This window comes from Aphelocoma coerulescens, chromosome 2, assembly GCF_041296385.1.
Source record: "Aphelocoma coerulescens isolate FSJ_1873_10779 chromosome 2, UR_Acoe_1.0, whole genome shotgun sequence".
NCBI lineage: Eukaryota > Metazoa > Chordata > Aves > Passeriformes > Corvidae > Aphelocoma > Aphelocoma coerulescens.
In genome coordinates this window covers 94,246,287-94,307,234 of record NC_091015.1, presented here as the reverse complement: position 1 = coordinate 94,307,234, position 60,948 = coordinate 94,246,287, and the positions used below count along the sequence as shown (strand labels likewise).

The 60,948-nt window shown below is 48.7% G+C and overlaps 3 protein-coding genes across 5 annotated transcripts; all 3 read right to left on the bottom strand.

The window, feature by feature from the left end:
• Positions 1 to 254: 254 nt before the first annotated feature.
• On the bottom strand, positions 255 to 11,679 carry C2H7orf57 (chromosome 2 C7orf57 homolog). Its single transcript, XM_069004094.1, has 6 exons — positions 11,517 to 11,679; positions 10,646 to 10,754; positions 10,357 to 10,519; positions 3,720 to 3,820; positions 2,469 to 2,605; positions 255 to 339 (listed from the first exon to the last, which is right to left on the bottom strand). The coding sequence occupies exons 1-6, from the start codon at positions 11,677 to 11,679 to the stop codon at positions 269 to 271; spliced, it is 744 nt and encodes a 247-aa protein (XP_068860195.1). The 3' UTR covers positions 255 to 268.
• A 1,740-nt stretch (positions 11,680 to 13,419) lies between these two features.
• Positions 13,420 to 26,556, bottom strand: LOC138104853 (myosin-6). 3 transcript variants are annotated; one of them, XM_069004088.1, is made up of 38 exons: positions 26,356 to 26,556; positions 25,722 to 25,865; positions 24,995 to 25,151; positions 24,799 to 24,826; positions 24,594 to 24,702; positions 24,421 to 24,513; positions 24,235 to 24,298; positions 23,604 to 23,702; positions 23,358 to 23,461; positions 22,570 to 22,708; positions 22,219 to 22,487; positions 21,759 to 21,929; positions 21,313 to 21,622; positions 21,150 to 21,223; positions 20,927 to 21,014; positions 20,725 to 20,842; positions 20,514 to 20,637; positions 20,177 to 20,313; positions 19,961 to 20,087; positions 19,724 to 19,852; positions 19,394 to 19,636; positions 18,984 to 19,160; positions 18,737 to 18,882; positions 18,564 to 18,654; positions 17,923 to 18,312; positions 17,707 to 17,833; positions 17,486 to 17,604; positions 16,880 to 17,076; positions 16,494 to 16,677; positions 16,253 to 16,418; positions 16,048 to 16,172; positions 15,657 to 15,965; positions 15,374 to 15,577; positions 15,044 to 15,169; positions 14,665 to 14,940; positions 14,125 to 14,220; positions 13,542 to 13,676; positions 13,420 to 13,455 (listed from the first exon to the last, which is right to left on the bottom strand). In XM_069004088.1, exons 1-38 carry the CDS (start codon positions 26,554 to 26,556, stop codon positions 13,435 to 13,437), a joined length of 5,817 nt encoding a protein of 1,938 aa, XP_068860189.1. In that variant the 3' UTR covers positions 13,420 to 13,434. The 3 variants fall into 3 exon arrangements, with proteins under 3 accessions (XP_068860189.1, XP_068860190.1, XP_068860191.1); XM_069004089.1 differs by having other exon boundaries at positions 13,435 to 13,452; XM_069004090.1 differs by having other exon boundaries at positions 13,435 to 13,452; positions 21,150 to 21,211.
• Positions 26,557 to 29,697: 3,141 nt separating this feature from the next.
• LOC138104852 (myosin-7) lies at positions 29,698 to 43,542 on the bottom strand. The gene is made up of 40 exons (XM_069004087.1): positions 43,494 to 43,542; positions 42,653 to 42,870; positions 42,081 to 42,224; positions 41,507 to 41,663; positions 41,363 to 41,390; positions 41,022 to 41,133; positions 40,481 to 40,573; positions 40,293 to 40,356; positions 39,992 to 40,090; positions 39,800 to 39,903; positions 39,582 to 39,720; positions 39,379 to 39,497; positions 39,121 to 39,270; positions 38,775 to 38,945; positions 38,334 to 38,643; positions 38,183 to 38,250; positions 37,958 to 38,045; positions 37,710 to 37,827; positions 37,499 to 37,622; positions 37,170 to 37,306; positions 36,961 to 37,087; positions 36,715 to 36,843; positions 36,402 to 36,644; positions 35,873 to 36,049; positions 35,616 to 35,761; positions 35,429 to 35,519; positions 34,374 to 34,763; positions 34,158 to 34,284; positions 33,937 to 34,055; positions 33,449 to 33,645; positions 33,063 to 33,246; positions 32,653 to 32,818; positions 32,448 to 32,572; positions 32,057 to 32,365; positions 31,695 to 31,898; positions 31,363 to 31,488; positions 30,984 to 31,259; positions 30,430 to 30,525; positions 29,894 to 30,028; positions 29,698 to 29,807 (listed from the first exon to the last, which is right to left on the bottom strand). Exons 2-40 carry the CDS (start codon positions 42,851 to 42,853, stop codon positions 29,787 to 29,789), a joined length of 5,814 nt encoding a protein of 1,937 aa, XP_068860188.1. The 5' UTR covers positions 42,854 to 42,870; positions 43,494 to 43,542; the 3' UTR covers positions 29,698 to 29,786.
• Positions 43,543 to 60,948: the final 17,406 nt, after the last annotated feature.

Genomic DNA, 60,948 nt, shown 5'->3' with positions numbered 1-60,948 from the left:
AGAACAGCAAAGCAGCACGAGTCTTGTGCAGGAGAAAACCTCAGTTTTGCTTTATTTTGTTTACTATATTAAGGAAAAGTCTAGGATTAAGCACCGACAGCTGTTGCCTGTTCTTTAAATTTTGCTGTAATCAAGCCCAGTGAAGTTCATTCATCTCACAAACTTCTCAATCAGGGCTGAGTTAAATTACAAAAATAATCTAGCCAACATGTAAATAGTGGACTATATAAGCAATACAATGCTTTAGTTTCCCCAACCATCTTTCAAGTTACTTATTAGATCCCTGAAATGGTGGCTTTAACTCATTGCTTGCAGGTGGTGTTTCAGATCCTTCTGAATCTGCAATAGAAAAAAAAAAGATTAAAGTTTACAGAATAACTTCAACCATAAGAATAAAAAGGTCAGCTAAAATTTTTGGTTTCTCCCTCATGTCAAAATGCATATAAATTCCAGTACTTTTAATTTTGAATTAAAAAGATAAAAAGCTACCTAAGAAATTTGCAGTATGATGCAAATCGATATCCCAAAACAAAGGGATTATAGATTTACATATGGAATGGGTTGTATCTCCTGCCTGATGTGTATAGGACTTATTCTGTGCAAGTGAGAACAGAGAAAGCTGCATCTCAAAAGAGAGCTGCAAGGTGTTCATGCTGCCAATTGCTTTGGATGAACAGAAAAAATTATACAAGTGGGAAAAAAGTAAAAACACTACCTTCCACAATCACCTGGAAGAATGAAAAGAACAAGGTCAAAACTGAATGAAGGTACATGTTTGAATGAAACCACATTGTTAAGAGCATTAAAAGCAATCTCCTTTTACACTGAGATACAGAACCAATCTCAATCAGAATAGCTATGATTGCAAACAAAGGCAATAGAACCAAAGCAGCTGTCATGTTATGGGAAAATTTGAAAAAGAAAAGCAAGTCAAAAATTAGATGTATCTATAAATCAATCTGTGCAGCACACTGACTTTTCAGCAGCCTTTATGCTGTACCTTTACTTGTTTTCTCTATTGCCTAAGTGGTATAACCAAACCAATTTCATGATTACTCTGAAAAATCTTCAGGTTTTCTGTATATCTCAAATGTCGCATTAGAGGCACACACATTAAAGAAATCAACTATCACCAAATTAATGAAATTGGGATTTTGAAATCCCAAATCCTTTAATTTTACTCACAGTAATGGGAAATAAAAATGTCAGCACACAAGAAAGTTAAATAGAATCTGAAAAGAAGAATATTCAAGGTTTCCTTTCATGCTGAGGAGGAGCACTTTTAGACTACACAGTTGAATTGTTGGGTCACTGAGCGTCGCAAAGCAGCATCCTCTGCATGGTCAGAGTTTGGATACTTAAGTTAGCTTCAAGAGTGGCTTCTAAGGTTATGCATTCTTCTTCAGATCCAGACCAAGATCTGGCTTCATCCCCCAGTTTTATGGCATTTTTTCTTCTGAATAAAACCCCACAACCTCTAGTTCTCTGTTTTCTTCTGATACTCACCTGGAAGAAGAGGTTTTGCACACGGAAAAAAAAAAATTACTGTAGATACATTAATGGAAGACACAAAGATGAATTCAGACAGAGGTGAAGCGTCAGATAAATTAAAATATCTGGCCTCTAAGATTTTCATACATTAATATATCAAGGTCAAGGGAATCATGACAATTCCCAGTGTATACAAAAGGATTCCCTGATACAAAAAAAAAAATCTGGTGCATGCAATGGGAGGTCCAATAGCATTTCCAAACATTGCTATAGAAAACTGATATAGCCACCACAGTTATCAAAGCAAAAGGTCTTTGACAGAAGTAAGGGGAATTTTCCCACCCTTTAACCATTATATTAAAGTGTTTTCAAGTGATGTCTTTCCTAGCTATTGCTACTGCGCATGACAAAGTAAGGTTTGAAAACATAGGTGAACATTGGATAACTTTTTTCTCTTAAACTGTTGCAGTTCCACTGCCTTCAACAATGTACATATATTTATTTTGACAAATTTCTATGAATAGTGGTCTATTTCTTAAAGACAAGTATCAATGACACTTGTGACGGAAGTTTTCAGAAAAATATTAAGGGCAAAGTGTGACAGCAAAGGAATATTCATAACAAAAAGGCAACAAATATTTTACAGGCTGCTTAAACTTAGGCAGGATGGCTGTGTCTCTGCAGCATTTTACAGAAACACATCACAGAGAAGCCCCTGGATCAGAACACAGAAGCCCCTGGATTGGAACAGAGCCTACTGCAATTGTAGAGATGAAAAAAATCCATGAAAGTGCCTGCCTTCGCTGACTACAAACAGGAGCACTCCTTTCTTTAGCTGGTCATAGGGTATTGTAAACTAAGCACAATAATTCAGTGTGTCTCACCATATTCCGAGAGCCACACAAATATTGAGGCTGCCCTCTGCTGTTACCTTGAGAACCCAGCTCATTTAAAAAAAAACCTTTCAGTAACATCACCTTCGGAGTGCTCACTAACTTCTGAGGTTTCTTCAGTCTTTCTTTCCCATCCAGTACACTGCCAAAACCAGTCAGTCCCATAGCCATTGCTTATTAATTTGCTAAAATTTACTGCTTCACTTTTTCTCTGAGCAGGCCTGTAAATACAAATATATTAAAGGAAAACAAAAGCAAAAATAAACAAAACTGGGGACTGAGGGTAAAATTTTATTTTTAATAAAATTTTACTATTTTATAATATAATTTATTTCTATTTATAACATTAATTTTAAAATATAACCATTTATAGCCTTATAATTTATTTATAAATAACAAAACAGATATTCTACATGTAATCATCTAAGAGGAAAAACCAAAACCAACCAAACAAACAAAAGCAGACAACTATGCCTTATTTAGTACTGTGTACATTTACATGAGAAGAGCCATCTCTTTCATTGGAATTTTACATGTATAATACTTACACAGTTCTGGTCTTAAAGACAAAAAAGTGCAAAAGGGAAATCCCAGAAAGAATATGCAAGTAAAAAAGGCTGAGAGTTCTCATTCTGTGGTGCACAAAAGTGAAATTTTGTCACAAATTTTCACTTTAATTCATTTGACAGTGTACTTGCTTATTTGGCAGCATTAACATAGTTCTAAAACATACTGGGATTACTGATGACTGAGCAATAAATTTCTAAGATAAAGTATTCAGAAACAATTCAGCTGTGCACACAGCTGATGATGTGATTACATCACATCACACGTGACACAAAAATTTTCTTAAAACACCTCTTCCAGGTGTTCATTACAGTACTTTTACTGTGTCTGACCTTACACAGGCTACAGTTTACGTCTTTCCTTAATTTGTCAGTCCTACTTGTGTCTCTGTAACCTACACCTACAGAACTAACAATGTAGATTATCATTTTCACCTGTTCACTGGTATTAAGAAAAAACCCAGACAATTCAGAATACCATAAAAGTCTGCTACATGAAGACATGCAACTCTATGCTTAGTTTTTCTAATGCAAAGTTATATTAAATAACTTTCTTATATGAATTAAAGTACTGTTATTTTAGTTGCTTTAGATGCTTTTAAAACTATTTTAGCATCACACACGATAGCAAGTTTAGCAGCAATAAAGATCTACAAGGTCCATGCACATATCCACTAATTCCTGCAATTTCACAAGGAGCAATTTTACATGTCCACACGAATAGTTGCAGGCTTAGGTGTTCAATGGTTTTCCTAAGTGTACTACTTACACGAGTGGGAAGGAAATCTTATTTGCTCCACTAAATTCCTTGTTTGTAGGAACAGTTGGCATTCTGCTTGGATATTTAGGGCTTATAGGTGGCAGCTTTACCTGTGTAAGAGAAAGCTTAAAAAAAAAAGGAGTTATGAAAAAAATAACCAAGAAGATTATGTGATAGCATAGCCTTCAAAAGTGAGGGTGATATTAAAGGCCTAAATGTGTTCAAATTTCAATGTCTTATCTACATTATTTCCATGAGTAATAGTAATGGATTATAGAGGAATAACAAAAGATAAAGCAGCCCCTTGGTTATTCTACATGAGATTAGCTGTTTGCTCTCTCCACAATGTGCTCCACACAAGTCTTTCCCTCACAGTACACTTCTACCCAAAATTAAGCTTCAAATTGAAACTTACCCATTACAACCTCTCATCTCGGTCCGTTTCTCTGTATGCAGAATATGAAAATAGACCAGTCTTACTAAAGTCAGGAGGACTTGAAATCTTAACTTATGGTTTAATTGACACTTCTTTTTTAGTTTGTTTGGGTTTTGTTTTTTAATAAAAAGAAAAAAACATCCTCTATTATAAGAAAACCATTGTGTGTAAATTAATTAGAGGTTTAAAATTCAAACAAATACATATATATTGGGGGAAGCTTATAGCAGAAAAATATATTTTACTTTTACCATCTTTCCTGTCCTATGACAGGTAAAGAAACTCAGTGTTGACTAAAGGACTGAAAGAAGACACCTAGAAAACCAGGGAAATGACATCACACACTCCAGAACTGAAAGTAGGAAAGCCAAAAAGTAGTGGAAAAACATGAGAAACACATACAAAAGCTCTTTATTTTAACTTTGATCAAAATCAACAGCTACTAAAGGGTCAACTTACTTCCATCCCAAATAAAAGCCTGAAATTAAATATCCTCAACAACTCCCAGATATTTTTCACTAAGAGTTGTTAAGAAATTATGAGTCAAAAAAACAAAACATCTTTAAGGACTACTTACAGCTTCTTTCATTGCACGAAGAAAAGGGGACAAGGGGAAAGTCCTGAAGATAGCACAAAATTTTCAAAGCTTATTGACAAATTTTTAGTGTTGTACTAATATATCCTTTTACTTAGAACCTACATGTTACTTGACCATTTTCTTTTTTAAACATGCAACATAAGAGAGTGCCCCATGGAGATTAGAGTTTATAAGAGATATTAGTTGCAGATTATTTAGAAAAAAAATCAGGACAGGGTAACTAAAAGTAAAATGTATTGCTCTGTAAAAGTACATTAAGGGCAAAAATACTTTCCACCTATGTGGACACAGCTACTGCAGTACAATTAACAGAGCAAAAAACTGTGAAATACAAAAATTAGATGCATCAACAGCAATCACACTTGGATTTCAGACACTACAAAACTCCCTTGACAACCTCTATAAGGAGAAGATTCCAAAATGTAAATACACCAAGGAGCCTGTGCACACTGAGTAAGGAAAGAGCAAACAAAGTATGATGGCCTTTGAATACATCTAATCAATGAACTAATTAAGAAGCCACTAAAAAAAAGCACATCTGAATGTTCGGAGAATGTAAATTTTCTCATTATCTGGAAGAAAGCAAAGCTTAGGGCAGGCAGTTGTACTGATTCTGAGGCAGGATGTTAATACAAACACGTGTAAAGTCAGTGCCAAAACCCCTACAGACTTCAGTGGAGTCAGACTGGGACACGTGTCAAAGAAGAAGAGATGATACTAGCAAGGGCATGCAGAGGCAGGTGTGTGAGATGAAAAGGAAGGTCTTTGTCCACCCTGGAGGTTAAAAACCACATTAGCTGCTTAGAACTGCTTTTCAAATTTGTTCAAACTATTTGCTGAAGCAGTGTATTTGTGCTTTACATTTCAAAAATGCCATCCTATTGTGCAAAAATGATAGCGCTGTCTTCCATTCTAGACTGGACCACTTCAGACCTGACATGCAATGGAAGTTTCAGACCCAGGACACAATTACCTGCAGTTTCAACTGACAAAAGGTGACGTTTGTCACATGCTGAAGGCAGGATGGCATGCAGGGCAACACAGAAACACAACTCAATTTGATAGTCAGTATACATGGATTTCAGATTGAAAGAGATGAGACTTTCCTCTAGGCACTGAAAAAAAGCACCAGGAAAGGAAGTCTAGTAATTAAAGAGTTAATTAAAGGGCAAGGAGAGAGCAGAAGCTAGAGAGATTTTGACTAGAAACAGAAAAAGGGTTAAACTGTCCAAAATAAAGTCAATAAAAAGAAAGGGAAAAGGAAAGCCAAAGAGAAAAGTCTTGAAGGCTGTGAGCAAGAGCAAATGTCTTTCTTGGCATTAAATGAGAGGCTAGCATAAACTGCAGGGATCAAAACGTTCCCTACTATTCAAGTAAACTAATTGATGACAAGAGTAGCAAGGGAACAGATCAGAATTTGGTTTTGGAGGGCACCTCCAATCCGTTCAAGTGCTATTTTTTACTTTCCTGGGAAAATTCAGAATTAAAAGCAGACTCTTGTGCCACTACACTCCAATGATTACAGCTGAGGGGGCTTTTTCCCTTTGATAAGCCTCTATTTAGCAGCCATCAGTTTTCCCAGATAAAACAAACTACACATGGCATGTTCTTGGTTTAAAGTGTTTTCTCCCTTTGTGAAGAGATGGCAACAACATACTCTAGAAATTATTACATTTATTATAAATACACATTTATTAATCTTGTATTCAAGAAATGGGAAATAGAATATGTATTGTGCCTGGCTAGTATATAAAGAAAAATGGGTATCTGCAGCCAGCATGGAAAGATAAAAGCCTCCAGATGAAATCCTGGCTCCTGTGTGATCAAGGACAAAATTCTAGATTACATTTCAAATCTCTCTCTGAGGTATAATCCTGACCTCAGATGAGAAATCCTTTTGCAACAGCACATACATACCTAAGTACATATACACAGACACTTCAGGAAAGTGTCTGAAAGAGAGGACTTTGGAGATGAAAGAGTAATCTTACTGGCGCTGCAGGGATATTGCCAAATGCTGATGCAAACCCTGATGACACCTCCAACTGACCTTTTATCCATACAGGCCTCCCTTCTTCTTAGGGTTACAGCTTTTTCAACCCAACCCAGTTGGGCCACAAGATGCACAGGCAAAAGGATCACAGAATCACAGAGTGGTTTGGGTTGAAGGGTCCTAAAAGATCATCTAGCTCCAACTACTCTGCCATGGGCAGGGATACCTTTCACTAGACCAGGTTGCTCAAAGCCCCATCCAGCCTGACCTTGAACACTTCCAGGGATGGGGCATCCACAATTTCCGTGGGCAACCTGTTCCAATGCCTCACCACTCTCACAGTAAAGAATTTTTTTCCTAATATCTAATCTAAACCTACTCTCTTTCAGTTTGAATACATTCCCCTTGTCCTGTCACTACATGTCCTTTTAAACAGTCTCTCTTCATCTTTCTTGCAGGGTCCCTTGGGTACTGGAATGTCACAGTTAGGTCACCCCAAAGCCTTCTCTTCTCCAGGCTGTACAATCCCAATTCTCTCAGCCTTTACTCATAGAAGAGGTGCTTCATCCCTCTGATCTTCCTGGTGTCCCTCCTCTGGACTTCTCCAACAGGTCCATGTCCTCCCTGTGCTGGGCCCCTAGAGCTGGATGCAGCACTGCAGGTGGGGTCTCACCAGAGCAGAGCAGAGGGGCAGAATCCCCTCCCTCACCCTGCTGCCCACGCTGCTTTGGATGCAGCCCAGGACATGTTTGGCTTTCTGGGCTGTGAGTGCACAGTGCTGGGTCATGTCCAGCCTCTCATCCCCCAGCACCCCCAAGTCCCTCTCTGGAGGGCTGCTCTCCATCTGTTCATCCCCAGTCTGTGCTGATAACAGGGCTTGTCCCAACACAGGTGCAGGACCTCAGACTTCATCTTAATAAGCCTTGTGAGATTCCCATGGGCTACTTCTCCCTGGGCCAGAAGTCCATCACTTTGCCATGAGCACAAAGGCTAAATCCTTCATGCACTAACACTCTTTGCTGATTTGCTAAATTCCCAAAAGAATAAGACTTATTGCTGTGATTAAGGCATTAGGGAGGAACTACAGGATCCATCCTGAGGCATGGAGAACCATGCAATGGTCCCCCGGATCTCCAGTCCTCCTCTATGCAGCAATAACCACAAGAAACAGTGGCAATTTTAATACTTCAGAGCAAAGCAGCATAAAAGCTTAAACCTCCAGAGCAAGGGCCCACTTGGGAACAATGTTTTCCAAACTGAGCAGAAGAGGTACCCTTAGAGGTTAAATGGTTTTGCATTTGTTCCTAAGGACGCACTTTGGGATTTAGCTCCACAATTGCATCATGCATCTCTCTTCTGAATAACTACCTAGTCACACTGGACTGAAAATTATTTTCAATACATTCAGTCTCATAGTACCAGATATACTTGAGGTAGTTTGCTGCTGCAGCATCATCATGTAGTCAAATAAATAAATTGAATATTCCTTAGAAATTTGCCTGTGGTGTTTTGGAATACATTATTCTTAACTTTCAACATACAAGATGTATGGTGAAAAACTAAAATTGAGACTTTTTGGTAGGACTAGTTCTATTGTTTCACTTGCAAGACTCTTTGGGAAGGTACTCTCAGAGCATGGGACAGAAATTTCCCAAAAGAGGATATACAAGAAGTAGCTGGGAAACAAGCGCCAAGTGACATTTTAAGATATGTGATACACTTTTCAGCTGTGAAGCACAGCCAAATGAGAGATGGTGGCATGGAGGTAGAGCTAAACCTAGCAGACTCTGCCTTCTCAGGCACCTAATCTTACAGAAAAAGACTTGGTAGATTTAGAACCTTAGACACAACTTAACTTCAACATCCAGGAGAATAGTGTAAATTATATATGAGGGCCTCGGCATATTTGCAATCTGAGCTAAATATGTAGCATATATTCACTTTGTATTTAGTGATAGATAAAGCACATGGAAACTTTCAGATATGTGACTGAATGAAGCGACTCGAAAGTGAAATGGACCTCAATCTCACTTTACAAGTCAGCACATGGACTTGAATTACTGTTACCAAAGTGAAGTTTGACTCTTAGAGCACTGAACATAATTGATTCTTAAGTAAGGGAGTGAGGAACAGTACTTCCTCTATGTCCTAGTTCAATTCCTTTAAGTGGCACTGCAGCAAGTCAAGTTTTTCTTTTCAGTGCCTTAAATCTATGATTGAAAAAAAAAGCTTCACCTACAAGCATCAGACAAATTAGTTTAAACACCTGTTGCTTGTTTGCCTGTTGCCCCACATTAAATAAACATTCCAGAGCCTATTCAGTAATGAGGTGTTCCCATTTAGACAAGACATCATTCTGAATTTGCTCTAGTTGCTCACCTCAGCAAAGGCTGAGGACTTTTTTCCTAAAATGTCCAACATTTGCCCTTCTGTTCAAGCAGGGAGGTACTAGTGTTCAAGTACATCAAATGCCTTTCCAGGTATACCCCAAAGGCTTATGGTATATGTGGCAACTGAGATTACAGAGAATACGTTAAAAATGTAAGGCTTCAGCATCTAAATTGGGCAGGGGTAGGGAGGATAAAAGAGGGTGGATAGCAGAGTTTTCCAAGATGAAACATCAATGTCAGTACAGAAAAGTTCATTTTGGGCATAGCTTGTGCTATACTTACTTTGTCTTGGATATATCTTTCATTCAAAGACGGCTAGCACAGTGTTTTTGGGAGCTCCCTTGCATTTTAAATTAAATTAAATGTCTTTTTCAGAATAGTCTTCTGTTCTTATCTTCTTTCTTCCTCACCCAAGATTACTAAACAAGATGTCTCTTCACCAAGAATGAATTGCAGGGGAAATAAAGCATAAGAAGATGGAAACTAACTACTGCTTTTTATTTATACTTAAGTATATCTACCATATAATGTGACGGGAAACAGCATTTCCGGTTCTTATGCTACACCTGCAGCACTTAAGAAAACATGGCTTTCTTCTTGTTCTCTAACTGCAATATAAAAATTGATTCTGGAATTCAGAAACTCACATGGATTACAGCTTCCCTCCTGTAAGAAGCAACAGGCCCAGACAGAGATGTGTTCACAAGTTCTACAAACAGGGCATAGTAACAGTGATACCATGAAGATTTTTGCCTTTTCTTTTATACCCCTGTTATACCTTTTTACAACTTCTGTATTCCTAGTGCTTTTTGCCTACATTCTTGGACTTGTTTGTCAAGCTAAGAGACTAAACATTTTAGAAGCTTCGTAGCTAGGGATCAGTGTGCCCCAGACCCCAAGGTCCTCTCCAGAACACATTCTGTAAACTAAGATAGAACCATCCAGGGGAAGGTTCCTTGGGGAGGGGGGCTCACTTGAGCCTCTCATTGGGGAATTTTTGATAGATATGCTAATTAGTAAAACCTGTAATGTTATACCCGATGTTGGGGAGGGGGAGACACATAGATAGACTCGGCAGGGTGCATCTCGATGCACATGACCTGGACGTGTACACCTAAGGATCCTTAAAATAAATACCAAGGTAAAATCCCTTTTCCCCTTCTAAACCGTGTGTGACTCTTGATTTTAAGACCAGGAAAAGGCATCAACAGGGTGCCTCTCCATCCTACCTTCTTTTTCTCTGTGTTTTCTTTGTCCTCAGCATCCTGCTGCCAAACACTTTTTGTATCAATTTCAAAAGGCTCTCTTCTTGCCTCGTAACTGTTACCATGATGGTCATCATCCTTAAACTCTCCGTGAGCCATATAATCTGGTAGAGAGGAAACACAGCTCCTGTAGGCAAAGATTTAACGTGTGTTTGTACAAGGTATACAAATCCTGCACTTTAGTACAGAAGAATTCTGAAATGTTAATAGGTGAGGAGAGAGGCCAAGATGTGCTGGGCCTCAGCAGTCTTACCGTGGCTCCTCAGTCGCTGCGGGATTGGCACAGTGTGAGTACCAGTCAGGTGCAGCATATGCTGCTGGAGGGCACTTCGTCACCACATGAGTGTAGTGCTTCAGTAGGTCTGGAGAGAAAAGACAAAAGCCAGTATTTTCTGACTTCTTACCTAGTTGTGAAAGCACTACCTTTGTTTTCAGATTGCTGTTTTGTCAGGAAGAAATGCTTTCAGTAAAGAGCATTACTGAAGTACAAAGAGAGTATGAAGAGAGTATGAAGCTTGCATCATTCTGTTCCACTTGGACCTTGCTTGTCTTGCTCTAAATGCTTTGACATGTTTCCACTGCTTGTTTAATTCATATTTCTAGATTTGTTGCTCTGCTCTAAGTATGCACACAAGCCGTCTGCTCAAGTTCGTCAGGCTGCCCTCTTTGATAAAGGAAATAAGAAAACCGCACATCCCCCTGGTACAAGAACAGAATACATACAGCGCTGTGAGTGTCATCACAAAGTAATACTTTATAAACATTTACCAAGTTTTTGTGATGAGTTTTTTTGTGAAATTATTTTCACCAGACTGCTACTTAAATAGCCCAAGCATAAACTATAGAGACCTAACTCAAATGCATCCAGATGGTCATCAGCTACTTTGATGAAACACAGGGCAAGACCACACATTTTGCTAAAGGGTACCTACACACAATAGTCTGCAAGGATGTCTTGAAAAGGTGACCTCTTACATCACATTCTCATCTCCTCTTTTTTCCCACGGGTTAATTTCAAAAGTCCAGAGGATTCCTCTGTAGCATCTACGAGCACTTCACACCACAGTCAAGCAAAGCCAAAGAAAACAAAGGAAAACCAAAGAAGCAAGACAGATACTCGTCACCAGGTTGGTCTCCTTGCTTTGCCAGCCTCACATAGGCTGAATCAGTCTCTTTGAGCCACCTTCTGCGGCACCCAGACAGTGGGGGAGCTTTTAAAATGTCACTGAGACCCAGAATCTGGGATGTTGGGGCAACTGGGCTCTTCTCTGGTTGTTTCAGTGGCATGGTATTGCTGTCCTGAAATAACAGAAAAAGAAATATTTATGGTAAAAGTTAGCTACTAGCATCCCTTTTTCAGGCAACTTATCAAATGGAGCCCACCTGGAACATGAATGAGGTGCTACATTTCATTTTGGAGACAAAAGACCAGGCTTGCTCACTCTGGGATGTAGCACAAGCAATTCCTACAGAATCAGATGCAAAACACTTTTGCTTCGGCTTTGAGACAGCATTCAAGTTTTCCCGTAAAGTGTTCTCATACACAGGATCATGCCTCTTCATTCATAAAACTATTTCCAAGGACACATCAAAAGCAGTGAGAGGCACATGAGACAGCAGAAAACACTTCAGCCTTTGGTTTCCTTTCCTTAGCATGCACTAACTAAAAGCAAAGACGGTAGCTGTCCATGGGCAAGTCTTTATTTGTAAAACAACCAAAACCGATCCCCAAATAAAAAAAATAATAAAAAACAACACCAAACACCCTACCTCTCCATATATCACTTTCTCAACTTCTAGTGAGCAAAAGAAAATATAAACAAATCCTTCAAAATGGGAAAATGGACGGCAGATAAGTAAGAAAAAGCCAGTCCAGGGTACTGTGCCATAGAAGATACTCAGGCACTTACCGGAGCGACTCCAGCTGCAGCTGATGCCTTTCCGTCGGTGTAAGGGCACCACTTCCAGGCAGCTCGCTGGGGAGCTCCTGGCACACACACGCGCTGGCTGTGCCCAAACTCAACCCCAAGAAACAACCCAAAGCGCTGCCTGTCCCTGGGGTCAGGGGCGCAGAGGCACCAGCTGGCGCCAGCTGCCGCTTCCCGGGCGGGTCCCTCCCCCGGCTCTCTCCCGCTGACGATGCCCGGGGTCCCCGCTGCCGCCGCGGCTGCAGCTCAGAGACCGAAGGGCGATTGCCCGAGCGCTGACCCCCAATCCCCGGGAAGGAGGCGGGACGGGGCCCGAAGGCGAGCCGCGGGCCGAGCCGGACCCCGCCGGGGGCGAAGCCGGACAGCCCAGCCCACGGTACTTCCCTCCCTCCCTCTATCTTTCCTTTCTTCTGCAGGGCTTGGAGCTCGGCCCGCTGGTTGCCACCGGCGGCAGCAGAAGGGGCGCAGAGCGGGGTGGGGGCGGCTCCCGCTGCTCCCGGCGGGCGCCCGGCTCGGGAAGCGGCGGGAGCCGTGCCAGGACGCCTCCCGCCCGAAGAGGGGAGGATGCCCTCCCACTGTGACCGGCCTCCCGGACCTTGCCGCTACTGGGAAGCTCCATCCCAGCTGAAACCAGGACAAAATCCACCCTTTATTCCATGACATTTACCATCTCTCATCTGATTCAACAGTGGCCCCATATGTTCCCTAATCTTCCTTTTGCTGCTGATGTACCTGTAGAAGCCCTTCTTGCTGTCCTAGGTATCCCTTGCCGTACTCAATTCCAAGTGGACTTTGGCCTTCCTCACTGCATCCCTGCATACGATGACAATGCTTCTATAATCCTCCCACGTGGCCTGTCCCTTTTTCCACATCCTATAAATTTCTTCTTCATAAATTTCAGATTTACTAGAAGCTTGTATGGGCTCCATCCGTATAACATACCATACAATGGGGTAACCCCACCCTCCCCACACAAACCCAGCCCCACACAAACTGCTGCTGCTCAATGCTTTTTATTGGCTGATGAAGCTTGGGGAGCTAGGGGGAGTTGGGCACTTGGAGGTCTACGTGGGACAGCTGCAAGTTCAGGTAGGATACTTGGGGATCCAGAGCTTCACTCTTCGTTGAGTCCCTTCTGATGGAGAAGGAGAAAAAGGAAGTGTGAGCATGGGGCTGTTGTGGGGCAGCCATGAAGCACCTGTGGGGAGGAGAAAGTCCCACCTTGGCTCCAATGTCGCGGCTCTTGGCCCGCAGCTTGTTGACCTGGGACTCGGCAATGTCAGCACGCTCCTCTGCCTCGTCCAGCTCGTGCTGCACCTTGCGGAACTTGGCCAGGTTGGTGTTGGCCTGTTCCTCCTGAGGGGGCAGGGACATCAGTCAGGCTCCCACACAAACTCCAAGCCACCTGTCCCTCTTTCTATCCACTCAGTCATCCATCCTTCCTTCCTTCCTTCCTCCCTTCCTTCCTTCCTTCCTTCCTCCCTTCCTTCCTTCCTTCCGATCTTCCTTCCTTCCTTCCTTCCTTCCTTCCTTCCTTCCTTCCTTCCTTCCTTCCTTCCTTCCTTCCTTCCTTCCTTCCTTCCTTCCTTCCTTCCTTCCTTCCTTCCTTCCTTCCTTCCTTCCTTCCTTCCTTCCACATCCTACCATCATCTCTCCCTCACACCACCCACCCACTCTCTTCACCCCCTGACACTCCACCCATTGACCACCTCATCTCAAGGTCACCTGCTGCTCCCCACATCCTCTCCCACATCCTAAACCCACTCCTGGGAGATGGTCCCACAGCTGCCCCCCTAATGCTCACCGCCTCCTCTGCCTGTCGCTTGTAGGCTTTGACCTTCATTTGGAGCTTGTCCACGAGGTCCTGGAGCCGGACCATATTTTTACGGTCCTCCTCCGTCTGTAGGGTGAGACACGTGGATCAGGACCTGACCCTACCTGTGCTTTGAATCACCCAAGCTATGGGGGTCAGGAGACAGTTAATGATATTCTTCAAGACTGGAGCCTCTCTAGATCTGTGGGTGGCCTCAGCTCTGGGAGCAGGAGGTGGGATGTCTTCTTGCCCCTGATGAGGTCCCACCTGAGGTTCTGGATCATGCAGAGATCCCATGGATGCTAGGACACTGAGAGGTGGCCGTGGTGGCTCATGACCACCGGGCCAACCATATTCTGGGTCCCACTACAGTATCAGACATAGAGGCAGTGGGTGGTCTAGTGTCTAGTCTAGACAGCCTGTGTCTCTCTGTCCAGCAGGTCAGCCATTTTCTAAGTCATGTACAGCATGAGATATGAGGCCCTGTGGCCAAGGGACAGTAGTTAACCTGGGCCAGCCCAGGAGCCCCACCTGGTAGCTGAGCTCCTTGACACGACGCTCAGACTTGCGGAGACCCTTAATGCTCTCAGCGTTGCGCTTCTGCTCAGCCTCCAGCTCATTCTCCAGCTCCCGCACACGAGCCTCCAGCTTCTGCAGCTGCTTCTTGCCCCCTTTGAGGGCCAGCTGCTCGGCCTCATCCAACCTCATCTGCAGGTCCTTGATAGTCTGCTCCATGTTCTTCTTCATTCGCTCCAGGTGGGCGCTGGTGTCCTGCTCCTTCTTCAGCTCCTCTGCCATCATGGCCGCCTGCCCAAGGAGAGAAGCAAGCAGAGAAGGAGGACCAAAGTGTGCTCTCCAACACCCTCCAGTGGAAGGTGTCCTAGACGTTGGTTCCCAGCATGGCACTCACATCAGTGATGGCTTTCTTGGCCTTCTCTTCTGCATTCCTGCACTCCTGGATGGCCTCTTCCACCTCTGTCTGCAGCTGGGAGATGTCGGCCTCCATCTTCTTCTTCTGGTTGATGAGGCTGGTGTTCTGGAGTTAGAGGAGAGGATCTCAGGAGGTGTCTGTTGAAGTGCTGACCAATCCTTCTTCAACACCCCCAGTACTTAATGCCCCTCTACTCCCTGCCAACTCTGCAGGCTTAAAGGATCTGGAGATGTTGGTAACTCAACCTATTAGAAGCCCACACCCATGGATGGAGGTGACGTCTCTCCTTGAAGGCATGTGGTGTCTCACCTGTGAATGGAGAAGCTGGACCCTCTCACTGGCCTCAATCAACTCCTGCTCAGCCAACTTGCGGGCCCTCTCAGTCTGTTCCACCACTGCCTGCATTTCCTCCAGCTCTGACTGGAGGAGGTTGTTTCTTCTCTCCACGATGGCGATGTTCTCCTTCAGGTCCTCATTGGCTCTCACCACATCATCCAACTGCAGTTGGGTGTCCTGTTGGGATAAATACAATAGACATCAGCCAGCAGCTCCAAGGGGCTAGGAAGACCTCTTTAGAGGTGGGTGATCCCACCTTGAGGTGAGCCTGGGCTCCTTTCAGGTGGGACTGAGCTTCGGCAGCCACACGGTTGGCATGACTGAGCTGAATCTCCATCTCATTGAGGTCACCCTCCATCTTCTTCTTCAGCCTCAGGGCCTCGTTGCGGCTCCGAGTCTCAGCATCCAGCGAGGTCTGCAGTGAGTCCACCACCCGCAGGTGGTTGCGCTTGGCCTGCTCCATCTCCTCATCCTTCTCAGCCAGCTTGCGCTCATAGTCTGCCTTGACCTGGTTGAACTCCAGTTGAGCCCTCAGGATCTTTCCCTCCTCATGCTCCAGAGAGGCCTGGTGTGGACAGAGATAAATTAGAGGGCCACAGAGAAGACTAGGACAACCTGGGGTCTCATGGGGATGTGATTTGGCTCACCTCAGCCTCCTCCAGTGCAGCTTGGAGCTCCAGTTTCTCAGCATCCAGCTGCTTCCGGACCTTCTCCAGTTCATGGATGGTCTTGTGACTGCCACCCAGCTGCTCCGTCAGGTCCGAGATCTCCTCTGCCCGGATGAAAAGCCATCAGATTATGTTGAAGGTGGCAGAAAACAACAAGGTGGGCAGGGAAGGACCACAGTCTCACCTTGGAGATTCTTGTTCTCCCTTTTGAAGGTCTCCAGGTGCTCAAGCGACTCCTCATAGGCGTTCTTCAGCTTGAAGAGCTCAGTGCTGAGGGACCTGGCCTCTTTCTGTGATGCTTCCAGCTCCATCTGTGACTCTTCAAATTTCTGCTTCCACTCAGACAAGATCTGGAGCAAAGCAAGTGGTCACCCTCTGTTCCCATGTCTCCCATCTGCTCCTGTCTCATCACTGTGTCCTCCCACCTTGTCAAAGTTTCTCTGTTTCTTGTCCAATGCAGCAGCTGCTGCATTTGACCGCTCCACATCTGCCATCAGGTCCTCAATCTCATTCTGCAGTCGGTGCTTGGTCTTCTCCAAGGAGGAACATTTGGCATTGACTGCCTCCACCGCTTCCTCAGCCTCCTGCAGCCGCTGGGCCAGTTTCTTCCTGCCCCAAGAGAAAACCTGGCTGTGGTGACCCATGGACCAAGTGGGTCAACTCAAACCTTTTTCTACTTATTGGTTGGCTGAGACTCTGGATCTCTTCTACCATCTCCAGGTTCCTATACATTCTCCAGATCCTTGTACAGTGGAAGAGTCTCCACTCTTCCCTGCCTCACAGAATCTCCCTCCATGGGGAGATGACTCACTTGGCCTCCTCCAGCTCCTCAGTGCGCTGGATGGCATCTGTCTCATACTTGGTCCTCCACTGTGCCACCTCAGAGTTGGCCTTGGAGAGTGAGCGCTGGAGCTCAGCCTTGGCCTCTGTCTCCTCCTCATATTGCTCCCTCAGAAGGTCGCAGTCATGCCGGGCCGACTGAAGCGCATGGGCCAGTGCATTCTTGGCCTGAGAGGGAGAGGCAAGAAGGTGAGCTTGAGCTATATGTAGGTCCTCAAACTCAGTAAGCACTGGTATTTCTCAGCCAAACCTTCTCTAGATCATCCCAACCAAATTCAGCATGTCTAGACCCAGAGACATCTAAATATGGGTATCTCTAGTCTTGCCCAGTTTGACTTCCCCTGGTCCAGTGCCACCTGACCACCCATAGACCAACCCAGCTGCTTCAGAACTGACCTACTCAGCCCAACCTTTCGTCTGGTAGACCAATGCAACCCAACTCAACCACTCTTAGATGCAACCACCCAACTGAACCAGCCTGAATTTGACTTCCATTTGGTGGTACCACCATGAGGGTGAAGGACACTTTGTCTTGTGGCCCTCCTGGAGACCCTCTCAGCCATGCCACAAACCTCACCTTCATCTCCTCCTCCAGCTGCCTCTTCAGGTCCTCCATCTGCTGTGTGTAGGACTGCTTGCCTCTAGTTAATTGAGAAACAAGGGCCTCTTTTTCCTCCAGCTGGCGGGACAGCTCTCCTGCAGAGATAGAGTAGGTTTTCAAGGGTGTGGCAGGGATTGAAGATGTGGGGCGGGGGCTGGGGATGTGGGGTGAGGGATACAGTGGGTCAAGGTTCCCACCATTTTCAGTCTGGAGCTTGGCCCGTTGGGTGCTGGTATCATTGAGGACTCGTTGTGTCTCCTCCAACTTGGCTCGGTGTTCAGCTGCCTGATCCTCCATGGTGCGAGAGATCTTCTCCATACCCACCTTGAAGAAGGACAGGATAGAGAAGAGGAATGAAGCAGGAGAATTATGCCCATGGTGGAGATAAGATGTCCACCTCGGCCTCCTTCTACCTTGGCCTTTATCAATTGCTCCATGTTGGAGCTGAGGTCATCCAGCTCCAGCTTGAGGTCGCTCTTCTCCTTCTCCAGCTTCTGCTTGACACGCTGTAAGTTGTCGATCTGCTCGCTGAGCTCAGCCACACTGTCGGCATGCTTCTTGCGCAGCGCAGCGGCCGTGGCCTCATGCTGCAGTGTGGCCTCCTCCAGATCCCGCCGCATCTTCTGGAACTCTGCCTCCCGCTTCTTGTTGAGCTCGATCTGCACCGATGTGGCCCCACCCGCCTCCTCCAGCCGCTCGCTGATCTCCTCCAGCTCCCGTGACAGGTCTGAGCGTAGCTTTTCCACCTTGGCTCTGCCTGTCCGCTCTGCTTCCAACTCCTCCTCCAGCTCCTCAATCCGCGCCTGTGCTCCAGGGATGGAGATGCTGTCAGCAGACTTGGCTCCACTCAACTCAACCAGCTGAGCTGGAGACTTTTCAACCCAACTCACCCCAACAAGCTGAAAACTCTTCAAATCATCTCAGACAGCTGTACACTTGCCAACCAGCCAGGAATTCCTAAACTCAGCCTAACCAGATAGAGACTCTTCCTCTCAACCCAACCAGCCAGAGGCTCTCCAGTCCAGCCCAAATAAGCTGTGAATAGATCCCTCACCTGCAGCTCTTTCAGCTTCTTCTGGAGCTGCAGAGCCAGAGCCTGCTCATCCTCAACCTTGCTGTTCTGCTGGTTGATCTCAAACTCTTTCCTGCAGATGAAAGCAGTTAGCAGTGAGGTCCCTGCCCTTGCTCCCTGACCAGTTTAGACTGGAGAAAGAGGTCCAGCCTTACTTCTTGAGCTTCTCCTCCAGCTGCTGCTTGTCATTCTCCAGGTCCATGATGTTCTCCTGCGTCAGCTTCAAGTCACCTTCCAGCTTCCTTTTGGCCCGTTCCAGGTCCATCCGGACCTTCTTCTCTTGTTCCAGGGAGCCTTCAAGCTGTGTGGAAACATAGAAATGGGGGGAAACCTCAGTTTTTCATCATCTCTACCCCAGTAAGCTCCTCAGCTCTACCCATTGTGGGACCAGAGTACACTCACGTCATCCACTTGCTGTTCCATCTTGAGTTTGGCCTTTGTCAGGGTGTTGACCTTGTCTTCCTCTGCCTGCAGGTCATCCAGTGTCTGCTGGTGAGATTCTTGCAGGGCCTTCTTCTCCTTTGTTAGCTTGGCAATCATTTCATCCAGCCCGGCCATCTCCTCTGTGAGGTTCTTGACCTGCAGGAGGAGAAATACCAGGCCTCCACCTTAGTTCCAGAGGTGGGGAAAAGCTGGGCGATACAGCTGTTGTCCTTGGCCAGTGAGGCCAGTTCAGTGGTAGAGAACACAAAGAATGTTGAAGTTTCATGTAGCCCAGGTCGACTAGCCTTGGATCTCCTCAACCCAAAACAACCAGCTTGTGTTGACCCAAATCCCCACAACTTAAGGTCAAGATCTCTCTCCACCCTCACCTTGTTCTCAGTGGCATGTTTCTCCTTCTCCACCTTGGCTAGAGTCAGCTCTAGATCATCTATATCCTTTTTCAGCTCTGAACACTCATCTTCCAGCTTCCTCTTCTTAGCCGTCAGCTCTGCATTCATTTCTTCCTCATCCTCCAGTCGCTCTGTCATCTCCTTCACCTTGGCCTCCAGCTGGATCTTGTTCTTGATCAGCTGGTCGCAGCGCTCTTCAGCATCATTGAGGTTGTCCTGCTCCTGTATTGGGGTGGTAGGTGAAGTAGGGTGGCCCTGAAGGGGTGCTGGTAACCCCCCGACATGGTTTTGGGGGGCAGTCTCACTCACAGCCTGCACTTGGAGCTGAAGGTCATTCTTCTCCTGCAGCATGGAGACCATCTTCTCCTCCAGGTCTTTGCGCCGGGTCTCTGACTTCTCCAGGGCCTCCTTCAGCCGCCCAAACTCTTCCTTCATGTTCTGCAACAGAGCCCAGGAGACCAGTAGCCACATCCAACCCCCTCCATCCATCAACCCCACCCAACCCATTTTAGATTCCAAGCTGCCTGCCTCATCACCTCCTCCTACCTGCATCTCCTTCTCTGTCTCAGCACTCTTTAACAATGGCTTGATCTTGAAGTAGAGCTTCATCCAAGGCCAGTTCTTCACCCCCATGAAGGCCCTGATGTTCCACTGGATCACCAGCAGTGAGTCCCTAGAATGGCAACACAGATGCCACCACACCACAAATGTGGTGAGCCACCAGAGGTCCCTTCTCAAGGAGAAAGACCCTTCCCCTCTCACCGGCGCTCCAGGATCTTCTTAAATTCAATGCGCATGAGCTGCCCTCGGGCCTGAGCCTGGATGCGGGTGATGATGCGGGAGAGGCGCTCATCCCGCATCTCCTCCAGAAGTCCCAGCAGCCCAGCCTTGAAAAAGACCTGATGGAGGAAGGAGGCAAGTGAGAGAGTGGATTGGTTGGGAAAGGTTGGTGGACAGATGGATGGGTTGATGGGTTGTTGGGGGGATGAAGCAATGGATGGTGGGATAGATAGGCAGGTGGACACATCAATGGGGTGAGACCATGGGGTCCACATAACCCCATGCATGGTAGGAGCATGGAGAAACCTTGTGCCCTCACCTTGGTGTGTCCAAACTTGTACTGGTTGTGGTCAATGTCAATGGATCCCAGGAGCTTCTCGGCACCCTTGCGACTGTCAATGAACTGCCCCTCAGGAATGGCAGCAGGGTTCAGGATGCGGTACCTGGTGACCAGAGAGGACAGGAAAACCCTGAAATCATCCCCAGTGGGGTTGTCCACCACCTCCCCATATTTTCTCCTCTGTGCCTACCGCTGGCGGAAGTCCCCATAGAGGATGCGGTTGGGGAAGCCCTTGCGGCAGATGCGGATGCCCTCCAGCACCCCATTGCAGCGGAGCTGGTGCATTACCAGAGGATTGTCCATCACACCTGGCAGTGGGTTAGAGGGGTGGTGTCAGACACAAGCCAGACCTACCACCCTTTTCCCTGCCCTCAGCCCTGCCCTTTGCTCACCCGGCTCCTTCCGCTCATTGGGGATGATGCAGCGGACAAAGTGAGGGTGGGTGGTCTTGAGGTTGGCCATCAGCTTGTTGAGGTTCTCCTGGTGAGGAGGGAGGAGGGAAGAAGCTGACCAATGAGAAAGCAAGAGAGGGTCTGGGGGGCTGAAGGAGTGATGCACCATTCAGAAGGTTGTCCTCCCACTGCCTTCACTGGGTGCACTATGTAGGTCCCTCACCCGATGCAAAGCTGAGACAGTCTGAAAGGAGGAACCTTTCTTCTTAGCTCCTTTCGCCTTCCCTCCATCACCACCTGGAGAGAAGAGGGGTGGGGTAACAAAGGAAAAAGGGTGACGGGTGGACAATGGTCTTTGCTATCAACTCAACCATCCATTCACCCACCAGCATCTGTCCCAGAGTAGTTGGAGAAGAGGTTGGCCAAGAGCTTCAGGGCTGACTTCTGGTAGAGCCCCACCACTGTTTCATTGAGGGGGTCCTTGTTCTTCTGCAGCCACCCAATGATGTTGTAGTCCACTGTGCCAGCATAGTGGATAAGGGAGAAATGGGCCTCTGGCTTCCCCTTGACATTGCGCGGCTTCCCAAAGTTGGTTGACTTGCCCAGGTGATTATCAAAGAGCTTAGCCTTGAAGGTCATGTCTGAGGCCTTAGGAAACATGCACTCCTCCTCCAGGATGGACATGATTCCCATGGGCTGGGAAGAAAAGACCTCAATGGTGGTGGAGGACACCAAGCACAATCCAGGTGGCAAACTCTGGAGTCCCTGGGCAAGAAAGGGCCCTTCCCCAGCAGTCCCTTCAGCTCCCATGAGGCCCTGGGGGAGGTGGTACCTTCTCAATGAGGTCGATGCAGGCTTGGAGGTCCATGCCAAAGTCAATGAACTCCCACTCGATCCCCTCCTTCTTGTATTCCTCCTGCTCCAGCACGAACATGTGGTGGTTGAAAAACTGCTGCAGCTTCTCATTGGTGAAGTTGATACAGAGCTGCTCGAAGCTGTTGAACTGGAGAAGGAGAGAGATGGCCAATGGGGTTAACTGGATCAACTTAACACCCAACAGCGTCAACAGAATGCCCAATGAGATCAATAGGTGAACCTGAGCCCCAACTGGGTCAACACAATACCCAGTACTGTCAGTGAGGTCAACTCAACACCTGAGAGGGTCAACACAAGGCCCAAAGAGGTCAAGTTTCCACCAGAGGTCAACATGAAGCTTCAGAAAACCATCTCAATACCCAACTGGATCAACCCAACCCCTAAGAGGACAAACACCCTGCTCCCTCAGTCCTCACATCAAAGATCTCAAATCCGGCAATGTCCAGCACACCGATGAAATACTGCCTTGGCTGCTTGGTGTCCAGAGAGTTGTTGATCCTCACCACCATCCAGTTGAACATCTTCTCATATACAGCCTTGGCCAAGGCCCCAATGGAGTAGTACACCTGCTGGACATTCTGCCCCTTGGTGACATATTCATTGCCCACCTTCACCCGGGGGTGACACAACCCCTTGAGAAGGTCAGCTGAGTTCAGCCCCATCAAGTAGGCTGACTTGTCAGCATCTGCAGAGCATCAAGAAGACATGCTGTCAGATTCCACCTAACCTGGTGACTCCAAGACCGATGTCATCCCGCACCCACTTACCTTCAGTACCATCTGGTTCTGCCTGCTCTTCCCGTTGCTTCTGCTTGAACTTCATGTTGCCAAAGTGCATGATGGCTCCTGTCAGCTTGTAGACACCAGCCTTCTCCTCAGCCGTGAAGCCCAGGACATCAAAAGCGCTCTGGATGATCAGTGGAGGGGGGTGGGAGAGGGCCTTGCCACCAGCTGTGGTCATGGCTCTCTGCTGGCCACCATTTGTGTGTCCCTCTGCCCTTCCAGCTCATCAAATTCTCCATCCATCTGAGGACTCATCCATCTGAGGGCTCATCTATCCAAGGACTCATCCATTCATGGCCTCACCCATTATGGATTCACCCATCCATCTATGGACACTTCTTACCATGGATTCATCCATCCATCCATCCATCCATCCATCCATCCATCCATCCATCATCCATCTATGGATTCATCCATCTATGGACTCATCCATCCATGGACTCATCCATTCACCATTAACTCCATCCATGCATCCATGGACCCATCCATCTGTTTGAGGACTTGTTCACCCGTGGACTCATCTGTCCACCTAAGGACTCCCCGACATGTTTTTATCTTCACCCACAACCTCCTCCACCCTCTGCCTCCTGTCCTACCTTCTGTCCCTCTCCCCACATCATCCCACTCCACCAACCCACCATCTTCCACCCTTCATATCATCCACCTTTCATCCCTATGTTCCTCCTCCACCCATCCATCTTCTACCATCTCAACCATCCACGTGGCACTTCGATTCATCCAGGTGATGTCCACCTGCCCACCCCACCACTTACGTCAGTTGCCAACAGCTCTTCAGAGTCGTCAATGGAGGCCACAGTCACCTCTCCTTGGGAGACATAACTGTAGTCATAGGGGTTGTTTGTGATGAGAAGCATCTCTGCTCCGTGGGCCCAGGATAGAGACAAAAACTGAGCATTTGCACTGGCTAAACAGCCCCAAATCATCCTCAATTGCCCCAGGAAGGAGCAGAGAATTGGAGGAGAGGAAGTAGAAGACTCAAGGCCAAGCATCCTACTTACCCAGCAGCTCTGGCTTCTTGTTGGAGAGGATCTGGTAAAAGATGTGGTAGTTCCTCTCAGCCTTCAGCTGGAAAATGACACGGGACTTCTCCAGGAGGTCTGAGGTGGGTATGGAGAGAAGGAGGATGGAGGCTGGGGTGAGGAGATGGATTGATATATGGAGAGATGGATGGTAGGATAAGGAGGTGGAAAAGGAGGTGTGTCTGGATGGTGGGATGAGCAGATGGAGGGAAGAAGAGAGGAAAATGGAAGGTCAGATGGATAGTGGGATGAGACAATGGATCCACCAACCATGAAGATAGATGAAGGGATGGACTTGGGCAGGGGGGAGGCAGTCAAGGAGGGAGGGAGGTAGACAGGAGATGGAGGGACAGAGAATTGGAGATGGAGGGTCAGGTGGATGGTGGGATGAGGAGATAGAGATGAAGAGGTGACTGGATGGAGGGAGGAAGGGGGGATATGTATGGATGAATGGAGTTCCTGAGGGATGGATGAAGTTCATGAGTGAATAGAAGAGTCCACAGATGGATGAGTCCTAGGATGGATGAATAAATCCATGGATAGATAAGTCCATGGATGGATGGGTGACAGATTACAAGACATCCTCTTGCTGGGCTCTCAACCCACTCACAGGTCTCAATGTCAGCTGACGCCAACTTCCCTGTGGCCCCGAAATGGATCCGGATGAATTTCCCCTGGGAAAGCAGTAGCAGGAGGTGGAGGTGGCTGCCATCTTGCAGCAGATCCCACACCATAGACCCTGTCCCACAAACTGCCCCATAGACCCTTCCTCATACAACCCACCCTGATCACTCACAAATCGGGATGAGTTGTCATTGCGGAGAGTCTTGGCATTGCCGAAGGCCTCCAAGGCAGGGTTGGCCTGGATGATCTGGTCCTCCAGGGTGCCCTGGTGGGGTGGGACAATGCTGGGTGTGGACACCACTGGGGGACACTCTTTGCCAAGGGTACATGGACTGAGGCACTCACCTTGCTGCTATTGGTCACTTCCTTCTTGCGGTCGCCAATGGCAGCAATGCTGGCGAAGTATTGGATGACCCTCTTTGTGTTGACTGTCTTCCCCGCCCCGGATTCTCCACTGGGGGGGCAACAGTGAGATATTGTATAACATCCTGGTGGGTCCTTCATCCCACCCCACTGCTGTGGGGCAGGGTTGGACAAAGTGGGGCCTTACGTGATGAGGATGGACTGGTTCTCTCGGTCTGCCAAGAAAAGAGAGGAGTCAAGTGGGATGAAGTTGGGAAACATGCTTGGCATCTTGGTGTGGAGGCTGAGATTCTCCATCCTCCCAGGTGAGGACCAGGTCTAAGGCAGGAGCCATTTTTTGGAGTGGGGTTGTCTAGTTTGAGGTTCTCACAGGATGTCCTTACCTGTCAGCATGTTCTGGTAGGCATTGTCAGAGATGGAGAAGATGTGGGGTGGAGCTTCACTCCGCTTCTTTCCCCGGTAGGCAGCCACCACCTCGGCATTGTAGACGGGCAACCACTTGTAGGGGTTGACAGTCACGCAGAAGAGCCCTGAGTAGGTCTGGAGAAAAGGGCAGGTGGGTCAGAGTCAGGAGGTGCCACCCCACCAGGTGGGGACATCCTATGTCTAGGTGGCCCACAGAATGTGGTGACAGGATGTCCTGATTTTGGTTGTCCAAAGAGGGGCTGGAGAAGGGGCATCTTGGGTCTGGGTGGCCCACAACATCCAGAGATGGGACATCTCATGTGTCATTGGCCCAAGTGGTCTGGAATGGGACATCTTATGTCCCATCAAGGGGGCTATTGAAGTGATATCTTCAATCTAGGTGACCAGAGGGGTCAGGGGATGCAACATCTCAGGTCTTGGTGGCTGAGGTGGTCTAGAAATGGGATATCTTGGGTCTGGGTGGCTCAAGGGAGCTGGAGAAGGGCCACCAGGTTCTAGGTGTCCCAAAGTCCATGAAAAAGCCACATCAGGTTTTAGGTGTCCCATAGACTCTCCAGAAGACCTATCTGTTCTAGGTATCCCAAGAGCTTTAGGAAAGGGTCACTAGTTTCCATCCACCCCATAGGCTCTGGGGAAGGCCCCATCTAATTCCCAGGTGCCCCAGGGGTTTGTGGGAAGGCTCACATAGATCAACCAAGAGGCGTAGCGCTCCTTGAGGTTGTAGAGGACGGCAGGCTCATGGAGGAAGGTCAACATCGCCATGTCCTCGATCTTGTCAAATTTGGGGGGGTTCTGCTGGTGAATGTCAGCTTCCTTCACCGTCACCGTCTGGGGGGAATGGGGAGACATGGGGGTGGGAGTTGGGAGGTGCCCCATGGCTTGGAGGGTGCCTTGTGGGGTAGGGGGTGCTCCATTGGTAGGATTTCTTTCATGGGTTGGGCGAAGTCTCCTATGGGTTAGGGGGCACCCCCCACTGGTTGGAAGTCTTCAATGGGTCAGGGCCCCCACCACTATCAGCCTGGTTTCCCCCTCCCCCATTTGCTCCTCCCAAACCTTCAACCCCCCTCCCTCCTTTGACCCCTCCCCCATTAATTTCATCCCATTAACCCCTCCCTCCTTAACTCTTCACCCCCCTACTTCCCACCAACCCCTCACCCATTATGCCCAACCCCCCTTCTTTCCCCCACCAGACACCTCCTGTGCCCCCACCCACCATCAGCCCTTCCCATCCTTAACCCCTCCGTCCATTACTCCCATGAATCCTTTGCCCCATATGGCCCCTTGACCCCTCCCCTCACCCAATCTCCCAGATTCCCACCTCTCCCAGCTCAGTCTGGACGGTGACCTCCCCGCCTTGGCGCCCCATCACCCGCCCCCGAACGAACTCCTCCCGGGGGTGGGGGACGAAGCACTCGCTGCGGGGGTCGAAGGGTCTGGTCTGAGCTGCCAGCCGCTCCCGCTCCCCTGGCCTCAGGAAGGGGGCTGCCGCCCCCAGCGCTGCCAGCACTGCGTCCGCCATCCTGCCCCACACAGACAGGGACCCTGCATCACCTGAGGGGCTGTGAGGCTGTGGCTGCAGGGTCTCGCCCCTTGTTCTATGGCCCCACACAACCCCATTGGCCAGAGCCCATTGCTGTGCATGGGCCCCCTATAGCCATGCCCAGACCCCTATGGCTGTGGGAGACACTATAGCCAGACACAGAGCTTTGTAGCTGTGCACAGCCCCATGCTTGGGCCCCTATAGATGTACAGGGAGCCCTATAGCCCACTGCAGACCCACACAGTCATGCACTGCCCCATGCACAGACTCCTGTAGTGATTCAGGGACCCCTATAGCCATTCAAGGCTAATAGCAATGTACAGGTCCTCATAGTTGTGTATGGCCCCATGCACAGAATCCTATAGCCATTCATGACCCCATGTATTGAGCCCTATAGGAGTGCACAGACCCCCTATAGCTGTGGGCAGACCCCTATAGTCATGGAGGGACCCCAATACCCATGCACAGCCCCATGTACAGACCCCTGTACTGATGCAGGGACCTCCAGAACCAGGGACCACCAACCCCTGGAGTGATGCATGGACCCCTGCAGCACAAAGACCCCTATAGCCATGCACAGACCCCCGTAGTGATTCAGGTATCCCTATAGTGATGCACAGAGACCTACAGCATTGCAGGGACCCCTATAACAATGCAGGATACCTTAGAGTCCTGCACAGCCCCACATGCAGACCCCCATAGCAAAGTATGGACCCCCTGTAGTGATGTGCAGACCCTATAGCAACACATACACCCTATAGCAGCATAGCAGCACACCCCCCGAAGCACCCATCCCCATGCTGCCCCACAGCATCGCCCTCACCTGGAGTCTGTGGATCTAGCAGGTAAGATGAAGGGAGCTGGAGGAACATGAGGAGGGTGAGTAGGGCTGCACCCCGTGCCCCGTACAGACACTCTTTGCCCCATAGACCTCTTTATGGCCCATAGATCCCTTTGCCACATAGACCCCATGTGCCCCATAGACAATCAGTATCCCCTAGATCGCTGTGCCTCCATAGATCTCTGTCCCCCACAGTTCCCCTCAGTGCTTCTTAGGTCTTCTGTGCCTTGTAACCCTATGTGTGCCCCACAGGTCCCCACAACCCGGAGAACCCGTATGTGTCCCATAGCCCCCCTGTGCCCCATATCCCCCACACATTCCTCTGCACCATAGATCCCCATGTGCCCCATAACCCTCCTGTGCACCCCAAAACCCCCCATATACTCCCTCAGCTCTTCATATCCACATCCCACATTCCCACCCTGTCTCTCTCTGCCCCACGCCGACACCTATGCCAGTCCCGTAGCCCCACGGCCTTTATAGACCATCCTGGGATGGGGAGGGGAGGAGCATTCCTGGGGAGGGGGTGGCTGATAAGGGAGAAGGAGGGGGGCAACTCCCCCCGCTTCCCCAGCCACAAGATGTCATCTTTCCAGTGACCCAGGCATCCAGGACCTGCATATTCACCCCACAGGATGATCTATGGGGCAGAGCTATCCAGAGCCCTGGAGCAAGGGCTGTCCAGAACCCTTGTAGGGGTTGGATGTGGGGTGGTCCAGGGGGCCTGGGTGCCTAGGTCTCTTGTGTAGGAGGTGTCAATGGAGCCCAGACGCCTGGATCCCTTGTGTGGGGGGGGAAACTAGGGAACCCAGGCAGCAGGCTCCAGTGTGTGGGTGATCTATGGGGACCAGGGTGCTTTGGTGGGGTTTGTGATGATTATATGGGGCTCAGATGCCTGAATTCCTTGTGCATGGAGGGGATCTATGGGGCTAGGACTCCTGGGACCCTTGTGAAGGGGGTGCCTATGGGGCCTGGATGCCTGGGTCCCTGGCCAATGTTCTGTCACCCGTGGGGTGGTGACAGCTCAGCCCTGCCAGGTCTATATTGGGACACAGCGGGGGGGGAGGGTGGGGGGGAGATTGTTATCTCGTCCCCCCAGTGAGGCGCCGTGGGGCCGGTAGGGGTCTGAGGGACGGGGGGGTCTGGCAGCAGTCCCCGAACAGCATGTCCACTTTGTCATCAAGGAGGTGACAAGTGTTCCCGCGAGGTGACACATTCCTATGGGCGGGGAGGTCCCCACCTCCCCATTGTGCCCCACAGATCCCCCTCCCCTGCCCCACAGACCCTCTCCTCTGCCTCAAGGAGCCCTTATAGAGCCCCATAATTGCTCCATAGAGCCGCAGAGAGTCTCCACGGATCCCCATAGAGTCTTTTTAGCGCCCCATAGACTCCACATAGAGCCCCATAGAGACACTACCCCACCCCTGCTCTGCCCGGGTTTGGCGGGGGAGGGAGCCGCCTGGACGCCGGGGTCCCCTGGGGTCCATCATGCGGCGCCGCCAGGACCGGAGAGGGATGGGGCGACAGATGGCCAGGGGAGGGTGAGGGGGGAAGGGGAGAGGGACAGAGGAGTTGGGAGGGGGGAGGGACAGGCCAGAGACAGAGGAACAGTGAGACATAGAGAACATGGAGGGACCGGGGGTATATGGAGAAGGTAGAACGACTGTGAGAGATGGAGAAGACTGGGCTGGTGGGCCAAGAGGTGGTGGGGTGATAGATGGAAAGTTCAGAGCAATGGAGGGACATGGGACAGAGTGTCAGTAGGGCATGGGGGGTTATGGGACATGGTGTGCAGTGGGACGGAGCAGCTGGTGGCCAGGGAAACACTGAGGCCAGGATAGAGGGACATCAGCCCCTGCAGCAGGAGAAGGTGCAACTCAGGAGCCAGGACATGCCCGAGGAGTCCACTCAGGCTCTGCCCCATATGAGGGGGTCCCGGATGCTGTCCCCCACCTCCTAGGGTCCCTCCCTTCCCACCCCCACATCTGCCCCCAGATTGGTCTCTCCCCCCGTGGATCTAGGTTGGTGTGGAGCAGGTTGAGGTTGCAGAACACCATGGGTCAGATAGAGATACATTGTGGGGCAGCTCAAGGTTGAGGTGCAACCCATGGTTCACATCACATTGCATTATGGATCTGATTGCATCATGCTGTGGGGCACAATGGGTTGCACACTGGTTGGTGATCTTGTGTGGGCTAGACATCTTGTGGGTGCTGTGCCATGGGGTAACCCCACCCTCCCCACACAAACCCAGCCCCACATAAACTGCTGCTGCTCAATGCTTTTTATTGGCTGACCAAGGTTAGGGAACTGGGAATGGGGGTGGGCCACTTGGAGGTCCAGGGCATATTGTTGGGGATCCAGAGCTTCACTCTTCGTTGAGTCCCTTCTGATGGAGAAGGAGAAAAAGGAAGTGTGAGCATGGGGCTGTTGTGGGGCAGCCATGAAGCACCTGTGGGGAGGAGAAAGTCTCACCTTGGCTCCAATGTCGCGGCTCTTGGCCCGCAGCTTGTTGACCTGGGACTCGGCAATGTCAGCACGCTCCTCTGCCTCGTCCAGCTCGTGCTGCACCTTGCGGAACTTGGCCAGGTTGGTGTTGGCCTGTTCCTCCTGAGGGGACAGGGACATCAGTCAGGCTCCCACACAGCTCTGTCTGACCTCCTGCCACCCTGCCAGCTATCCCTCCATCCAACTGTCTTATTGCTCCATTTGGCCCACGATAGACCCACCTGTCCTTCCAGACATGCCATATTTCAGCCACCCAACCATCTACTCAACTAACCATCCATCTAGCATTCCATCCATCCATCCATCTATCCATCCATCCCTCATCACCATCTCTCCATCCCACCACCTACCAACTTTCTCTTCACCTACTCTCCTCACCCCCTGACACCCCACCCCTTGACCACCCCAAGTCCCCTGCTACTCCTCACATCCTCTGCCACACCCCAATCCCACCCTGTCTCCTCCTGGGGGGGTGGTCCCACAGATGTCCCTCCAGTGCTCACCGCCTCCTCTGCCTGTCTCTTGTAGGCTTTGACCTTCATTTGGAGCTTGTCCACGAGGTCCTGGAGCCGGACCATATTTTTACGGTCCTCCTCCGTCTGTAGGGTGAGACACATGTGGATCAGGACCTGACTCTACCTGTGCTTTGGGTCACCACCAGAGCAGTGAGGGTAAGGAGACAGCTAATGATGTTCTTGGAGACTGGAGCCTCTCTAGATCTGTGGGTGGCCTCAACTGTGGGGCAGAAAGTGGGTTGTCTCTCTGTGTGAAGGTATCTTCTTGCCCCTGATGAGTTCCCACCTGAGGTTCTGGATCATGCAGAGATCCCATGGATGCTGGGACACTGAGAGGTGGCCGTGGTGGCTCATGACCACTGGGCCAACCATGTTCTGGATCCCACTGCAGTATCAGACATAGAGGCAGTGGGTGGTCTAGTTTACCCATGTCTATATGTCCAGCAGGTGAGCCATGTTCTAAGTCATGTACAGCATGAGATATGAGGCCCTGTGGCTACAGGGAGAGTGGATGACCTCCAGCACCACCTCAGGCAACCCACCTGGTAGCTGAGCTCCTTGACACGACGCTCAGACTTGCGGAGACCCTTGACACTCTCCGCATGGCGCTTCTGCTCAGCCTCCAGCTCATTCTCCAGCTCCCGCACACGAGCCTCCAGCTTCTGCAGCTGCTTCTTGCCCCCTTTGAGGGCCAGCTGCTCGGCCTCATCCAACCTCATCTGCAGGTCCTTGATGGTCTGCTCCATGTTCTTCTTCATTCGCTCCAGGTGGGCGCTGGTGTCCTGCTCCTTCTTCAGCTCCTCTGCCATCATGGCCGCCTGCCCAAGGAGAGAAGCAAGCAGAGAAGGAGGACCAAAGTGTGCTCTCCAACACCCTCCAGTGGAAGGTGTCCTAGACGTTGGTTCCCAGCATGGCACTCACATCAGTGATGGCTTTCTTGGCCTTCTCTTCTGCATTCCTGCACTCCTGGATGGCCTCTTCCACCTCTGTCTGCAGCTGGGAGATGTCGGCCTCCATCTTCTTCTTCTGGTTGATGAGGCTGGTGTTCTGGAGTTAGAGGAGAGGATCTCAGGAGGTGTCTGTTGAAGTGCTGACCAATCCTTCTTCAACACCCCCAGTACTTAATGCCCCTCTACTCCCTGCCAACTCTGCAGGCTTAAAGGATCTGAAGATGTTGGTAACTCAACCTATTAAAAGCCCACACGCATGGAGATGGAGGTGACATCTCTCCTTGAAGGCATGTGATGTCTCACCTGTGAATGGAGAAGCTGGACCCTCTCACTGGCCTCAATCAACTCCTGCTCAGCCAACTTGCGGGCCCTCTCAGTCTGTTCCACCACCGCCCGCAACTCCTCCAGCTCTGACTGGAGGAGGTTGTTTCTTCTCTCCACGATGGCGATGTTCTCCTTCAGGTCCTCATTGACCCGTGCCATGTCATCCAGCTGCAGCTGAGTGTCCTACAAGGCAGCGCAGGGGAAGAGGGTGAATGGGGATGGTGGGGAAGCAGATCAAGGTCTACCTTTCTCCCTGTGTGGGGAGGTGGGACCTAATGCACCTCAACATTCTAATGGGATAGAAGTCTGATGGATAGAATGGATTGAAGTCAGTACAGTACCTTGAGGTAGCCCTGCAGTGTTTTGACTTGCTTCTGGGCCTCAGCAGCCACGCGGTTGGCATGACTGAGCTGAATCTCCATCTCATTGAGGTCACCCTCCATCTTCTTCTTCAGCCTCAGGGCCTCGTTGCGGCTCCGAGTCTCAGCATCCAGCGAGGTCTGCAGTGAGTCCACCACCCGCAGGTGGTTGCGCTTGGCCTGCTCCATCTCCTCATCCTTCTCAGCCAGCTTGCGCTCATAGTCTGCCTTGACCTGGTTGAACTCCAGTTGAGCCCTCAGGATCTTTCCCTCCTCATGCTCCAGAGAGGCCTGGTGTGGACAGAGATAAATTAGAGGGCTACAGAGAAGACTAGGACAACCTGGGGTCTCATGGGGATGTGATTTGGCTCACCTCAGCCTCCTCCAGTGCAGCTTGGAGCTCCAGTTTCTCAGCATCCAGCTGCTTCCGGACCTTCTCCAGTTCATGGATGGTCTTGTGACTGCCACCCAGCTGCTCCGTCAGGTCCGAGATCTCCTCTGCCCGGATGAAAAGCCATCAGATTATGTTGAAGGTGGCGGAAAACAACAAGGTGGGCAGGGAAGAACCACAGTCTCACCTTGGAGATTCTTGTTCTCCCTTTTGAAGGTCTCTAAGTGATCAAGCGACTCCTCATAGGCGTTCTTCAGCTTGAAGAGCTCAGTGCTGAGGGACCTGGCCTCTTTCTGTGATGCTTCCAGCTCCACCTGTGACTCTTCAAACTTCTGCTTCCACTCAGACAAGATCTATGGGAACATCACCTGCTCAGCTGCTGCTTTGCCCATGAAGAACTCTCTTTCCATCCTCCTCCTCCTTTCCCCAATACTCTCCTGGTTTGGACTTGAAGTTCTGCTAAAATCTGGCCCTTGAAAGTTGTTCACCTTTCTTCTGGACTTCTCCCGCCTTTCTTTGATTTCTTTGATTCATGGGACCCACATCTCTCTACCCCCTTCCCACCCTTCTCCTTCCACCATTTCTTAGTCTTCCCACCTTGTCAAAGTTTCTCTGTTTCTTGTCCAATGCAGCAGCTGCTGCATTTGACCGCTCCAGGTCTGCCATGAGATCTTCAATCTCATTCTGCAGTCGGTGCTTGGTCTTCTCCAAGGAGGAACATTTGGCATTGACTGCCTCCACCGCTTCCTCAGCCTCCTGCAGCCGCTGGGCCAGTTTCTTCCTGCCCCAAGAGAAAACCTGGCTGTGGTGACCCATGGACCAAGTGGGTCAACTCAAACCTTTTTCTACTTATTGGTTGGCTGAGACTCTGGATCTCTTCTACCATCTCCAGGTTCCTATACATTCTCCAGATCCTTGTACAGTGGAAGAGTCTCCACTCTTCCCTGCCTCACAGAATCTCCCTCCATGGGGAGATGACTCACTTGGCCTCCTCCAGCTCCTCAGTGCGCTGGATGGCATCTGTCTCATACTTGGTCCTCCACTGTGCCACCTCAGAGTTGGCCTTGGAGAGTGAGCGCTGGAGCTCAGCCTTGGCCTCTGTCTCCTCCTCATATTGCTCCCTCAGAAGGTCGCAGTCATGCCGGGCCGACTGAAGCGCATGGGCCAGTGCATTCTTGGCCTGGGAGGGGAGAGCCACATGAGGTGAGGAGAAGTTGGGTCCACATCAACTTGAGCTATCTTGGCATTCTCCAATTCCAACAACCTCATTACCAACCAACCCAACCCAACTCAACCCAACTGAGCTCAACCTCCTTGTAACATACCAACCCTACTGAATTTCTGAGGACCCTCAATTCATTTTCTCCTACTGTGAGGGCAGAGTCATGATGCACCTTTTGGTCCCAAACCAACTGCATCCTTAACACTGGAGGTGTCTTTCAGCCCCACTGACCCCCCAACAAAGCCCTACCTTGACTTCTTCCTCTAGCTGCCTCTTGAGGTCCTCCAGCTGCTGCGTGTATGTGAGTTTCCCTCGCGTCATCTGGTTGATGAAGGCTTCTTTCTCCTCCAGCTGCCTGGAGAGCTCGCCTGTTGGGTGGAATGGTGGATAATCACTTGCTGGACACACCCCAAAGCCACCCCACTGGGCAAGACATAGGCAATTGGGTTTGGAAAGAGCAAGCCCCTCACCATTTTCTGTCTGGAGCTTGGCTCGTTGAGTGGTGAGGTCATTGACCATGCGTTGAGCCTCTTCAGACTTGGTCCGGTGCTCATTCATCTGATCTTCCATGGTGCGGCACATCTTCTCCAGGTTGGCCTACAAACAGGAAAGGCAGGAAGATGAAAGGGAACCTTGAGAGGACAGTGGAAGTGTTATCCCTTCATGGCTGGAGACCTATTTCCTACCTTGGCCTTTATCAGCTGCTCCATGTTGGAGCCAACATCATCCAGCTCCAGCTTGAGCTCACTCTTCTCCTTCTCCAGCTTCTGCTTGACACGCTGTAAGTTGTCGATCTGCTCGCTGAGCTCAGCCACACTGTCGGCATGCTTCTTGCGCAGCGCAGCGGCCGTGGCCTCATGCTGCAGTGTGGCCTCCTCCAGATCCCGCCGCATCTTCTGGAACTCTGCCTCCCGCTTCTTGTTGAGCTCGATCTGCACCGATGTGGCCCCACCCGCCTCCTCCAGCCGCTCACTGATCTCCTCCAGCTCCCGCGACAGGTCTGAGCGTAGCTTTTCCACCTTGGCTCTGCCTGTCCGCTCTGCTTCCAACTCCTCCTCCAGCTCCTCAATCCGCGCCTGTGCTCAGGGGATGAACATGTTTTCAGCAGACTTGGTTTCACCCAACTCCTCCACTCAACTCAACCAATCAAGCTGGAGAGTCTTTAAGTCAATTCAACTCAACCCAACCAACTGCAGCCTCTTCAGCTCAACCCAGACAGTTGTAGACCCTTCACTTCAACCAGTCTTGATCCCATCCAGTTCTCATCAACCAAGTCAAGATCTGAGATCTCCAGATCAACCTGGCCTTATTTGAATACACTCTACCTTCTCAAATTAACTTGAGATTCTTCAACTCAGCTGGTCTTGAGGACATTCAACTCAACCAATCCTAGAGCTAACTGGATCAGACAGCTCAGCACAAACTTCTCTAAAGACATTGGAATGAACATGATCCAACCAGATGGTCTGCTCAGCTCAGATGATTCTACCCAAGATGCTCCCCCTACCTCCAGACCCTTTGGTTCGGCTCAACTCCCACGAAAGCCAACCTGCCAAGGAGCCCATGAGTCATTTCAAGGCAAAAAATGATAGAGAGGTTCTGGGACAAGCAACATGCCATGGTCTTCTGACCTCAGGTGAGTGGCACATTGGTTTAGGTCCTTCTCAAAAAGATGTGAAGATAAAAATGGGGAAGACCAGTTCCTCCTTCTGGCTGATCCCCAAGCTGAAGCCCACCTCACCTGAAGCTCTTTGAGCTTCTTCTGGAGCTGGGCTGCAACTGCTTGCTCGTCCTCTATTCTGGCGTTGAGGGCATTGAGCTCAAAGTCTTTCCTGGGTGTGGGGAGAAACACCAGGCAGTCATTCTCCTGAGTGCTCAGTAGAGAGAGGTGTTACAGGTAGAGGATAAGCAAGTGTGCAGGCCCCTACTTTTTCAGCCTTTCATCCAGTTGTTGCTTGTCATTCTCCAGGTCCATGATATTCTCCTGAGCCAGCTTCAAATCACCTTCTAGCTTCCTTTTGGCCCGTTCCAGGTCCATCCGGATCTTCTTCTCCTGCTCCAGTGAACTCTCCAGCTGCAAGTGAGGAAGAGACACATCCATCAGCCCCCCACAAACACACACCCCAGAAGGACCTCCACACCCCAGGGGATCAGCTATGTGCCTGTGGGAGTGGCCTATACTCACATCATCCACTTGCTGTTCCAGCTTGACTTTGGCCTTTGTCAGGGTGTTGACCTTGTCTTCCTCTGCCTGCAGGTCATCCAGTGCTTGCTGGTGAGATTCTTGCAGGGCCTTCTTCTCCTTTGTTAGCTTGACAATGATCTCATCCAGCCCAGCCATCTCCTCTGTGAGGTTCTTGACCTGCAGGAGGAGAAATATCAGGCCTCCAGCTTTGTTCCACAGCTAGGACAAAAGACAGAAAGTTGTTCTTGCTCTTGGTGAAGCTGAGTCTAAGTCAGGGGATGCAGGAAAACACAGCCAGCCTTGGGTCTTGGTCATGCAATCCAACCAGCCTTGGATCATCACAACCCAACCCAAGCAGTTTTGAGTCTTCATGACTCAACTCATCCAGTTCTGAATTTTAAAGCCCAAACAGCCATGAATCTTGGCAAGCCAATCCAACCAGCCTCGGGTCTTCACCAGAGCTATTCACTTTGGCTTGAGTCAGCTCAATTCCCCACAATTTGATGTGAAGACCTCTGCCCTTGCTCACCTTGTTCTCAGTGGCATGTTTCTCCTTCTCCACCTTGGCCAATGACAACTCCAGGTCATCAATGTCCTTCTTCAGCTCTGAGCATTCATCCTCCAGCTTCCTCTTCTTTGCTGTCAACTCAGCATTCATCTCCTCCTCATCCTCCATCCGCTCTGTCATCTCCTTCACCTTGGCCTCCAGCTGGATCTTGTTCTTGATCAGCTGGTCACAGCGTTCCTCAGCGTCAGCCAGGTTGTCTTGCTCCTGGAAGGGGGACAGTTGGTTTGAGGGGAATGAAAAAGGAGTGCAAGGCCAGGGCATCTAGGTCACTTACAGCCTGCACTTGGAGCTGAAGGTCATTCTTCTCCTGCAGCATGGAGACCATCTTCTCCTCCAGCTCCTTCCGCCGAGCTTCTGACTTCTCCAGGGCCTCCTTCAGCCGCCCAAACTCTTCTTTCATGTTCTGTGGGAGGCACAAAGGTGACATGTAAGTCTCATTTCTTCCTTTTTGTCCCTACATACCACTTCCTCTCTCCATCTTCACCTCCACCCACCTTCCCTTCCTATGACCCTGTCCTACCTGCATCTCTTTCTCCGTCTCAGCGCTCTTCAACAAGGGCTTGATCTTGAAGTAGAGCTTCATCCAAGGCCAGTTCTTCACCCCCATGAAGGCCCTGATATTCCACTGGATCACCAGCAGTGAGTCCCTGGAGAAGGCACAGCAAGATGTGGGTAACCAGGGGCTTCCACTCAACAGGGACACAACACCATCTCCATCTCACCACCCACCTGCGTTCTAGGATCTTCTTGAACTCCTGACGAGAGAGGAAACCACGGACTTGGGCCTGCAAGCGAGTCATGATCCGGGCCAGGCGCTCATCCCGCATCTCCTCCAGCAGCCCCAGCAGCCCAGCCTTGAAGAAGACCTTTGAGAAGAGATGAAGATAAGTGCTGCTGGGATTGGGAGGCGTGGTGGAGGGATGGGTGGTGGCGTGGATGGAGAGAGCTCAGATGGGCAGGTGGACAAGTATGTGGGTGTACCATAAGAGTCCATCTCATCCCACCATGAAAGCCTTGTGGATGGTAGGACCACAGGAACAGAGACCAAGTGACCTCACCTTGGTGTGTCCAAACTTGTACTGGTTGTGGTCAATATCAAGGGATCCCAGGAGCTTCTCGGCACCCTTGCGACTGTCAATGAACTGCCCCTCAGGGATGGCAGCAGGGTTCAGGATGCGGTACCTGGTGACCAGAGAGGACAGGAAAACCCTGAAATCATCCCCAGTGGGGTTGTCCACCACCTCCCCATATTTTCTCCTCTGTGCCTACCGCTGGCGGAAGTCCCCATAGAGGATGCGGTTGGGGAAGCCCTTGCGGCAGATGCGGATGCCCTCCAGCACCCCATTGCAGCGGAGCTGGTGCATTACCAGGGGGTTGTTCATCACACCTGGTGGGTCATCAAGACTGGTGAGTCAAAGGCCTGCCTCATAGCACTGCCCCACAGCACTGCTCCCCACCACCACCTTTGGCAAGGGCCCAACACTGTCCTCTGGATCAACCCTCAGGGACTGACTCACCAGGAGACTTGGTCTCATTGGGGATGATGCAGCGGACGAAATGAGGGTGGGTAGACCGCAGGTTGGTCATCAATTTATTGAGATTCTCCTGAAAGATAGAGGAGGAGATGATGAAGGGAATGAAGACACCCCCCAGCCTGTCCCACCAAAGGTCATCCCTTGCCCTAGGACATGTTTTCCATGCCCACACATCCTGGGGTCCACCAATAACCCTTGGACTCTCACCCGATGCAGCGCAGAGACAGTCTGGAAGGAGGAACCTTTCTTCTTAGCTCCTTTCCCCTTCTCCACGGCTGTTGGAGAAGAAGAAAGGATGAGATAGGTCAGGGACAGGGTGGGGAGAACTCCAGATGCTAAGGAAGAGGATGCCCCTTACGTGCATCAGCCCCAGCGTAGTTGGCAAAGAGGTTGGCCAAGAGCTTCAGGGCTGACTTCTGGTAGAGCCCCACCACTGTTTCATTGAGGGGGTCCTTGTTCTTCTGCAGCCACCCGATGATGTTGTAGTCCACTGTGCCAGCATAGTGGATAAGGGCAAAGTGGGCCTCTGGCTTCCCTTTGATGTTTCGTGGCTTCCCAAAGTTGGCCGACTTGCCCAGGTGATTATCAAAGAGCTTAGCCTTGAAGGTCATGTCCGTGGCCTTAGGAAACATGCACTCCTCCTCCAGGATGGACATGATTCCCATGGGCTGGGAAGAAAAGACCTTGTTGGCTACAGTGAACACCAAGAACAACCCAACTGGAAAACTTTGGGGTTCCTGCGAAGCTCCAACAGAAAGGGCCCTTCCCCAACCTCATGAGGCCCTGGGGGGGGTGGTACCTTCTCAATGAGGTCGATGCAGGCTTGGAGGTCCATGCCAAAGTCAATGAACTCCCACTCAATCCCCTCCTTCTTGTATTCCTCCTGCTCCAGCACGAACATGTGGTGGTTGAAAAACTGCTGCAGCTTCTCATTGGTGAAGTTGATACAGAGCTGCTCGAAGCTGTTGAACTGGGGAAGGAGAGAGGAGATGGCCAATGGGGTCAACAGAACACCTAATATGTTCAGTGGGGTCAACTTGAGCCCTAACTGGGTCAACACAAATGAAAACAAGGTCATCTGACCATCCACTAGGGTTTACTCAACACCCAATGGGGTCAACACAACACAGTCAACCAGGGCTTACATCAAAGATCTCAAAGCCAGCAATGTCCAGCACACCAATGAAGTACTGCCTTGGCTGCTTGGTCTCCAGCGAGTTGTTGATCCTGGTCACCATCCAGTTGAACATCTTTTCATACACAGCCTTGGCCAAGGCTCCAACGGCATAAATCACCTGGAAGAGTGACGTCCCAACAGTGAGAGGGGTCTCTTGGTGTCCTCATTGCTGGAGATCACACCATGTCACCCCAAAAAGAGGAGGTTTGGGGGATGTCCTACTCACCTGCTGGACATTCTGCCCCTTGGTGACATACTCATTGCCCACCTTGACCCGAGGGTGGCACAACCCCTTGAGAAGATCAGCTGAGTTCAGCCCCATTAGGTAAGCTGACTTGTCCGCCTCTGAGGACGAAAAAGAGAAAATATGAACCTGGAAGGATCATGGGGTTCACCCCAGTTTCCACCTCAACCTTGGTTGGACCCAACCTTCTGTGCCATCCGGTTCTGCCTGCTCTTCCCGTTGTTTCTGCTTGAACTTCATATTGCCGAAGTGCATGATGGCACCCGTCAGTTTATAAATGGAGTTTTTCTCCTCTGGGGTGAAGCCCAGGACATCGAAAGCACTCTGTGGGGCCAAAATGTGGTCAAGATCTTCTCCAGCCCACAGGGATACATACACACTGCCTGGTGGCCTCCCATCTCACATCTGTGGCCAGGAGCTCCTCTCCATCATCAATGGATGGAACTGTGGTCTCTCCTTGGGAGATGAAGGCATAGTCGTAGGGGTTGTTGGTCACCAGCATCATGTCTGAAAGGAGAAAAAGGGGTTGGGACAGGCAGGTCTAAAAAGGGGTGCAGGGTCAGGTATTTGCAGGTGGGTTGGGAGCATGGCTCACCCAGTAGCTCTGGCTTCTTATTGGAGAGGATCTGGTAGTAGATGTGGTAGTTTCTTTCAGCCTTCAGCTGGAAGATGACACGGGACTTCTCCAGGAGGTCTGAAGTGGGGATGAAGAGAAGATGGGTGGAGGTTGGGATGAGGTAGAGGGTCAGATGGATGAATGGAGGGAGGCTTGAGGATGTGGAAGGGTAGATGGATGGTAGCATGAGGAGAAGGATGGGCAGGTGGATGGAGAGATGGATGATGGGAGGGATGATGGACAGCTAGATGTCCTCTCTTGGACCCCTCCACCTACTCACAGGTCTCAATGTCAGCCGATGCCAACTTCCCAGTGGCCCCGAAATGGATCCGGATGAACTTCCCCTGGAAGAGTAGTGGAAGGAGGTGGAGGTGGCCACCTTCTCCCAGAACATCCCAACCCAGAGACCCTTCCCCATGGACTCCACCCCATAGACTCTTCCTCACAGACTCCACCCCCAACACTCACAAATCGGGATGAGTTGTCATTCCGGACAGTTTTGGCATTGCCAAAGGCTTCCAAGGCAGGGTTGGCCTGGATGATCTGGTCCTCCAGGGTGCCCTGGTGGAGGGGGATAGTGTCAGGGGAGCTCTCACAGTAAGAGGCAGGAGATGTAGGGTGTGAGGTTGAGATGGATGGATGGATGGATGGATGGATGGATGGATGGATGGATGGACACAGAGGTCCATGAAGGTTTGCATGGGTGGTTGGTTTGATGGACAGGGATGTGGGTTGATGCCATCTGTGTATGGAGGGATGGGTAGTTGGGTAGATGGGGATGGGACAGATGAAGGGAAGGTTGGATAGATAGTTGGTTGGTTGGTTGGTTGGTTGGTTGGTTGGTTGGTTGGTTGGATTATTGGTTGGATTATTGGTTGGATTATTGATTGGATTATTGGGTGTTTGATTGGGTAATTGTTTGGGTGATTGATTGTGTTATTGGGTGGACAGACAGGTGGCAGAATGATGGCCACACCCCAGGGTGTCATCCCCCATCCAGTGCCCTTACCTTGCCTGGAGCCCCCGTCTCCTTCTTGCCACGGTCACCAATGGCAGCGATGACAGCAAAGTACTGGATGACCCTCTTGGTGTTCACAGTCTTCCCCGCCCCGGATTCTCCGCTGAAGCCAAGAAGAGCAATGGTTGGATATTGGTGCTATGGTGCTGGGAGTAGAGACTCACTGGGGAGGGATGAATAATGGACCTCCACAGACAAGTCCAGATGGTGATAAAGGGTTGGCCGTGCCAGTGGGCATGAGTTCAAGGGGGAAGGGGAGGGGCTATGTGCCAGGTGGGAGGATCTTTGCTGTGAGTGGGACTAAGACAATGTTTACAGATGAGGTCACTCACGTGATGAGGATGGATTGGTTCTCCCGATCTGGTGGGATGAGGAGAAGAAACATGAGGTTCTGAAGCCCACCTTGGCTCTGTGCCACATCTCCTGCTCCCCAGAAAAGGATCAGGGGATATGGGGTCCTTGCAGAAGGTCCCTACCTGTCAGCATGTTCTGGTAGGCATTGTCAGAGATGGAGAAGATGTGGGGTGGAGCTTCACTCCGCTTCTTTCCCCGGTAGGCAGCCACCACCTCGGCATTGTAGACGGGCAACCACTTGTAGGGGTTGACAGTCACACAGAAGAGCCCTGAGTAGGTCTGGACAAAGGAGCAGGTGGGTCAGAGTCAGGAGGTGCTGCCTGACTGGGTGGTCCAAGAGGTCTGCAGAAGTGACCTCTTGTGTCTAGGTGATATACTGGGTTTAGGTGACCCCTGTGGTCTGGAGATGGGACATCTTGGGTGTGGGGGACCAAAGAGGTCTGGAGAGAGGACATGCCAGTTCTGGGTGGCCCATGCAATCTGGAGAAGGGACATCCTGGTTTTGGATGGCCCAAGGGGTCTGGGATATCTTAGATCTGGGTGGCTCAAGAGGTGTGAAGAAGGATCATCCCAGTTATGGGTGGACCATGAGATCTGGAGAAGGGATATCTTGGGTCTATGTGGCCCAAGGGGTCTACAGAAGGGGCATCCGAGTTCTGGATGGGGTCTGAGGAACCTCATGGGCTCCCAACTCACATAGATCATCCAAGAGGCGTAGCGGTCCTTGAGGTTGTAGAGGACGGCAGGCTCATGGAGGAAAGTCAGCATGGCCATGTCCTCAATCTTGTCGAACTTGGGGGGGTTCTGCTGCATGATCTGGTCCTCCTTGACCGTCACTGTCTGCTCAAGGTAAGGAGGACCCCATGGAGAAGGAACACAGGGCAAGGAGTTGCCCCAGTTGTTGCCTCCCATAGGGCTGGAAGCTGGGCATCTGGGTGCTCCCTTGAGAGCCAGAGGAGGTCTAGGTGTCCCTCAAGTGATAGAGAATATGTTTTGGGCTCTGGGTGTCTTTGGGGTGATAGAGAAGGTTGGATGGGGTCTAGCTGTCTAATGGGTTCTGGGAAAGGTGGATCACGGTCTAGATATTTCCTGGGTTCTAGAGAAGATGTCATGGGTTCTGAGCATCCAGTGGGTGCTGGAGAAGGCATGGTGGAGTCTAGATGTTTCTTGGGTTCTAGAGAAGGTGGGTTGGGTTCTTTGTGTCCCATGTGGAATGGAGTTGCTATTTTGAGGTTCTGGTGTTCCAGGTGTGGCTGGGGTCCCCCCACCTTGCCATGTTCGGTCTCAGCAGTGATCTTGGAGCCCTCACGGCTGACAATGGTGGCCTTGACAAATTCCTCCTTCTCATCAGGGACAAAGATGTCCTTCTTCAGGTCGAAAGGGCGGGTCTGGGCAGCCAACCGTTCCTTCTCTGACTTGCGGAGATAGGGGGCAGCCTCCCCAAATTCAGCCATCTCCACATCAGGCATGTTGGCGCTGGATGGGGCTGGGTGGGGTAGGAGGGATCAGACCCTCCAAGTGCTGCCAGTTCCTCCCACTTGACCCCATTGCAGCTCTTTCCTTGGTGAACCCATCATTCCCCATTTTTGTCCACAGCTACCACTTTTTCCTGGTCAACCCAACTCCTTCATTACTCCCCAGTGCTCCCAGTTCCTCTCCAATGCTCCCATTCCTCCCAGCTGGCCCATCCCAAGTCCATCCTCACTGGTTCCATCATCTAGAGTTCCCTCCCAGTACTCCCAGTTCCTCTCCAGTGCTCCCAGTCAGCCCCACCCAAAGTCCATCCTTGGCGATCTCATCTTCTCCCATTCTTCTTCAGTGCTCCCAGTTCCTTTCCAGTGCTCCTAATTCCTGCCAGTTGTCCTCATCTCCATCCCAAGTTCCTCCTTGGAAGTCCCAGTGCCCTCCCCAGTGCTCCCTGTTCCTTGCAGTGCCTCACACTGCCTGCCCTTTACCCCACCCTAGCACCTCCCAGTATGCCCCAGTACTCCTGCATCCCTCCCAGTCCTTCCCAGTTCCCCCACAGACCCTTTCAGTATCATCCCAGACCCTCCCAGTCCCCCCAGTCTCCCCAGACATCCTTCAGTTCCTTACACTACTCAGCCCCACCTCTCTCTGTGGTCTCCGAGTCAGAGGATGACAGTGCAGACTCAGGGCGGTTCTGGTCCTGGTCCGGGACACAACACCCCCCCCCAGCATGTCCCAATATGTCCCACTATGTCCCAGTATATCCCAATATGTCCAATTATATCCCAGCATCCTCACCCATCGCCATCCCCAGTACTTCTCCAGTACACCACCACACAGACACACACACAGACACACACACACAGAGTACTGCTCAGTAAATCCCAGTATCCCCCTAGGATTTCTCCAGTACCCTCCCCCTCCCCCAGTATCATTCCAATTCCTCCCAGTTACCACATAAACCCTCCCAGCATCATCCCAGTCCCACCCAGTTCCCCCACAGATGTTCCCAGTATCATCCCAGTCTCCCGCAAAGACCCTCCCAGTTCCTCCATAGATCCTCCCAGTCCCTCCCAGTCCCCCTATAGACCCTCCCAGTATAATCCCAGTCCCTCCCAGTTCCCCCATAGACCCTCCCAGTTCTCCTATAAACCCTCCCAGTCCCTCCCAGTTCACCCATAGACCCTCCCAGTTCCCTCCCAGTTCCTCCCTGTTCTTTCCCAGTCCCTTTCAGTTGCCCCCAGTTCCCCCACAACCCCCTCCCAGACCCTCACAGTGCTCCAAGTGCCCCCTGCCCCACCTGCCCCTGGGTCTGCAGGCGCTGGCTGGGGGGCCCCCCTTATATCCCCCCCTCCCCCCCGCAGCTGCGTCACCAGGAGGGGGGGGGGGCCTTGGACAGACGGGTGACCTCAAGGCCACCTTACTGCCCTATAGGGACACAGTGACCCCTATGGATCTACAGTACACTCCCCAGATCCATAGGGCCCTCCCTCTGTTCTGTAGTCCTATAGGACCTTCACTGCCCCATAGGGTCCAGTGACTCCTGTGGACCTATAGAGATCCACCAGCCCCATAGGACCCCCATATCTCACTTCCACAGGGACCCTACAGCTTCCCCTTACCTCATAGGACCTACTTGCATCTCCATAGGACTCCCCCAGCCCCATAGGACACTGCTCCAGCCCTATAGGACATGCACAACCCTTCTCAGCCCCACAGGGTTCCCATTACTTACCTTCAATAGGACCCCTGTAAGTGACCACAGCCCCACAGAACCCACTCCCAGACACCCCTCCCCAGTTCCATGGTCCTATAGGACCCAATTCCAGGCCCATAGGACTTCTATATATTTCCCTATAGGACCCTCATATTTTTCCCCCTTACCACAGGCCACTCCCAGCCCTATAGGCCTTCCATACAACCCACTCCTAGCCTCACAGAATCCCCATAGGGCTCCTCCAGACCCATAGGACCCCCCAGACCCACAGGATAACCCCCTTCTGCTCCTACAGGGGCCCCCTCTAACCTCCCTTCCCCCCCGCCCCCCCCCGTTTATTATGGGATAGATGAGGCAAGCCAAAAGACTCGCCAGGATGCCTGGGTCCCCCCGGGGGGGTGGAGGGGACAGACAGACAAAGGACAGGTGTGACCCCCCCCTTCCCTCTCCAAGGGAACTCAGGCATCTGTGCCCCTCCTCCCATCCCTTTGTTCCCTCTCCCTCCCCCCACAATGGGATATTTTTGGGACACTCCCCCCCCACAACCCCTGACATCCGATCAGCTTGTGACGCCAGTGGGGCTGTGGAGCACCTTCACCTCATAACCATATATGGGGCTGGCCCTACAGGTCCCCCTTCCCCCCTCGACCACCATAGCTTACCTAAGAATAGCCAGGGACATCCAGGCATCCAGGCCCCACCAATCCCATTAGATGCCCTATAGAGGACCCAGGTGCCTGAATTTCACCTAATTTTCCCAATTTCCCCCAAAGTTTCCTGATTTTTCCCCAAATTTCCTTGTTTTCCCCCTGCTTTCCCTATATGTCCATCAATTTGCCCTGAATTTCTTTTGTGTCCCCTAATTTTCCCAAATTTTCCAGATTTTTTCCCAAATGACCTCATTTTTTCCTGCAATTTGCCCCAAATTTCCTTGTTTCCCCTTGATTTCCCCAAATTACTGACTAATTTTGTCTTCCCCAATTTTCCCTAATTCCCTCATTTTGCTAATTTTCCCTGAATTTCTCCTAATTTCCCCTAATTTTCCTTTTTCTGACCTTTTGCACCTAAATTTCCTCTTATTCTCCCTGAATTTCCCTGAATCTCCCTCAATTTGCCTCATTTCCCCCAAGTTTACTTTTATTTTCCTTACATTTCCCTAAATTTCCATACATTTTCCCTGATTTCCCTAAGGTATCTCATTTTCCCCCAAGTTTTCTCCAACTTTTCCTCAATTCCCTCTAATTTTCCCAAAATTTCACCAACTTCTTCTAATTTTCCCTGAATATATCCTTACTTTCCCCTAAATGAAATTTATTTCCCTAATTTACCAAATTTTTCATATTTTCCTCCTCATTTTTATTATTTTCTCCAGATTTCCCCTAATTCCATCCTACTTTGCCCCAATCCCCCCTAATTTCCCCCCATTTCCCTGAATTTCCCCTTTATTTTTTCACAACTTCCACAATTTTCTCAATTTCACCCTAATTGCCACTGATTTTCCCCAACATTTTCACAACTTATCTTGTTTTCTCCAAATTTTACCTAATTTGCTCCAACACTTTATTGGATATGGGGGGAAACATAGAGACAAGGATGAGGAAAAAGCTCAGGTACTTAATGCCTCCTCAGCTTCAGTCTTTAATAGCAAGAGCACTTGTTCTCAGGGTACCCAGGACTCTGAACTGGAAGGCTGGGATGGGAACAAGAACAAGGCCCCTGCAAACCAAGGGCTGTACCACTCAGGCATTTCCCTCCCAGACATTCCCTCCCCTGAAATGCACTGCTGGTCCTGCAGAAGCTCCTCATCCTCCCAGGATAGGCGAGGTCGGCTACTGCCTCTCCCTTGGCTGAACAGCACTTGACTTGAACTTGGTTCTGACTGACAGAGCTGGAGCTTTCCTTGACTTCAGTTCTGTCAATTTGGCCTTTTGTTTCTCTCCAGACAAAGCCTCTCTGGGCTTCCAACCCCCTCCCACCCCCACCCACTTTCTAATGACAGGGCTTCCTTTCCTGGTGCTTCCTCAGTGCCAAGAGCAGTCTCATCTATTCCATTTGACTATTTATGTTCCCTGACCATCACACCGAGCTGTTTCTGTGCTGCCCCATCTGCCATCCTGCCTTCCATATGTGCCAAGTGCTGCCAGCTGCCAGCAGAGCCACCTCCCACCCACCCATCCATCCCAGCCGTGCTGCCCTGCACATTTGCATCCCCAGCACAACCTCCTTGCACTCAGTCTGGGGAAAATAAATGAGATCTATTGACAGAGAAAACTGACCCAGCACCTTCTCCTCTTCTTCGTGAGGATCCCTGTGGGACCTAACTCAGTACAGGAACTCTGGCTCGAGTTCCATGGTGGCCCAGCACCTGCAGCCCAAGGTAGTTCAAAAACCCAGAGGGCTCCCTCTGAAATGAGAAGGGGAAGTGAGTGGCCTTTTCCTCTCTGGTGTGTGACTGCTGACAGAGCAGTGCCACAGAGATCAGGCCACAGCAGCACATGTAAATACAGACTGCTGAGACAGTCTTCTCTTTGCAGTACTCCCTTGAGGAGCACCCAAGACATGGATGGAGAGGAAGGTACAACTAAGGCAACTCTAATTCCCACCGTGGCACTGTCTTCCTCTATTAGGAAGTGTGAGACAACAGGAAAATGAAGTGCAGCCATAAACAGGGCCTGTTCCAGCAGCACCAGCCTTTCACCTGGCTATGACAGGAAACTAGAGGAGAATACAAGCTGGAGGAAGGAGAGAAACCTCTGTGTCAAGACTTCTGCAGCATGCCCTTCCTCACAACTCCAGAAAAGCCAGGGACCCCAGCCTGCTCCAAGCTTGGCAACAGCCTTTGTGCTGCCATCATGGATGGAGTGCTGCACTTCACTCCCAAAAGAAGGGACAATGGATTTTATTGATGCAAGAGTGAGTTAACAAAGTTCAGTAGCAAGCATGACAGTGACTTAACAAGTCTCAAGGTTGGAGCTTTGCTCGGCGCCTCTCTTAACTTGTTTTCTGCAGGCCAAGAAAAAGGGAGCAATAGAGGCATGGGAAGGCAGTTCCCATGGAAAATAGCCATGGAAACCACAGGTGCATAGCTTTTTCTTTTAAAAGCAGTCTCGAGGCGGGCTGCTGCGAGTTCAGAGGCACCCGACAGGTGCACAGCATTCTCACCCAGTGCACGTCTGCCCAGTCTGATCTCACAGTTCCTGCTGCGCCTGTAGCTCAGGCAGAGACAGGGAAGGCTGCAAGGCATAAAGAGCAAGGGAAATCTGCTGCTGTTGCCAAGTGTTTCCTATCAGCAAGAGTGCTCTCCTCTGCTTTCCTGCTTGTTCCCCTCCCTGAACATTGGTCCTATCCCCATTCTCTTCCTTTGCACCAGCCCTGAACTTCTCAGTCCTTTGGGGCACTCTCCAAAAACCCCTCCCTGTGCACCTGGGCTCAAAGCAGTTCTGCCCACAGCCAAATTTCTGCAAATGGCAGCATGCAGAAGGTTGGGGCAGCAGGACCCTAGTGCTCGTCAAAACCAGAAGACTCAAGTCTTGATGTCAAGACAGTGCTTTGCTGAAACCTTCACAGGCCCAGTTCTGCCTCAGCACTGCTCTGTCAGCTGTGTGCAACACCACAGACTGTGGGGACACTGCTGTTGCCTGAATGGCCACAGTGGCCACTGGGTGACCAGAGAGTGGCCATTCACAGCCCTGACCACAGGCTGTGAGATGCACTGTGTGCTCTGGCGCAGCAGAAGCAGCCTTGACCTGAAGAAAGCGTGACATCCCCTGCTGTTGAAGGGAACAAACACAGAAGGAGACATAGGCCTGGCACACTGCTGCATCCTCTGGAGGCATCCTCCACCAAGCTGCCCCACATGGTAAGCACCTGTCAGACACATGCCAAAGCTCTCCTTATGCTTGGAACTCAGTCTAAGATGGGGTCATGACCGTTCCCCTTTCTGTGGTCACCATGGCACTACAGGGGCTGCAATTGATGGACACCCCCTACCCTAGAACATGTGCCTGGTCCTCCAGAAGCTCTTTGACCTCCTGGGGCAGATGATTTTGGCTACTTCCTCTCCCTCAGCTTCCAAGAACTGGCTTAGCCCTCCTGGGGAAGTTGTCCCCACTTCCTCTGAAGCAGGGGACACTGGCACACCCTTGTCAGCAGCTTTTTGCTCTTGACTGTGCTTCTCTGGTCGCAGCAGGGGAAGTGGACCCAGGCAGAACAGAGCCCTGGGGACGTCCTAAACAACACTCTCAGGTGCGAGCTGCGGAGACAGTCATTGAAAGAGAACAGACAGACAAACAGCACCAGGGTCACTGTCTTCAGAGCCTTTGTTTTCCTGTGGGGCAGCAAAGAGGAAAAGCACCTTGAAGCCTGCTGTACCCATGCAGTTCTGCAGCAGACTCAAGAGCAGCAGAAGAGACTGAAGGTCTTGAACCTGGCATCCCTGACTTGGACCAGCCTGCTCCTGCACAAGCTGGAGTCAGTTGTAGAGTTGTCACCAGCTGCACCACATGTCACCTGGAAAGGCAGTGTTTGGCACCATTTTGTTAGGGACGAAGAGCTCTGGCTCCAGAAGAGGATAAGGAGCTGCAAGAAAAGCTGTGGCCAGACCCCTCACCTGTGGGGGTGGAGAGGAACTCTTTGGAAGTGGAAGGGAGATAATGAACACCCTTCCTCCTGTCACCATCCCATTGGTACCTGTGCTGTTGTTGTTCTTCCCTCTGTCTCAAGAGAGACTTGTGTCTTACACTTCAACAGCCAGCAGGGTTTGTGTCTCTCCTCTCCAGCATTTCTTCACTCTGTTGAAGTTTGTCAGTGATACCAAACTGAGTGGGGAAGTGGACCCTTTGGAAAGGACAGATGCCCTGTAGGAAGACCTGGACAGGCTGGAAGAATGGGCTAGCAAGAACTTTATGAAGTTCAAAAAGGACAAATGTAGGGTCTTGCACCTGGGAAAACATGATCCAGGAGTGCAGCACAGGCTGGAATCTAGCTGGATGGAGAGCAGCTATGTGGAAAGGGATGTGGGTGTCCTGGTGGACAAGCAGCTCAATATGGGTGAAGAGTGAGAGAAAGTCAACAGGATGCTGAGTTACATCAAAAACAACATCACCAGCAGAGGCAGGGGAGTCATTATCCCATTCTATACAGCATTCATCAGGCCCACACTTGGAATACTGTTCAGTTTTGGTCCCCAGTATGCAAAACTGATGTGGATGGGCTGGAGAGGGTCCAGAGAAGGGCCACTAAGATGACCCAATGACGGGAAAGCCTGATATATGAAGAGAGGCTGGGTTTGTTCAGTGGAAACTAGGTTTGTGCAGCCTTGAGAAAAAGAGGAGATTTTATCACCATGTTCTAGTATTTGAAGGGTGGCCACAAAGAAGATGGAGATTCTATATTTACAAGAATCTCATGGAAAGGATGAGGGGTAATGGGTAAAAGTTACTCCTGGGGGGATTCTGTTTCACCACAAGAGGAACATTTTTCACAGTGAGAACAATCAGCCATGGGAATGATCTGCCCCAGGAAGCAGTGGATTCCCCAATAATGGATACTTTTAAGATCCAGCTGAGCAAGGTGCTTGGGCCATCTTGTCTAAACAGTGCTTTTGACAAGAAAGGTTGGATTGTCCAGCCTGGTATTCTCTGGTTCTATGATTCTATTACATGTACCAGAAGCAGATAGGGAGCAATTTACTTCCACCTGGCAGGGATTCCATTATATACATTTACTCCTTTTGTTCACGTTTTAATCAGTCCGACCTTTGCTGCTTTGTCGAAAGAACTGGAAACATTCCCATTGCCACAGGAGGTCACTGTTGGGCAGTGTATGTGTGCACGCGGCAGCGATAAGCACTATCATTCCACTTTTGAAAAGAAGCTGTTTCCAGTTTACAAAGGACTGGCAGGGACTGAACCCTTGACCCAGGGAAGGAACATAAAATTGCATTGCCAGTACCTATTCTTAAACCTATGCTTTCTGGTAAACCAGTACCTTTAGGTGTAGTGTGTAAGACCTCTGTACAGTGGTTTGCCACCAGGTTTTGCTCCACAGCCAATGCCACAAAAGGTACAGTCAAAATAAATGTTAAAATTGATACAGAAATGTGGTCTTGGGTATGGAGTTAAGTGGACTTTGCACTAACTCTGTTGACCTCAGAGTAGTGGTGTAGGATAAAGATGAAGCCGGTTGTTTTTAAAAATGGTGTCACTAATTGGGAAAGAAATTTATGGGAGGCCATGCAATTCTTAATCTCCTGACAGACAGCAACTGGTAACCACTGTATAAAAGTTTTGAACAATCTCCTGTGCTGAACCAACAGGACACCAACAGAAGTTTGAACACCTCTGTGTGGCATCCAGGACATCAGGCAAGAATTCACCACTGTTGCTCTGAAAACGCTGGGTTACTTTGCAGTGGGTTTGAGGGAAAGGAATATAGGAAATGGAAGGGAAATTTATCATTAAAGAGTGAATACAGTCCAAGTCAGAGGTCTTTCCCATTCCCAAGTGTCGCGGGTTGAGTTTGTTCCCGGGCGGAAACACCAATTTAGTGTAGGGGTTTGGTCTAAAATACTCATTACTGTTTATCTTCTGTGAGATAAGAATTAGGAGAAATGCAAAGCAGGCACCAATTTGAATGAATATAAAGAAGTTTATTAACAGACCTAAAAGAAGAAAAGAAAAAAAATTATACCACCTTCAGAACTCTCCTCCTCCCCCCACCTTCCTCCCTTCTCCCACTGACAATGTAAAAAGACAACCCTTAAGATGTTCAGTCTGTTTACCACTTCCATAATAACCTTGTTCAGTCCATTTAGAAAGAGAAGTCTCTTTTTGCTCGTGCTATGAAAACATTATCACACCGAGACAGCCACCCACTTCCAAATATTGTTCAGTCCATTTAGGAAGAGGAGTCTCTCTGCTCCCATGTGAGTCCCTTCCCCCAACTTGCAGCTTTTCCCACAACTGCTTTCGAGGGTCCACTCTTGAAGTTTTTTGGGGTACAATTTTAAGGTTGAGCCATTCAGAAACAAAAAACACAGGCCCTTCTCCTTCCCTGGGAGCAAAGGGTCTTTCTTATTTTCAAGACTATCTCTGGGAGCATCTCTAGGAATTGAGGTTTTTCTCCTTTCACATTTGGAGCAAAAGTCCTCATCTGGTTCATCTCTCTCTGTCCAAACTTCTCATGAAATTACAGCTGCGTCAGCATCTGCCTATCTCAGTGCAGGTGCTTTTGCTTATGAGTTGAACACTCCACCCCCATATCTTCATGAAATTACAATGGGATACTCTGATATATCATAGCTTCACAACAGACTTTCAGCTTTAAGCATCTCCTCTCTCTCTTCCCTCAGGTTTTCAGCTCTTCACAGCAATAAAAGGGTTAATCTCACCTCGGCCTTGCAGCTGGAATGTGGCTTATCACTGTTGGTCACCTGACCTCTGCCGGACAGAGGTGCCGCTTTGCTGAATCTCGGCCGCAGTGGAGAGGGGGGGGGTTCCGAGCCGCTCCGGCTGCCCACGGCAAGGCAGTGGGGGGGGTTCCATGGCTGGAACAGGCCCATGGCTCCAGGCTGGCCGTGGCCCGGCCCGGCCTGGCCCAAGCAGGGCCTGGCCAGGCCCGCTGGCCCCCACTCGGGCCCCGCAGCCACCTGTGCCAGCGCCGGAAACGAGAGAGAGCTTGGGGGGGGAGTTTGTCTATTCTTAAGTGTGGATCACAGAGGCGGTCACAACTTTAAGTGGCTTAAAGAATTGTCCATATTCAAACTGGCCAGCTGATAGGTTCTATCAGGTCCCAGAGGAAGCTGTAAGCACCCCTTAGCAAGGATATCCCTTCCGGGACTATGCTTGCTAACCTATGACACCAAGGAGCCACTGATGTCCTGGACATATGAGTGAAGATACCATTCTTGTAAATGGCTTGTTTGCTGTGGAAAGTGTCCATCTAGCAAGTGCAGTACCTATTTCTTGGAACTACATTAGCACTCGCTGTGGTGGGGTGTTATCACCAGAAAGAATGTTGACAACATCTAGAAAGTCAGTATCCTTCATGTATCAAACAACCCTGACCCTGGGAATTCTCAGATACTGTTAGAGAAATGTTGATGCACAATGCAATAATCAAGCACACCTATGGATGATGGTATAATCAAGCACACCTATTCCATGACATAGAGTAAGAGGCCCAGTATATTCAAAACCCACTAGTGAGGTAGCAAGAATCATATATCCACCTGACTGCCCATAACTTACTTTTGTTTAGAGATGTCTCCAAGAATCTGGCAGCCTAGACTTGGGTGGAGAAACTAATGCATTATAAAGGACCCCCCAAAACAATCACAACACTGCTGAAGCTCCTGCTCTTCTCTGTAAGTTTTTTCTCTTGCACAGTTGTACACATGTGAGATAACAGATAACACCACAAGGGATGGTGATGCCTGCTGGGAAACAACCATTAGAATTCATGGTAATTCTGTGAGCCAACTAGCCATCAAGGTCATGTGCCACAGTGGGCAGTACAAAGTTTGAAGTTTCCCTGATTCCCATTCCCATTACTACAGCAGTAATAGTTACTCAAGGATTTCCAAAACTATTTGCAGTTTTTACCTCTGAAGTTTTTGGATGTTCCATTCAGATTTGATGGGACAACATTAGCTCAAGTATAATCCCATTGCCCATAATGGATAGTACTTACCTGTGAACGATGGTGCTGTCCCACCAGAACATCTGCAAAGCCAGGAATCTTTCTGGAGGATTAGGAACACTTGGATTGGGCACAGGAGCATTGGACTCTATCAGTTCAGAAGTCACTAATAATTAAGTGTCCAGTCTATTAAGCAGACAAGCTATAATTGATCAGACCCTGGATATAATAAATGGAAAGGATGCAACTACCAACACCTTGATAATTAGCCTAAACCCTTGGAGAAAACTCCAGAAGATTTTCAAGGAAATGTATGCTGGTGTTCACAAATCTGTTTCAAATTTCCACAGTGCCATTGCTTGTGTTCTCATGCAAACCTCTATTATAAATGAATATGAACCGCAAGCCCATTGGATCCATAATGAGAATCTTGTGATGTTAGGGGCCCTGTTATTTGGATTGATGCCAGTATCATAACCTCCATTTTTCAAAGCTTAGGAGTAGCAAGAAAAAGTAGTCTGTTGGGTGGATCTGTTTAGCACCACACCATAAGTAGGGAAAGTGAAAATGAACCCATTTACACAGCCCATTCCCTGTTATTGTAGCCAATAGAATGTGGCTGATAGTTTTGATGCCTTAGGTTTTAACTTTCATATTTTTTTGAATCCTGTACTGCCTAGTGTGTAACTCTGAAGTTTCTTGTAGCCTGTTAACTTCTGCTCTCTCGTGCTAGGTAGACATAACAAAGCCTCTCCGGGCCTGCTCTCCAGGGACATTCAGACTGTCCTAGGCCCAAAATGTGAAAACCAAAGCCTCTAAAGGGGGTCAAGCTTGGGGAAACTACATCATTAACTGAAACTTTAATTGGAGAATTAACCCTGATATGCAAATGAACCAAACCTATAAAAGTGTGAAGAACTTGGGACCTGTCATCCATCTTGGGGTCCATCTTGGCAACAGCCTCTGGCTCCCAGGGTGTACCTTTGAAGGCCTTTCAAATAAATACCTACCTTTACTCCCTTATTCTTGTCTAGTCTCTGTTTTTAGGTGGCCACTTCAAGCATCAGTTCAGGGGGCCAAATACATGGATAACAAAGGTAACCTGGATCTATACTCATGGATGTAAAATGGGGAAAGCACAAACAGTACTGCCCTGAACATTTAGAACTACAAGGCCCTTGTACAAATAATATGGCCTCAGGTAACTGCTATTTAGGCTAAGTGTGTGATCACTGCATGGTTGTACTTAAGTAAAAATTGGGTTGTATATGCATTTGGTTTGCTTTGTGATGTTTTCTGTAATGACAGGATGACTTCATAGAAACTAAAAATCTAATTCATATTTTTGCTGCTGGAATACTATTTTACAACTTGGACAGGACCCTTAGGAACATTATGGGCCACGGTACATTCTCAAGCTGAAGAACTGAAAATTTTAATCAACAAGTATAAGAAAACAATTGCTTATCAAAAGTAAATGACAGTTTCCATCAGGCATGATACTGACCAGACTAAGACTGTACCAGGAATTGAAGAAACTGCTAAATATCATTGGTATGAGATTTTTATGGTTTATGCACCATCTGAAACTGGCATATTGCATCTTAGGTTGAAACTTGGGATCATTGTATTGTTTTTCTGTATTTTATTTGTTTCATGCATCCAGATTTAGTGCTAACATCATGCTGAAAGCATGTTATCTGATAATAAACTGTGATGCTAGACTTTCCCATGGAAGTGCTCAAAGCTTTCCCCTACCCACACCTACAGTGAGGCAGGAAGAGTAACAGTACCTCACCCACTGCAGCGTGGGACTTACCAGACTTTTTGCCTACGCTAAGTGGTGGAGTGTGGGTGATTACTTGACTCCTGCCCAGGTTTTGGCCCAACACACAGCTCATGCTAAAGCCTGATGTATGGCAGTGGCAGTACGACTAAGCTAAAGTGAGAGCAACACATGCACTGGCTGAGAGAGTGAATTTGTGAGTTATTGCCTTTGTCAGCTAATGAATTTGTGAATTAGTGAAAGTATGAAGTAGGGAGTTATCAGCTAGACTAGTCTGCTGAGAGAGGATTGAGCCCTTGTTTGATTTTTACCTAATGAGGTAATGAAATACAGATTGGCACACAAGAGAGCATTGTCCTTTAAATTTGAGAGATCCAAATGAACTCTGGCATGCATGTCATCCAGAATCTGCTACGTGACTTTGCTGGAAGTGCACTGACTGTTTGTTCCCTTAGCAAGGGATAGGTTTTCATTCAACTGCTTTCTGTCCCCTAAGTAGTGCTTAGCTATAATAGGACAGAAATATTTATAGGGAGCTAATACCTGTAACAGTACTGTGAAAATTGTCATTGTATGTTGACAACAAAAGAAAACTTATTTCTAGTTTTGTCAAGCTCTGATGACAAGCTATGGTTTGTTTTCTTTTTTCTATACTCCCATAAAATTAAAGATAGCAATTTATTGGTGCAGGGAGAAAAGAGAAAAGATGAGAGGAATGGAAGAGCTTTGCATTTCTTAGCTTCATTTCCTATTTTTGTGCTGGGCGGCTCACTGAGATATCAGCTTTCACTGAACAAAAAAATTCCTTCCTCTCAGAGACTGGAGTCATGCCACCGTACTGCTTCTTGCCTGACAAGTGTATATTAGCTTAAATGGTTTGTTTCATCTGCCCCTTATGGTGCTTTTGTATTAACACCAAGCCATGATTAAGAAAGGTCTCTTTTCCTTTTTATTCCAACTTTAGAAGTCACGATCACAGACATATTGTATGGAAATAAGGTATATAAAGAGTTAGTCATATGCTAAACAACATACTTTATTTCAGTAGAAACACTGCAGAAAAGCATAGTCAAACTCTTCTTTTTCCATACATGTATCTCTTCTTTTCCTATGACAGCCTAAGCCATTCATAATTAATGTTTCTAATTTTTTAAAAAATGTAACTTTTTTACAGTTAGGTGAATGGGAGCATACCGGTTTTCTGTACAGCATAGTTTTCCTAAAAGAAATTATGTATCTTATCAAATTATTTGCAACAAGATTTTTTTTCCCTCTAGAATTAATTTTACAGTATCATTGGGGTCTATGCCAGGAAGTGATTGCTCCTGAGCCAGCTACTCACATTGCAAAAATTGTGATCAGACACTTTTTTCAGATCATCCTAGACAAGTCAAAAATGGTGACAGGACAGGAGGGCTGTGGTTGGTCTTTATTCAAATAAAAGTTTTTAAAAGATTATAAACACATTGCCTTCACATAGTCAAGGGCCACCCCAGCCCCTTGAAAAAGAAATTATGGGTGGGACAGGGCAGCAAGCTGGTCAGGACAAGAAGAACAACAGCAAGCTGTGCTAAGAAATGCACATGAAATGGAAAACACAGGAAAAAAGGTGATCTGTTCCATTCATCACCCCAGGTAGTATTTTTCCTATATTACAAACTGAAACCATAGTCAAGGAGTAGGAAAAGTGGGAAAGAAGGGGTGATTATTGCACTGGTGGAAACCATTTTCCATGGGAACCCACCATAACAAGGGTATTGGCATTGGCAGAGACAAGGCCATGGCCACAGCAGCATGAGAGTGACAGCCTGAGGAAGGCAACGGGAGCTGCTGCCAGGGCAGCTGGGTGAGGGTTTGCACAGCTCTGAGAAAAGGCCACGGCCCTGCAGATAGGAGCCACAGCAATACTGCTCACTAGGGCATTGACAGCCTGTGGTGAAGCAGCTACAGGCTCTTTCAGAGAGCTGGGCTGATTTATAACCCCAAACCTGATTTAAAACTCCAGAGATGCAGCTCTTTCTCCTACCATTCAGCCATCAGGCTGTTTCTCAGCTACAACCACATCATGCTATCCACATTTGTTTTCTCCAAAGTCACACCTGGGCAGCAGGAAGCTCACGTTGAACAGTATTGGTGATCAGGGATTAGGCAATGCTCAGCTGTGATGGACCAGGGTGGGAGGATTGAACTGCTGGGAACACTCCACAGTGACCCCTTTTTTCAAGACAACTTTGTTGAGTAGTGTGGATGTTGAAGCAAAGCTGACTCAGAGCAGGGGCAGCTTTTGCTGGGGCAGCTCCCTGGCAGCAGGTGCTGGTAAGAAGGTTTTCACCCACAGCTTTTTATCTGTAAAGAAATTGCAGATGGCACCTTGAACAAGATGATGCTTGTCAGTATTCAGATTTTACCTCAACTACACTTTTTGTGATGCAAGATTAGTCATTTCTGCTTGAATTTTCCCCTTTTAAATGAAGATTCGAAATCATTCCTTTGTTTCAGCTGCTGCAGATTTTAACTGGTACAACATGAAATAATCTGGGAGAGGTCTACTGTTTTTTTGGTTAAAAGATTCAGGCAGAAAAACTTGAGTCATAGCAAAATTATCAGGTATAAGGATATGGTTATTTTTGGTTTGCACAAGAGCAAGAACTCAACTTTCTTCAGCTTTAAAATCTGTGCCTTCTGCTCAATACACAAAGTTCCTCTATATTATCATTTTACTATTTCTTCTGTCTGTGCAAATTAGTCCAATAAAAAATAAACTACCTTCTCCTAGTTGTCAAGAAGTTTTCATTTTTTTCACTAGCACCCAACTACCAAATTCCCCAGGAATTCATTTTGGGTTGCATCTAGAAAACACATACAGTCTTTACTTGCCACTCCTAAAAGCCTGGGGAAAATGGACATAAATTCAAAGTTTCTCAAGATTATCTCAAAGAAAACTAGGAATTTGGAAGACTTATAGGAGTTGCTTGAAGCTGCTGTTGCCCACCTTTGTTTTGGGTGAAACTGAGCCTGCCCACACTGAAAGATCTGGACTAAGGGATTCTCTCCAGGAAACACATTTATAAAAACTTTAATGATAAGTGCTGTCAGAGTTCTGAAATATTTGTAATGAATCATTCAGTGATACATATCGGCCTCCTCTTCTCCCACTGAGTCATAATTTTCAGTAGGAGTAAGCATGGGCAAAATGAAATTTTATGATCCCCTTTTGCCTTTCTCTGACAACTGGTCTACTGAACATCAGAGTTAATTAAAAGGCTGCTAGCAGGAATTGAATTTGGTACTATAAAAAGGGCAGCTGTCATCAGCTTCAGTGGTAATTGTAATAAGGAGAACATACAGGGAAGGCCCTCGGTGCTAGATACAATATATAGATAAATCTCAAGGTGCCAAGGTTCAAAATTACAGATGAGAAAACATCTGCTCACTTGCTAGCTGAACTTGAAAACACTTGAAATTCGCTAGTCATCTCCCAGAGAAGTTTCAAGGTCCTATATATCCTACAACTGAAGTTCCTCATCTGCTAAAACATCTCTTGGCTGAGTTGGGATGATGAAACTGAAAAGAATAGCAGTGAAGTCCCAAGCTGTGCCCAGTTTTACCGTGGACAGTGGTGTCAGTGTCCATCCTTCTGTCATGAACCTGTGGCTGCACTCATTAGGGGTGTAGAGGGTTCACTTTGCCCACAAAAGTAGCCAAGTCTTACAGCTTCAGGGAGAAGGTGAATTCCATAGGTGCATATGTATTACCAGGTGATAACGTCAAACTTGTGGAGCCAAGAGGACAAGAAGTAAGAATAGGCCCACGTCTGTGCATCTCTAAGATAACTGTATTTCTGCTTCAGCAGAGATGTGAATCCATTAGTCCCACTACTGGGCAAATGACTTAGGGCAGGAATTTTCAGGCCTTCAGGTTGCTTGTTTCAGAACCACTGAATCAATGCTCTATCTGCAGCTACAGAAGACGTGTTTAGGAGCAGCACTGACACTTTCAGCAAACCCTCTGGAAAAGAAAAGGAAAAATGCATTGCTCTTCTGCAACCACTCCTGTGCCTTATGCTATTCATAGAGAAAGACAGGTTGTTCATTCTGTTATTAACATTAGTTTCCTGGTAAACATACTGGATTTGAGGCTATTTTGTGAAGTGTCTAGTCATCCTCATGCAATGCACAGGAATCACAAGTATGTAGCTTTGATAGCTTATTTCTAGCGTGGGCATTTAAATTCCAGCTTCTAAAGCCATTTTGTAAACTTCAAAGAATGGAATACATCATTTAGTAGCATTAAAGATCTGAGTACACAGCATTCTTGTATTATCTTCAAAATTTTTGTGTACTCTCAGGAAAACAAGAAGTTTTACTAAAAACCTGCAGGGAAAAAACCCCACACTGCAAAATGTCCAACTGCTTTTAAAATGGCATCCTGTAAGAGCTGGTATAAAAACTAGAGAATGAAAACATGCCAGCAAATTCTCTGTGCTGACTCACAGTGAGGAAGGTTTTTAGAAATTCTTCAGATCCTCTTTTACTTTCATCATGCTCAAGTACAATTGTTTCAATAACATGGTTTCACTGACTCAAAAAAACAAAAAATCTGTACTTTACCTTCTCCATGCAATCCTGGAGCCTTGATTAAGAATAGTCTCTGATATATCAGCATGGTCTAGATTCGTGGACAGGAGCTAAGGAAATGGCTGTTTGGAGATGTTGAGTCAACATGTACTTTCTGTTGCTCTTATTTAGACAGTGCTGTTCCTGCCTTGGCTTGAAGGAATAAGCATGATACATATGACAAAGTCTGAAAGATTGGGCCTCAGATTTATGAAACTGGCATTCATCTCTAGCACTGTGCAAGTGTTTTACAACAAACTAGAACTTTTTTTGTTGTAAGCAAACAAACGACCACCTTCTGTGAGAAGAACTGATGGGGATACCTCAGCTGCATCTGTCAAACACAGATACACAACTGGAACGGGTTGCTCAAAGGTGATGTGGAGTTTCCATTTTTAAAAATATCCCAAACATAGCTGGAGAAGATCCTGGACAACCTGATCTAAACTGACCTAACTCAGGGAGGCTCACAGTGGGGGAATAGATGACCTTCCAGACATCCCTTCCAACACATATTATTTTATAAATTTCTAAGTTAGTGTAACCATCTGGTGGAGCAGGGGAGCAAAAAGAAAAGAGACTTTGTACCAGTGAGAGCAAGGTGGTGGCTCCGAGCTCTTTTTAGATCATTTTAAGCTGTATTAAGATACCACTCCTGGATGGGAACTAGTTTCTTTCAAGGCAGCTGTGTGGGCAGGAGCAAGATCTGAGGCCTGTCTGCTGCTGCTGCTGTTGATGCATTTTATCAGCATAGCCTTGAGCATCACATCGGAATGATTCCACTCATATAAACAGTGAAGGCAGACATTTGGGGGGCACCTCTGAAAATCATCCTGTTCCAAGCCCTTCTGTGAGCAGAAGAATTTCAAACTTAAGTTTCATGTAACTTTGACATGTTTTATATGAAGGAGATCCTCAAGTTAAAAGAAAATCAGAAGTGCTATTCACCTCTTATCTTTCAATGTTGCAAGGAAATTTAGAATGGCTTCACATATTTTGTTACTTACCTTAGGACGCTGAAATGAAAAAATACAAATAAATATTGAGTAACAGACTAGAAATCACTTGCTGTGACTAAAGAGATAACAGATCATATCTAAGTTATTACTGACATTTGATAGGTCTCATTTATAGTTTGATTAATGGAATGTGCTCTTATCAGGAATGATCAACTCTGATGGAAATATGGAAAGAAGCTGAAATATTTCCATAAGTTCAAGTATTAGAGACATTTATGAATTAAGAATATTTAATATTAACTATCAAGAACTGCAGAAAAAAAGTCAAGCTAAAAATGAAATGCTGAAGTAATGAAGAAACTGCTGGGATTATAAGGTA

What these genes read in the sequence shown, in the direction of transcription:
- C2H7orf57 (XM_069004094.1), bottom strand. Translation starts at nt 11,679, where the DNA reads ATGCCACTGAAACAACCAGAGAAGAGCCCAGTTGCCCCAACATCCCAG. An exon ending in AAAACACAGAGAAAAAGAAG is followed by an intron (nt 3,821 to 10,356) that starts GTAGGATGGAGA and finishes TCTCTTACACAG; the next exon opens with GTAAAGCTGCCACCTATAAG. An exon ending in AGTTAGTGAGCACTCCGAAG is followed by an intron (nt 340 to 2,468) that starts GTGATGTTACTG and finishes TTTCTATTGCAG; the next exon opens with ATTCAGAAGGATCTGAAACA.
- LOC138104853 (XM_069004088.1), bottom strand. Translation starts at nt 26,556, where the DNA reads ATGGCGGACGCAGTGCTGGCAGCGCTGGGGGCGGCAGCCCCCTTCCTG. An exon ending in CCGGATTTGAGATCTTTGAT is followed by an intron (nt 21,930 to 22,218) that starts GTGAGGACTGAG and finishes CTCCTTCTCCAG; the next exon opens with TTCAACAGCTTCGAGCAGCT. An exon ending in TATGGGGACTTCCGCCAGCG is followed by an intron (nt 20,638 to 20,724) that starts GTAGGCACAGAG and finishes TCTGGTCACCAG; the next exon opens with GTACCGCATCCTGAACCCTG.
- LOC138104852 (XM_069004087.1), bottom strand. Translation starts at nt 42,853, where the DNA reads ATGCCTGATGTGGAGATGGCTGAATTTGGGGAGGCTGCCCCCTATCTC. An exon ending in CTGGCTTTGAGATCTTTGAT is followed by an intron (nt 38,946 to 39,120) that starts GTAAGCCCTGGT and finishes CTCCTTCCCCAG; the next exon opens with TTCAACAGCTTCGAGCAGCT. An exon ending in CTACGCTGGGGCTGATGCAC is followed by an intron (nt 38,251 to 38,333) that starts GTAAGGGGCATC and finishes CTTCTCCAACAG; the next exon opens with CCGTGGAGAAGGGGAAAGGA.